The following is a 56,338-nucleotide window of genomic DNA, read 5'->3' as shown; positions in this document are numbered from 1 at the left end:
AAGTTATTCTCAAGACCTCTTGGGATCATTGTCTGTGGATGGGAGGGGCTGAAAGTAGGATCAGGCAGGGGCAGTTTGTCGACAACTCAGGAATGATCTCAGCCAGCTCTGCAGGGAGATCTGAGACTGGGATGACTTCAGAGATCACTCACTGTGGAGAATGGGCTCTTTTTTCCTACTGTTGCCTGGACCAACTAGTGGATACAGACTGACCGCAGGAAGGGGGTGTAACCCTGGATGTGTCAGCTCTCTCTAGCTAAGGACAGTTGAAGGAGTGATTGCTGCTATGGAGGGAGTTTCAGGATGATGCAAACAAGAGTCTGGGATTGAGAGGCTACTTCAGAAAGAATGGCTCAGAAGCGCTTTTGTTGGGAGCACTGACATTGAGTTGAGATCTAGAAAACTGAATGATGGACAGGATCTAGCCCTTTCAAGCGCCGGTGAAAGAGAATAGGGTGAGCTTGGTGAGTGGAAGGGTCAGAGTGAAAGCTGCAGTGGCTGGAGGGTCATGAGGCAGGGAGGGTGTTAGCTGATGGAGTTGGACCTGTAGACATGGGCTTGATTGGGAAAGATCAGGCCAAGGAACCTGAATTTTATCTTAAGTGCAAAGGAGAGCCATGAAAAGTTTGAGTTACATAACAGTCTCTCTGGTTGTTATTGGAGCATGGCTTTGAGGAGGCAAGTGGAAATTTGAGAAATAAATTTTGGCAGCTATTGTGGCTGTCCAGGAGAGAGATGCTTTTGGCCCTGACTAGAACAGTGGCCAGGGAACTGAGGAAAGGTGGGGAAACATAGGATATATCTTATGTTAGAGCTAATGGTAGATTGGGTGTGGGAAGCAAGGAACCAAGGAGACTATTAACAATAGTTTTGGGCTTGAACAACAGGGTGAATGGTAATTTGAGAGAAGGGTTGACAACCATGAATGCAAATGTATGTTAATGATATATTATAGCTAATATTTATTTTGATAAAGATAATTAGTAGGGTTTTTTTTGTAGTTCCAGATATTGATGTCTCTTATGAAAATTTAGAAAATTGGTGGGAACTAGTTTGCTGCAGCTGCTGCTGCTAAGTCGCTTCAGTCATGTCCGACTGTGCGACTCCATAGATGGCAGCCCACCAGGCTCCCCGTCCCTGGGATTCTCCAGGCAAGAACACTGGAGTGGGTTGCCATTTCCTTCTCCAATGCATGAAAATGAAAAATGAAAGTGAAGTCGCTCAGTCGTGTCCAACTCCGCGACCCCATGGACTGCAGCCTACCAGGCTCCTCCATCCATGGGATTTTCCAGGCAAGAGTACTGGAGTGGGTTGCCGTTGCCTTCTCCGGGGAACTAGTTTACATTAGATTTATTTCTCCAGATGTGGAGGCCAGTGACAATAGATAGAACTTAGCTGTCTATGTTTAGAACTCACAGGCAGTAACTGCCTGACTTTCTTGCTTTGTCTAGGATCAAGTTTACACTTCTACATCAATTGAGTAACTCTGGAAATTTTGTCAAAACAATATAGATTCACCATAGTGAACATTTCAGACATGTTTACATTCCAAGATCTGTACTCCCGACTATAGTGTGGTTCACTGTGCATCTGGAAAAAAGGAAGGAATCTGCTATTTTATATGAATATCTCAAGAACAGGAAAATAACTTGACAAAGGCTCCAAAAGACCCCAGAAAGGGCTGTGGGAGAGTCCCCTTCCCATGGTACTTCTGCTGACTCTTCTTACCCCAAACCTGGATGTGGTTATCTCACTCATAGATATAGGATGAAAGTGTGACTCTAAAGGACTCTTAATAATATCCCAAGTTTGTTCAAAGATCTGACTTAAAAGTGCCACAGTGATTGATGTTTACTGCAATGTTCGTGTCAGGAGGTTTGCCTGATGTCCCTGAAGACAGTCTTTTCTGGGGAGCTATCTGGCATGTGTGATAGTATCAGAAGTGTTCTCAAGAACAGGTCAATGTGTGGGCTCTGTACTGATTTTTTAAGTAGCTGAAGGTGGGTCATCATCACCAGCCATACTCTTTTGAGCTTTGGGTCCTTTGCTGAATCCTTGATAAAATGTGTCATAGGTATTAACAGCACCAAAAGTGTGACCTGAGCAAGAGAGCTCTTATACAGGCTTCTGTTGCCAAGGGAGGCAGCACGGTCCATTTACCTGATGGCTTTGGCACATCCTTCCTGGCACCTCAGAGATGAGCAATGCAATGTTATGTCCACTCACATACCTGGTTATGAGTCAGGGTGATTTGGGTGGACACAGAGTAAAACATGGAGAGGGACTACAAGTACATTGCGAGGGTTGGGGGTGACAAGTCATATCTCAATTTCCCATTCATAGAGATTTGCCAAAGTAATCAAATTCAGTTTCATGAACATAACCCACCTATCAGTAAAATATTTACTATTTCTTGCTAAATTAAAAATTTAACAAAACTAAATCAAAGATAAAGAGCTTTTATGAGATTCCACATAGTCTTTATTTCGATTTGGGTCTGATCTTTTGTAGGATTCTATTTACCTGTTTTGAAAGGAGCTATTATTTCTTCTTCTTTTTATTATACACATAACGTCCAGTTCCAGAGTCTTTTGCCTGTGAACTGAGAGACAGAGAATCATAGGAGACTCTGGGTTCTGGCTCTCCATCTCCTTTGCAGTCTTCATTCATCTCTGACCTTCTTACTCCTATCTGTTCAGTAAAGACAATGACCCATTAAGAGTCACCAAACAGTCAGGGACAAAGATTGCAATATCTCTTTTCAAAGCCAATCAGTCAACAGCAATATCCTGTGCCCGCTAAGCACTGGGCAAGGCTCAGGAGATGCAGAGGTAAAGACAACCATGATGGCGAAGGAGCAATTGCTTTTACATGAGGTTACTTGGATGGCAAGGGAGATGGAACGAGAGGAGACAGAGAACTGGCAAATCATTTATATTTTCAGTTAGATTTAAAAATACATTTAAGACTTTGGATTCAGCATCCCATATCTAGAATAAGGAGCCAAGCAGGCCTTTGCTTAATTTATTGAGATCATGGGTAGAGTGTTCATATGGGGTCCTTTGGGAGGAAGGTGACTGTTATGAATAGAATAGGATGCGCAGCAGCAGAAGCCACACAAGAAAAGGAAGAGGGAGAAAAAAGGTCCCCAAAGCACGTACTGATGCCAAAGAATTGATGCCTTCAAACTCTGGTTCTGGAAAAGACTCTTGGTAGTCCCTTGGACTGTAAGGAAATCAAACCAGTCCATCCTAAAGGAAATCAACCCTGACTATTCATTGGAAGGATTGATGCTAAAGCTGAAGCTCCAGCACTTTGGCCTGTGAAAGAGTTGATTCACTGGAAAAGACCCTGATGCTGGGAAAGATTGACAGAAGGAGGAGAAGGGGATGACAAGAGGGTGAGATGGTTGGATGGCATCATCGACTCAATGGACATGAGTTTGAGCAAACTCTAAGAGATGGTGATGGACAGGGAAGCCTGGCATGCTGCAGTCCGCGGGGTCACAAAGAGTTGGACACAATTGAGCAACTGAACAACAACAAAGGAAGTATATGGTTACAGTTGTGCAGTTTTATGAAGTTGTCTACATACACAGAACAAGTATGTTTTAAAAAAGACTGCTAACTGTTAGAGCCAGAAATGACTTAGAGATCATCAGATTTAAAGATTCTCTAACTTGGTGTGCATCAGAATCTCTTGGGGAGTTCTTAAAAAAATGCAGTTTCATAGACCGTATTCCAATGGCCAAGATACATGGTCCCTAGATAATTCCAGAACATTTTGTGCTTTCAGAAGGACTTATTTGTCTAGTTTTCTTAATTTATAGAAGAGGAAATTGGCATCCTGAAGGGTTAATGTGCTTGTCCAAGGTCATATGTTTAATGACTCCCACCAACTTAATCTTTATTGGCTGTATGCCCAGGCAAGGAAAAAAAAAATACATCCACTTTGGGAAGTATCCACAGATAATTTTTTTCTTGTTTTATGGTAGAAAAAAAGGGAAATGTGCAAGCAAGTTAGGAAAAAAAATGATTACATATGTGAGTATAGTTGAATAGTTATTTTTTTTAGCTCTAAAATTTTGTGATAGATGAAATTATATGTTTTCTGCTTTCTATTTTTGCCTACAACTTAAAAAAGGTATTTATTTTATGAGCTACTTCTACCAGAGTTTATGTGGCATTAGGCACAGTAAACCGAATTTCACTACAGCCCTAATATAGGTAGTCAAGGCTTAAACTTTTAGATGAGGAAACAGAGAAAAGCAGTGTAATATCTCACTCAGTAAGACTGGACTTACTGTAATGGAAAGAGAAATTGTTTGGTGCACGTGTGTGCTGGGTGCTGGACCTGGGACCTCACTATTCACATAAGATCTAGAGTCCAAGGTACTGAATTTTATTAAAGTAACTAAGGATTTAATCTCATCAACCTATTTGCATTCTACTCTTGCCTTTCTGACAATGATTAACACTAGTGTTTAGTGCATGGTCTAAAGTATGTTCTTCAAACTCTCTTACCAAAAGGAAGTTCTTTTGTAAGGAGCCAGCCCCTAGGTATTTGAAGCGCAGGGAATTGCTTCTCCAAAGGCAGAGATACAGAGCCCAGCTGCCAGGAGAAGCAGCCACTTCCTAATGTAACTGCTCAGAAAGGTTAGAGGAGAAAGCATAAGAAATAAAATTGCTTCCCTGTCTTATATAAATTGTCAACTGTGTTTTACAACAGTGTGCCAGAGCTCCAAATCATTCAACTTGAGTAACTGTGGTGGCACGTCATTGTTAAGTTTACTTGGGGATCACATTAATCCTTGTCTTGAACATAATGTGCCAGATTTCTGTGATGACAAGCAATCCGCAAAGGGAACTAAGTACTGTCTTGGGAGCGAGGTTTTAATCAGACTTAAAAATAACTCAGAGGCCATTTTGGCTTTTCCTTGGAGAGGAAATGCTCCCTAGTTTGATTCAGGACAATTTGGGGGAAAGTTTTTCCCTTTGACTGTTTTACTTTTTGTGATTATATTTATTTCGAATTATTAAAAAATTCATTTTCAATTAAGATCGAAACTAAGACAGAGTCACATAATGGTGGTTGGTGAGGAAGCATTCTTGACTGGTATGTCAGTTACTTGGATTGTTTTATCCTGCTCACCAGGAGTGGTGTGGTTCCTGGCCTCTGAGAGTGTATATTTTCTGCACCTATAAGAATGTTAAATTGTGATGTTCAGCCAGAATTCATAATTAGAAATGAACTTCAGGGTCCCATTATTTAGGTTCTAATCTTTCAGAGGTGATTCCATAGGATCACTGATTAGAAGTTCTATAGTTTTATACAGTGTTAAGTGAGCTTTGTGGTTATGGGAGTTGGTAGTACTTTTGTTTAGTTTGCTGGACGTTGATATTTTTAACTGGTTGAAAGTGAAAGCGTTAGTCGCTCAGTCATGTCTGACTTTGCGACCCTATGGACTATAGCCCACTAGGCTCTCTGTCTATGGACTTCTCCAGGCAAGAACACTGGAGTGGGTAGCCATTCCCTTCTCCAGGGGGTTAACACCTATAAAGAATTCAAAACACCTAGCAATATTTTTTTTTTTCTGAACTGGTTTCCTAAAGCTGAGGAAATGCAAGTAAAAATAGACAAATTGGACCTAATTAAACTTAAAAGCTCGTACACAGCAAAGGAAACCATTGACAAAACAAAAAGACAGCCTGCCGAATAGGGGGAAATATTTACAAATGGTATGATTAACAAGGGGTCAATATTCAAAAAGTATAAACAAGTCATACAGCTCAACATCAAACAACCAAACAAACCAATTAAAAAATAGGCAGAAGACTACACAGACATTTTCCCAGGGAGGATGTGCAGATGGCCAACAGGTGCATGAAAAGATGCTCAACATTGCCTTAATCAGGGAAATGCACATCAAAGTCACAGTGATATATAACACCTTTCAGAATGGCTATCATAAACAACAACAAAAAAACCCACAAATAACAAATGTCGGCAAGGATGTGGAAAAAAGGGAACCCTTGTACATGGTGGGAATGTAAATTAGTGCAGCCTTGGTGGAAAACAATCTGAACATTTCTCAAAAAACTAAAAATAGCACTACCATGTGACCCAGCAATTCCACTCTTGGGCATTGTATCTGAAAAAATCCTCTACTAATTTGAAAAGATATCTGCACCCCAATGTTCACAGCAGTGTTATTTACAATTGCCAAGATATGCTGCTGCTGCTAAGTCGCTTCAGTCATGTCTGACTCTGTGCAACCCCACAGACGGCAGCCCACCAGGATCCTCTGTCCCTGGGATTCTCCAGGCAAGAATACTGGAGTGGGTTGCCATTGCCTTCTCTGATTGCCAAGATATGGAAGCAACCTAAGTGTCCATTTACAGATGAATGGATAAAGAAGATATGCTTTATCTCATCCTCTGTCATCCCCTTCTCCTGCCTTCAATCTTTTCCAGCATCAGGGTCTTTTCTAATAAGCTGGCTCTTCACATCAGGTGGTCAAAGTATTGGAGTTTCAACTTCGGGATGAGTCCTTCCAATGAATATTCAGGGTTCATTTCCTTTAGGATTGACTGGCTTGATCTTGCTGTCCAAGGGGCTCTCAAGAATCTTCTCCAGCACCACAGTTTGAAAGTATCAATTCTTTGATGCCTAGCCTTCTTATGGTCCAACTTTCACATCTGTACATGACTACTGGAAAAACCATAGCTTTGACTAGATGGACCTTTGTTGGCAAAACAATGTCTCTGCTTTTTAATATGCTGTCTAGGTTTGTCATAGCTTTTCTTCTAAGGAGCAAGTGTCTTTTAATTTCACGGCTGCAGTCACCATGTAGTGATTTTGGAGTCCAAGAAAACAAAATCTGTCACTTTTTCCACTTTTTCCCATCTATTTGCCATGAAGTGATGGTACTAGATGCCATGATCTTAGTTTTTCGAATGTTGACTTTTAAGCCAGCTTTAGTCACTCTCCTCTTTCACCTTTATCAAGAGGCTCTCTAGTTTCTCTTCACTTTCTGCCATTAGAGTGGTATCATCTGCATATCTAAGGTTACTGATATTTCTCCTAGCAATCTTGATTCCAATTTGTGATTCATCCAGCCCAGCATTTCTCATGATGTACTCTTCTTATAAATTAAAGAAGCAGGGTAGCAATATGCAGCCTTGATGTACTCCTTTCCCAGTTTTGAATCAGTCTGTTGTTCCATGTCTGGTTCTAACTGTTGCTTTTGACCTTCATATAGGTTTCTTAGGAGGCCAGCAGGTCTCATCTCTTGAAGAATTTCCCAAGTTTGTTGTGATCCACAGATCAAAGGCTTAAGTATGGTCAACGAAGCAGAAGTAGATGTTTTTCTGGAATTCCCTTGCTTTTTCTATGATCTAACGAATGTTGCAAATTTGATCTCTGATTCTTTTGCTGAAGAATTGTGAATCACCATATTTTATACCTGTGACTGATATAGTATTATACATCAACTATACTTCAATAATAGTTCAAAATATTCACGTAGAGATGTTGAATAAAAAGCCTTCTGTTATCTTCTAGCATCTAATTCCTCCCCCAATTACTGTCACTTTTAATATATATCTTTCTAGAGGTCTGTTACATATTTACAGACATATACACATATATATGTATATATACTTTCCTAAGATAAGCGCAGAGTACATCATGAGAAATGCTGGACTGGGTGAAGCACAAGTTAGAATCAAGATTGCCAGGAGAAATATCAATAACCTCAGATATGCAGATGACATCACCCTTATGGCAGAAAGCTATGAAGAACTAAGGAGCCTTTTGATGAAATTGAAAGAGGAGAGTGAAAAAGTTGGCTTAAAACTCAGCATTCAGAAAACTAAGATCATGGCATTTGGTCCCATTACTTCATCACAAACAGATGGGGAAACAATGGAAACTGTTTATTTTCTTCTTTAAGAAAAATAAACAGTTTGAGAGACTTTATTTTTTGGGGCTCCAAAATCACTGCAGATGGTGACTGCAGCCATGAAATTAAAAGACGCTTGCTCTTTGAAAGAAAAGTTATGACCAATCTAGACAGCTTATTAAAAAGCAGAGACATTACTTTGCCGACTAAGGTCCGTCTAATCAAGGCTATGGTTTCTCCAGTAGTCATGTATGGATGTGAGAGTTGGACTATAAAGAAAGCTGAGCACCAAAGAATTGATGCTTTTGAACTGTGCTGTTGGAGAAGACTCTTGAGAGTCCCTTGGACAGCAAGGAGATCCAACCAGTCAATCCTAAAGGAAATCAGTTGTGAATATTCATTGGAAGGACTGATGCTGAAGCTGAAACTCCAATACTTTGGCCACCTGATGCGAAGAACTGACTCATTTGAAAAGACCCTGATGCTGGAAAAGATTGAAGGCAAGAGGAGAAGGGGATGACAGAGGATAAGATGTTTGGATGGCATCACTGACTCAATGGATATGAGTTTGGGTAAACTCCGGGAGTTGGTGATATACAGGGAGGCCTGGCGTGCTGCAGTCCATGGGGTTGCAAAGAGTCAGACACGACTAAGAGACTGAACTGAACTGAAGATGATAATTATATGTATATATTTTATTTGTATACAGATGGTAGCATACTCTATACACTATTCTGAAGAATACTTTTTCCCCTTAACTGTCTCTTGGAGAGCTATCCATCTCAATGTGTAGTAAAATCTCAGTCTTCCATGGAAAGGCATTTAGATTGTTTCCAATTCTTTGATACTATGGCAAAGGTACATTTTTACCTGAGGGAATACATTTTTGAGGCAAATATCTGTGAGTCAACTACTGGTTTAACTAATATAAAAAATTTCAATTTTTTTGTGATTATTGTCACTTGCCTTCCAAAAGGTTAATTTATATTTCTACCACAAACTCAGGAATGAATGTGTCTGTTTCCATAAATACTTGCCAGCATAATATTTTCAAATATTTTGATCTCTGCCAATCTGATTGCTGAATGCTGGTCTCTCATTGTACCTTAAATTTGTATCTTTTATCATTAATGGTACAATGCATCTTTTCATACACCTAAATCATTTGTTTATCCTTTTCCATGGACTATCTGTTCCCATACTTTGCCCTTTAAATTTTTTCTTCTAATTGACTTTTAAGAGTTCAAAAAAAAAAAAAAAAAAAGAGTTCCTTATGCATGGAGGAAATCAGCTCTTAGTCTGTGATGTAAAGCAAAGTTTCTTTTGCTCTTGCTCATGGTATTTTAAGATATTTTAAAACATTTATGTAGTGGCGGCGGCGGCGGCTACTTTGCGCGTCGCGCTGGCGGCGGCGGTATGGGGCTGAGACGAGTGCGGGCGGTCTTTTTCGACCTGGACAACACGCTCATCGACACGGCCAGCGCGAGTCGGAAGGGCATGTTGGAGGGGATGACCCAGGAATGGAACCTTGGTCTCCTGCATTACAGGTGATAAAGCTCTTACAATCAAAATACCATTACAAAGAAGAGGCTGAAATCATCTGCAACAAAGTTCAAGTTAAACTCAGCAAGGAATGCTTTCATCCTTCTAATACGTGCATTACTGACCTCAGGACTTCACACTGGGAAGAAGCAATCCAGGAAACCAAAGGCGGTGCAGCCAATAGGAAATTAGCTGAAGAATGTTATTTCCTGTGGAAATCTACACGTTTACAGCACATGACACTGGCCGAAGAGGTCAAAGCCATGCTCACTGAACTTCGGAAGGAGGTCCGCCTTCTCTTACTGACAAACGGAGAACGGCAGACCCAGCGGGAGAAGATTGAGGCTTGTGCTTGTCAGTCCTATTTTGACGCTATTGTTGTGGGTGGAGAGCAGAAGGAGGAGAAACCGGCCCCTTCCATATTTTATTACTCTTGTGACCTCCTCGGGGTACAGCCTGGGGACTGTGTGATGGTTGGTGACACGCTGGAAACCGATATACAAGGAGGCCTCAATGCAGGGCTGAAGGCAACAGTCTGGATAAATAAAAATGGGATGGTGCCCCTGAAGTCATCCCCCACACCACATTATATCGTTTCTTCTGTGCTAGAGTTACCTGCCCTCTTACACAGCATAGACTGCAAAGTCAGTGTGTCCACTTAAAGCACAGAAAACGGTATACTTACGAATTTTAGGGTCAAATTACAGGGTTCCAGCTAAGAAAAGTTAAGGCATTCTCTATACTGTGACCCAGTTCTAAGGATAATTACAGCTGTCATGTAATGGCCAACCAACCATTGACTGGTATTTATATCTGAAAATCCAGAGTACATTAATACAAGTTACTTTTAGCAGTGTCATCCAGGAAACTTTGAAGAAGTATATTTGTTCATCTGTGGCTTGAGATTAAAAAAAAAAATTTATTTTATTAATCTGTTAGCATCTTGGATCTCTGAAGATACCAAGGAAGATGATTTGTTCATGGAAGCACAAATACAGATTTTATGCTTTGGCTTAAAAATAGATTAAAAAAAATAGCTATTCTGAAACATATATAATAGAGATATATTAGAGCAGTTGGATCTGGTTGATATGAAGTAAGTACCAAGTTACATGCCAATCAAAGCATTTCATAGTGAAATTATTTTCATATTTTTCTGTTTTAAAAACATGCACCATATTTTTGCCTACTTTGAATGTATACTTCTCTTATGAATCTAATTTTTCTGCCTTACCTTTTTGTGGGGGGAGGGGATAGATTTCCTATGGTGTGTATGTGACCAATAAATTCTTCCAGTAAAAAAGCTGTTAAACTCAAAAAAAAAATAAATAAATAAAAATAAAAAAAATAAAAAAAAACATTTATGTAAAATTTTAGAAATTTTATTTGGCTGAATCTATCAATCACTACTTTTGCGGTTTCTGGGTTTTATGGAAAAATCTAAAAAGTTCCTCTCTACTTTGAGATTTTTAAGACATTCTCCTGTTTTTTCCCCTCTTAGTTCTTTTCTGGTTTCATTTTTCTCATGTAAATTTTGATACATCTGGATTTTGTGTGGGTATGTGGTGTAATGTACAAATTCAACTTTCTCCCTGGGTGCCCGTGAAAATCTTTTGTATGTTTACTAAGCTTTTTGCTTTGGGCGGCCCTGGGCAAAGCAGGGTGCGGCTACAGCATGGAAGATGTGACCCTGCCTTGTAGAGCTACACTGGGCCCTGGACACACAAGGTAGTATGCTGTTTTATTGTCATTGTGTTTGCAAATAAAGACATGGGGGATCTGCAGCGGAACTGCTAAGAGTGTTATGTGATGAGGAGAATATTGATTCACCGGAAGAGAGGGAGTCAGGTGAGAGGCTATGCGGATAGTGGTGTAAGTGGAACGAACATTTTAGAGAAATAGCAAGGGCCGCTGTTACCACTGGAAATGAAAATCCTTTCAATAATTTTGTATTTCTAGTTCATCCTTACATAGTGATGGTGGATGTTTTTAAATTTGATTTTTAAAATATGATTTAGGACAACACTACATAAGATTTTTAGGGTATGAGAAAATAGAAAATGTATTTCTTGGTCTCTGCCCCCAGTTCCTGGCACAGAGCTCCTAAAACCCTTGTAATTTCCTAAGTCATTAAAGTATTAGGAGCATCTTGTGTTCTAAAATTTGGTCTTTCATTACATCCCTACACAGGGCTCCTAAAATTCTTATAAATTCCTAAGTGATAGGATGGGGCTGACCACCAGAAAGACCAAACTATGATTAGCAGCTTAGAATTTTTCAACCCTTCCCCCATCTGCCAAAGAGAGGAGAGGGGCAGGAACTGGAGTTAAGAATTGATTGTGCCTACATGAGGAAGCCTCTATTGTTTGCTTTGTATTTGTTTACTTTTGCAAATAAAATCACAACAGGTTTATTTCTAGCAAAAAAAAAAAAAAATTCCAAAATTAAGGGATTTGGAGACCTTCCAGGTGGGTGAACAGGTGGAAGTGTGGGGAGAACAGTACCCTCAGAGAGGGCACAGGAGTTCCACATCCCTTCCCATTTACCTCACTCTAGGCATCTCTTCCATCTGGATGTTCATTATATCTTTTATCATATCCTTTTGCAATAAACCAGTCCGTGCAGTAAACTGTTTTCCTGAATTCTGCAAGCCATTTGAGCAAATTATTCAAGCCAGTTGAGGGGGTTGTGGGAGCCTATTGGTTGAAGCACAGGTGACAATCGGAGTTTGCTCTAGCCCTCTCAGGTGCGGGACAGTCTGCTGGGACTGAGCTCTTAGCATGTGGGATTGGACCTCCTCTCCAGGTAGACACAGTCAGAATTAGGCTGTAGGACACCCAGCTGGTGCCATGGAGAACTGCTTGGTGTGAGTAGAACCTCCCCCCCCCCCAGCCCCCCCACCATACTTGGTGGCCAGAAGTGAAGGGTGCAGTGTGAGCAGTAAAGGAGACAGACAGGAAAGAAACACAGGGTAGGCAAGAAAAGTTTTTTCCCAACTCAGGAGATAGAGCAAACTGAGTTTTTGTAACACAGAGGGCTTGTTTCTCAAACTTTAAGCAAACCTTGTATAGTAACAGCCTTTTAGGCACCTACAAGTGGAAGATTGGAAACTTTCAATGAACACGTAAAACAAAAAGGAGGGTGCAAAATGGGTACAAGTTTAGTTAAGCAATGGTCACATTGATTGTATTTTTCTTCTGCTCTCTATTGGAGGTTTGTTTCTTTCAGCTTTTAGTTTTCACAGGAGGAATGAGGTCAGGTTCTTACGCTAAAGTCCGACGTCTTAAACGCTCAATTAAAGTCCAAGATTATCCAGGCATTTCCAGGATGCTTGCTGACTGGTGTCACTTGAAGTTCATGGGATGCAACTTCCATGGGGTCCGGGCATGCTGCCCCCCATTCCTACTTTCCAGGTCAGCTGTGTAGTCCATGTCAGCTGATTAGAGTACCTTTCTCTCAACATTTTGTAGTTCTAACTCCTTCAGGGTACTGTGATGAAGGGAAATTTTTGCTTTCTCACTTAGGAGAACTAGGAACAGGGTTCTGAGGGTTTATGCACATGTAAATGTAGATAAAGCCTTGTTTTTTTAAAAAAAATGCTCTTTCCAAAGAATAGATCCATGTATATGTATAATCAAATCCCTCTGCTGTACACCTGAGATTAACACAATGTTGTTAATAAACTACACTCCAATATACAATAAAAATTACCCTTTCCAGGGAACCCTCTTACACTGTTTGTGGGAATGTAAATGGACACAGCCACTAGGGAGGTTCTTTAAAAGTATGGAAGTTCTTTAAAAAAACTAAAAATAGAACTACCATATCACCCCACTCCTGGGGCATATCATCCCACTCCTGGGAATATAACCAGTGCTCAGTTTAGTTAGTCATGTCTGACTCTTTGTGACCCCATGGACTGCAACTTACCAGGTTCCTCTGTCCATAGCATTTTCCAGGCAGGAATACTGGAGTGGGTTGCCATTTCCTCCCCCAGGGAATCTTCATGATGCAGGGCTTGAACCAGCATCTCCTGCACCTCCTGCATTACAGGTGAATTCTTTACCCCCTGAGCCATCAGGGAAGCCCCATATACCCAGACAAAACCATAATTCAAAAAGATATATGCACCCCAATTTCATTGCAGCACTATTTACAATAGCCAGGACATGGAGGTAACCTAAATGTCAGTCGACAGAAGAATGGATAAAGAAGATGTGGTACATAGACACCATCGAATATTGCTCATCATGAAAAGGAATGGAATTCTACCAGTTGCTAAGACGTAGATGGGCCTAGAGATTACCATACAGAGTGAAGTTAGTCAGAAAGAGAAAAACAAATATTATAAATTAATGCGTATGTGTGGAATCTAGAAAAATGGTATAGATGATCTTATTTGCAAAGCAGAAATAGAGACACAGGCAAAGAGAACAAACATACGGATACCAGTGGGGAAAGGATATTGGGAGGTTGGGCTTGACATATATACACTCGTGATACACTGTACTGTATAGCGCAGGAACTGTACTCAATCCTCTGTGACCTAAATGAAGGAAATCCAAAACAGAGGGGGTGTATGCAAACATATAGCTGACTCACTTTGCTGTACAGCAGAAACTAACAATGTAGATCAAAGTCACTGAGTCCTGTCTGAATCTTTGCAACCCTGCGGACTATATAGTCCATGGAATTCTCCAGTCCAGAATACTGGAGTGGGTAGCCTTTCCCTTCTCCAGGGGATCTTCCTGACCCAGGGATGGAACCAGGGTCTCCTGCATTGCAGGAGGATTCTTTACCAACTGAGCTATGAGGGAAGCCTGCTACTATAAACATGTAAAAATAAATTAAAAATTTTAAAAAATAAAAAATTTTTATTAAAAAAATCTTTTCCAGAGAAAGACAAATATCATATGATATCACTTATATGTGGAATGTAAACTATGACACAGATGAATTTATCTATGAAACAGAAACAGATTCACAGACAGAAAACAGACTTGTGGTTTCCAAGGGGAGCAATAGGTTGGGAATTTGGGATTAGCAGATGCAAACTATTATATATAGGATGGATAAACAATACGGTCCTACACAGGGAACTACATCCAACATCCTGTGATAAACATAATGGGAAAGAATATGAAAAGAATGTGCATATATGTATGTATATGCACTAATGTAACAGAATCACTCTTGTACAGCAGAAATCAACATGTAAAGCAACTATACTTCAATAAAAATAAATTTAAGAAAATACCCTTTCCACATTTTTTTTTCTTGCTTTCTATTCATAGCACAAGATGTCTCCTGCTTCCCAGAGAAAAGAAACCATTGGGGAGAAGTTGCGGCAGCCTCCTGCTTCTAGTTTGTCCGGACCCATTTCTCAACCTCCCTTTCCTCCTCTTAAACTAGAGAGGGCGGTCCTCCCGTTATTCAGGGCCATCTCTTCATCTCTTTCCTGGATTTCGTCTCCTTCCATCAGCTCAGGAACTGTTTATGTCAACCTCTCCCTTCTCATCAATATATTATCATGCTCAGAACGTTCTATTTTGAAAATAAATCAGTAGTGACTGCCTCCTACTGCAGAGTCTTTCTTCCCTTACAGCGGAAGTGTACGTCCACCTCCCCTTTCCCCTTCGGCCTTCAGGGATAGGTTCCCAGTCACTTCACTGAAATCATTTTTGCTAAGGTCTTTAACAACCTCCTCACGGCTAACTTGACTATAATTTTCAGGCTCCATTTTCCTTGAAATTCGGACCCTTTTGTAGCTTCCACCACTCCCTCGATTCCGAAAGCCTCCCTCTCCTTCAGGAGGCTCCTCTTTTTCAGACTCTTCCTCCTTTGCTCATCCTCCAACGCCAGATTTCCTCCCAGTCCTCTGAAAACTCCTCATCTCATCTCCTGTTGCAGGAGCCAGTCACATCCATGCTTAAGATCATGGGATGTAGAGCCAGCCAGATACAGATTTGACACTGAATTTCCAACCCTTTTAAATTTTGTCTTCTGGGCAAGTTGTTTAACTCTCATAACCTCCATTTTTCTCAACTTTAAAATAAGTATAGTAATTCCCTCATCAAGGGGTGTGAGTCGGGAGTCAGAGGAATCAGGTAGACTATAAAACATTTTATTGGTTGATTGATTCAACAAAAAATAAGTCCACACTAGATCCCCTGGAGTAAGGAATGGCTACCCACTCCATTCTTGCTTGGAGAATTCCATGAACAGAAGAGCCTGGTGGGCTACAGTCCATGTGGTTGCAAAGAGTCAGACACAACTGAGCTACTAACATTTACACTTTTTTTCATATTATAATCACTATGTACAAGGTTTTTTTTGGACTGTGACATACAACATGAAATATAATGTTGTCTAGGAATACATGTATAATATGTATTTATGTAATATGTAATTTTGTAATTTATGCATAATGTGTAATTTATGCATAATTGTGTAATTTATGCAAAATAAAATTTCCTGCAGAGATCCTTACTCTTCTTAGGTTTAATGTTATATGCTTTGTTATTTTCTACTCTATTTCACAAACTCATACTGATCATTAACTACTGAATATTCCAATCCTCAATATAGCCTACAGTTTAGAAGACGTTCTAGGCTCTTGGGTTATATAAGAATTGATAACATGGAACTTTCCTTCCAGAGATGAGCTGTCCATTTGTATTTTCTTCAATGATGGAAATGTTCTATAGCTGTCTTGCCCAATGCGGTATTTGTATTGTATTTGTTCAGTCACTCAGTCATGCCCGACTCTTTGTGATCCTATGGAGAGCAGCATGCCAGGCCTCCCTGTCCATCACCAACTCCTGGAGTTTACTCAAACTCATGTCCATTGAGTTGGTGATGCCATCCAACCATCTCACCCTCTGTTGTCCCATTCTCCTCTTGCCTTCAATCTTTCCCAACATCAGAGTATTTTCCGATGAGTTGGCTTTTAGCATCAGATGGCCAAAGTATTGGATATTTAACTTCAGCATCAGTCCTTCCAATGAATAGTCAGGGTTGATTTCCTTTAGGATTGACTGGTTTGATCTCCTTGCTGTCCAAGGGACTCTCAAGAGTCTTCTCCAGCACCACAGTTCAAAGTCATCAATTCTTTGGCTCTCAGCCTTTTTCATCATCCAGCTCTCACATCCACAGATTACTGGAAAAACCATAGCTTTCACTATAAAAAGATTTGTCAGCAAAGTAATGTCTCTGTTTTTTAATACCCTTCTAGGTTGGTCATAGCTTTTCTTCCAGGAATAAGCGTCTTTTAATTTCATGGCTGCAGTCACCATCTGCAGTGATATTGACTCCAAGAAAATAAGCTCTGTCACTGTTTCCACTTTTCCCTTATCTATTTGCTATGAAGTAATTGTACCAGATGCCATGATCTTCATTTTCTGAATGTTGAATTTTAAGCCAGCTTTTTTTACTCTCCTCTTTCACCTTCATCAAGAGGCTCCTTAGTTCCTCTTTGCTTTCTGCCATAAGGGTGGTGTCCTCTGCATATCTGAGTTTATTGATATTTCTCCCGGCAATCTTGATTCCAGCTTGTGCTTCATCCAGCAGGGCATTTCTCATGATGTACTGTGAATATAAGTTATATAAGCAGGGTGACAATATACAGCCTTGATGTACTCCTTTCCCTATTTGGAACCAGTCCATTGTTCTATGTCCAGTTCTAGCTGTTGCTTCTTGACCTGCATGCAGGTTTTGCAGGAGGCAGTTAAGGTGGTCTGGTATTTCCATCTCTTGAACAATTTCTCACGGTTTGCTGTGATCCACACAATCAAATACTTTAGCATAGTCAATGAAACAGAAGTAGATATTTTTCTGGAACTCTCTTCCTTTTTTGATGATCCAATGAATGTTGGCAATTTGATCTCTGGTTCCTCTGCTTTTTCAAAATGCAGCTTGTACATCTGTAAGTTCTTGGTTCACATACTGTTGAAGCCTAGCTTGAATAATTTTGTGCATTACCTTGCAAGCATGTGGAATGAGGGCAATTGTGCAGTAGTTTGAACATTATTTGGCATTGCCTTTCTTTGGATTTGGAATGAAAACTGACCTTTTCCAGTCCTGTGGCCACTGCAGAGTTTTCCAAATTTACTGGTATATTGAGTGCAGCACTTTCACAGTAGCTTCTTTTAGGATTTTAAATAACTAGAATTCCATCACCTCCACTAACCTTGTTGTGGTGATGCTTCCTAAGGTCCACTTGACTTCACACTCCAGGATGTCTGGCTTTAGGTGAGTGATCACACCTTTGTAGTTATCTGGGTCATTAAGATATTTTTTGTATAATTCTTCTGTGTGTTCTTGCAACCTCTTTTTAGTATCTTCTGCTTCCTTTAGGTCTATACCATTTCTGTCCTTTATTGTGCCTGTCTTTGCATGAAATATTACTTTGGTATCTCTAATTTTCTTGAAGAGACCTATGGTCTTTCCCGTTCTATTGTTTTCCTCTATTTCTTTGCATTGTTCACTTAAAAAGACTCTTGTATCTCTCTTTGCTATTCTTTGGAACTCTGCATTGAGATGGACATATCTTTGCTTTTCTCTTCTTCCCTTTGCTTCTCTTCTTTTCTCAGCTACTTTAAGTCCTCCTCAGGCAACCATTTTGCTCTTTTTGCATTTTTTTCTTGGGGATGGTTTTGATCACCAGCTCTTGTACAATGTTATGAACCTCCGTCCATAGTTCTTCAGGCACTCTGTCTGTCAGATCTAATCCCTTGAATCTATTTGTCGCTTTCACTGTATAATTGTAAGGGATTTGACTTAGGTCATACCTGAAGGGTCTAGTGGTTTTCCCTACTTTCTTCAATTTAAGTCTGAATTTTGCAATAAAAAGTTCATGATCTGAGCCACAGTCAGCTCCCAGTATTGTCTTTGCTGACTGTATAGAGCTTCTCCATCTTCAGCTGCAAAGAATATAATCAATCTGATTTTGGTATTGACCATCTGGTGATGTCCATGTGTGGAGTCTTCTCTTGTGTTGTTGGAAGAGGGTGTTTGCTATGACCAGTTGCGTTCTCTTGGCAAAACTCTATTAGCCTTTGCCCTACTTCATTTTGTACTCCAAGGCCAAACTAGCCTATTTACTTCAGGTATCTCTTAACTTCCTAATTTTGCATTTCAGTCTCCTATGATGAAAAGTGTAAACCAGTAGCTGCAGGTGATTTCAGTCTTTGAAATGTGGTTGGTGCAAATGAGGTACTGAATTTTCAAATCTTTCTAAATTTTAATTTATTGAAATTTACAGAGCAGCATGAGGCTATGGTATTGAACAACACATATAGGTGGGTGACAAACAAGAAAAGAATAAATGAAAGAGCAGATGACTCCTGATAGTTATCATTTGTCAGGGCAGTGATGATGCTATTTAGGATGGAGTGATTGAGCATGACTTTGGGGCAAGTTTAGGTTGAGCAGTCACAGAAGACCCCTCGATGGAAGTAATATTTGAGTTGATATCCAAATTTGGCCAGATTTGGCCAGCTGAGGTAAGAGGATCCCTGTTGGAGAGAACAGCAAATACAAAGGCCTAGAAGAGGAAATGAGTTCGGTATATTTGAAGAGAAGAAGACCTATGTGGCTGGATCATAGTGACAGTGAGTAGTTCGGTTCCATTCAGTCGCTCAGTCGTGTCTGACTCTTTGCGACCCCATGAATTGCAGCACGCCAGGCCTCCCTGTCCATCACCAACTCCCGGAGTTCACTCAGACTCGCGTCCATCAAGTCAGTGATGCCATCCAGCCATCTCATCCTCTGTCGGCCCCTTCTCCTCCTGCCCCCAATCCCTCCCAGCATCAGAGTCTTTTCCAATGAGTCAACTCTTCACATGAGCTGGCCAAAGTACTGGAGTTTCAGCTGTAGCATCAGTCCTTCCAAAGAAATCCCAGGGCTGATCTCCTTCAGAATGGACTGGTTGGATCTCCTTGCAGTCCAAGGGACTCGCAAGAGTCTTCTCCACCACCACAGTTCAAAAGCATCAATTTTTCAGCACTCAGCCTTCTTCACAGTCCAACTCTCACATCCATACATGACCACTGGGAAAACCATAGCCTTGACTAGACGGACCTTAGTCGGCAAAGTAATGTCTCTGCTTTTGAATATGCTATCTAGGTTAGTCATAACTTTTCTTCCAAGGAATAAGCATCTTTTAACTTCATGGCTACAATCACCATCTGCAGTGATTTTGGTCTAGAAAGGTAGTTGTGATGACAAGAAAAGATTCAGGTCTTATTAATCAACTTATCCATGAATATTTCCCCTGGAGAATCCTGCAGGCATTGCACACTCAGCTTATCCTGTACAGAACATCCAAATGTGTTCCTCTCCTGGTTCCTATTTCAGTGAGTGGTACCACCATTTAACCTGTCATTATCTTCTTCCACTCCCTCTTCCTCACTCTATCAATTGTCAAGTCTTGTCATTGTTCTTCTAAATATCTCTAGAATATGTCCACTTCTCCACATGCTTGTGGGATATTTTCTTGATTCATAGACTCATAATGGTTTCTTTGCCTCAATTTATGTTTTACATGGATTTCCCTGGTAGCTCAGCTGGTAAGGAATCCCCCTGCAATGCAGAAGACCCCAGTTTGATTCCTGGGTTGGGAAGAGCTCCTGAAGGAAGGCATGGCAACCCACTCCAGTATTTTGCCTGGAGAATCCCCATGGGGTTGCAGAGAGTCAGGCATGACTGAGTGACTAAACACAGCACAGCACATTCTTTACACAGCAGCCAGAGTGATCATTCTAAAATACAAATGCAACCATGTCACTTTGGCTTCAAATCTTACCATACTCCCCAAGGTACTCAGATTAAAGCAGAAATTCTTTAACAAACACTTACTAGGATCCTTATCAGCCAAACCTGTTTTCAACAATTTGAAAATGCCTTGCTCTCTATTATTTGGGCATCTGTGAAGAGTGTTTCTTCTGCATAGGATTTTCTCTTGCTCTTGCTTCTCCAAAGTTTGGATGACATACTTATCATATAGCTTAAGCAGCACTTCCTCCGATAAACCTTCCATGACTCCCTGGCCCATGTTTGATGTCCTTCAGGTCTTCTCACTCTGAATTTCCCCATATAGCACTTCAGTTCAGTTCAGTTGCTCAGTCGTGTCCGATCCTTTGCGACCCCATGAACTGCAACACGCAGTTTCAGTTCCCTGTCCATCACCAACTCCTGGAGTCCACCCAAACCCATGTCTATTGAGTCGGTGATGCCATCCAGCCATCTCATCCTCTGTCATCCCCTTCTCCTCTTGCCCTCAATCCCTCCCAGCATCAGGGTCTTTTCCAATGAGTCAACTCTTTGCACGAGGTGGCCAAAGTATTGGACTTTCAGCTTCACCATCAGTCCTTCCAATGACTGATCTCCTTTAGAATGCACTGGTTGGATCTCCTTGCAGTCCAAGGGACTCTCAAGAGTCTTCTCTAACACTGCAACTCAAAAGCATCAATTCCTCTGCACTCAGCTTTCTTTATAGTCCAACTCTCACATCCATTCATGACCACTGGAAAAACCATAGCCTTGACTAGATGGACCTTTGTTGGAAAAGTAATGTCTCTGCTTTTTAATGTGCTGTCTAGATTGGTCATAACTTTCTTCCAAGGAGTAAGCATCTTTTAACTTCATGGCTGCAATCACCATCCGCAGTGATTTTGGAGCTGCGAAATAAAGTCAGCCACTGTTTCCATTGTTTCCCCATCTATTTCCCATGAAGTGATGGGACCAGATGCCATGACCTTAGCTTTCTGAATGTTGAGCTTTCAGCCAACTTTTTCACTCTCCTCTTTCACTTTCATTAAGAGGATCTTTAGTTCTTCTTCTCTTTCTGCCATAAGGGTGGTGTCATCTGCATATCTGAGGTTACTGATATATCTCCCAGCAGTCTTGATTCCAGCTTGTGCTTCCTCCAGTCCAGCATTTCTCATGATGTGCTCTGCATAAGTTAAATAAGCAGGGTGACAATATACAGCCTTAACATACTCCTTTTCCTATTTGGAACCAGTCTGTTGTTCCATGTCCAGCTCTAACTGTTGCTTCCTGGTCTGCATACAGATTTCTCAAGAGGCAGGTCAGGTGGTCTGGTATTCCATCTCTTTCAGAATTTTCCAAAGTTTCTTGTGATCCACAGAGTCAAAGGCTTTGGAATAGTCAATAAAGCAGAAATAGATGTTTTTCTGGAACTCTCTTGCTTTTTCGATGATCCAGTGGATGTTGGCAATTTGATCTCTGGTTTCTCTGCCTTTTCTAAAACCAGCTTGAACATCAGGAAATTCATGGTTCACATATTGCTGAAGTCTGGCTTGGAGAATTTTGAGCATTACTTTACTAGCATGTGAGATGAGTGCAATTGTGCAGTAGTTTGAGCATTCTTTGGCATTGCCTTTCTTTGGGATTGGAATGAAAACTGACCTTTTCCAGTCCTGTGGCCACTGCTGAGTTTTCCAAATTTGCTGGCATATTGTGTGCAGCACTTTCACAGCATCATCTTTCAGGATCTGAATCAGCTCAACTGAAATTCCATCACTTCCACTAGCTTTGTTTGTAGTGATGCCTCCTAAAGCCCACTTGACTTCACATTCCAGGATGTCTGGCTCTAGGTGAGTGATCACACCATCGTGATTATCTGGGTTGTGAAGATCTTTTTTGTACAGTTCTTCTGTGTATTCTTGCCACCTCTTCTTAATATCTTCTGCTTCTGTTAGGTCCCTACCATTTCTGTCCTTTATTGAACCCATCTTTGCATAAAATGTTCCCTTTGTATCTCTAATTTTCTTGAAGAGATCTCTAGTCTTTCCCATTCTGTTGTTTTCCTCTATTTCTTTGCATTGATCGCTGAGGAAGGCTTTCTTATCTCTTCTTGCTATTCTTTGGAACTTTGCATTTAAATGTATATATCTTTCCTTTTCTCCTTTGCTTTTCACCTCTCTTCTTTTCACAGCTATTTGTAAGGCTTCCTCAGACAGTCATTTTGCTTTTTTGCATTTCTTTTTCTTGGGGATGGTCTTGATTCCTGTCTCCTGTACAATGTCACGAACCTCCATCCACAGTTCATCAGGCACTCTGTCAGATCTAGTCCCTTCAATCTATTTCTCACTTCCACTGTATAGTTGTAAAGGGATTTGATTTAGGTTATACCTGAATGACCCAGTGGTTTTCCCTACTTTCTTCAATTTCACTCTGTATTGGCAATAAGGAGTTCAGGATCTGAGCCACAGTCAGCTTCCAGTCTCGTTTTTGCCGACTGTATAGAGCTTCTCCATCTTTGGCTGCAAAGAATATAATCAATCTGATTTCGGTGTCGACCATCTGGTGATGTCCATGTGTATAGTCTTCTCTTGTGTTGTTGAAAGAGGGCTCTTGCTATGACTAGTACGTTCTCTTGGCAGAACTCTATGAAACTAAGCCATGCCATGTGGGGCCACCCATAATGGACAGATCATGGTGGAGAGGTCTGACACAATGTGGTCCACTAGAGAAGGGAATGACAAACCACTTCAGTATTCTTGCCCTGAGAATCCCATGAACAGTATGAAAAGGCAGTCACTTCACCACCCTGTGAATGTCTGCTTACAAATCTGTTGGCTGCACGAGTGCAGGGATCAGTCTCCCATGTTTGTTGGTTCATCACCAGCACTTAGCACAATGCTGGGCATCAAGTAGATGCTTAGTAAACATTTGCTGGATACATACAAAAGAAATAACATGAATTCAGATATTTTTATTGACAAGCATTACCTATTGATTAGCAACAACAGCTAGCATTCATTGAGCATGCTTAGCAGTTCGTTCAATCTCCTCTGTCTCTTCTACCATAACCCACTAAAGGAGGCATTCAATTCAATTTTACAAATAGAAAACTGAAACCTGTATGGATTTAGAATAACTTGCCTGAAGTGACACAACTGGGTAAGTGATAAAATCAGGAAAACCCTGGTGCCTTCCAAGTAAAAAAAACAAAATCCATTTTCTTTTAAAATATTTTTTTATTTGTGCAAGTCAGGTTCTAGCTGCAGCATGCGGGATCCTCAGTTGTGGCATGTGGGATTCAGCCCCTGACTAGGGATCTAACTTGGCCCCCGCGTCCCCCTGCCAACATCAGAAGCACACAGTTGCAGTCACTGGACCACCAAGGAAGTCCCTACAGTTCATGTTCTTAACTCCTGCACCAGATGTGATGAGCTTTCTGAATTCCTTTATTCTAATAGAGACTTCACAGGCAGCAGCGGTTTGTGACTGGAGAAGGAAGCTGCTTAGGTCAGTTTTCCTGAGCTGAGTCATTATCCTAGACTTATGAAGTCCATTTGCTGGGCTTGAAGTGAAGCTTAAGACTAAACTGTTTTCTTTAGTTTGGTTGGGTGTATCTTGAAAAAGTTTTCAGAGAGTAAACTCCAAGGGGGTGCTGGCTGCTTGCTCTGGCAGTGGGCTCTGGGGCACCTGAGGGACTTGATGGGTGGTCTCCATGGAAAGAGGGAAGCCAGAAGCCTGGGAACTGGGGTGTTCACCATCCTGTGGCAGAAGGCATTTTACATTTTCTTTGTCATCAGTAATCCATCTGGGGAGTGGCTTTGTTTTCCAAAAATTTCTGGAATTGCCACGTTGAATTGTGACTTATAGCCTGGTGGAAATTCTGACGGACTGTTGTTTGAGGGCCATTTGGGGGATTTGTAGTCCAGTGGTTTGATGTGACTTTGGGGATTTCGATTCTGTCGTTTTGGCCTCAGCCTGTCATGTTTCTGGTGGGTTGAACAGTTAAGTGGAGTGTCTTCCTCTTGCAAGAGTCCAGGCACTAGCCAAATTTCATCTTGCTTATTTTTCACTACGTGTGTCTTTGGCAAGAGAGTGGCAATTGTTGGCAGAAGGACAATAGGGGGCAGAGAGGTTTATTGGCTTACCTTAGTGAAACATTCAGGTTAGAGTAAATGAAGGCCATAGGATTATGTTTCCTAGTTAGACTGTTCAGTCTTACTGGGGAAGAAATGCATGTTTCATATTTAAGGGTCCATATACTTCCATATATATTCATTCTTTCATTCAACAATTAGGCTCCCCAGGTGGTACAGTAATAAAGAATCTGCTTGCCAATGCAGGAGATGCAGGAGATGCTGGTTTGATCCCTGGGTTGGGAAGATCCCCTAGAGAAGGAAATGGTAACCCACTCCAGTATTCTTGCCTGAATACTGGAATACTCCATGGACAGAGGAACCTGGAGGTCTATAGTCCATGGGGTCACAGAGAGTCAGACACAACTGAGCAACTGAGCAGTACTCAACAATTATTTGTGAAGATCCTACTTTGTACTAGGAACTGGGGTTATAATGAGAAATAAGACAGACATGCTATCAAGAACTGACATTGCAGTTGAAGAGGGAGACAGAAGATGTAAACAAATACATGAATTTTTCATTTTGAATGATAATTTTCTACAGAGAAAATAAAAACAGAGGAAGTGTATGTAGAGTGCTTGGGGTGGGTGAAGGAAGGATCATCAAAAGGCTTCTTCCATGAGATTGTGACATGTAAGCTGATAGCAGAAGGATGCACAAGGGCTAAGCTTGAGGAATCTAGGGAAGAGCACTCCAGGCAGAGGGAACAGCAAGTGCCAAGGCCCTGAGGCTAGGGCGAGAGTGTTATGTTTGAGGGTAGGAATGCCGAGTCTTCAGGGGTTTTTAAGCAAAGGAGTGATGGGATGCTCATCTTTAGTATACAAGATCTCACTATTTTCCATGCAGAGGGAAACTGAGGGAAATAAAGGATAAAACAGGGAGAACAGGAAGAGATTGCTACCGGGGTTCATTAATCTGTATCAAATCTGTTGCATCATTTGATCCATTCTTACTCTATTGTTTATTTGATTTTCATGCTTGAGCCAGTTCAACTATTTCAGTTGTTTCTTCTTCATTTCTTGATTCCAGCCAATCCCTATCCTCTCCAGTTTGTTTTCCTCCAGCCTCTAGGCTTAGTTCTCATCTTAAACCAGGGTTACATTATGCATGCTCTTCTTAAAGATCATTCTGCGATCCCCTTTGCCCCCAGAATCAAGTTCATGATCTTTAGTGTAATAATCAACTCACCAGTATTGAGTCATTCGTTTGTTGGTCAGCAGATTGCTTGTTAGTGTAGCACTGGACTTATTTATTTTTGCAGCTGATAACTCTTACTGCGTATAACCAGTCATGTGAAGAGGAAAGTTAGGAACATGAAGTCCCCCTGATTCCGGATTGAACTGTTTAGAAGCTGCACGAACCATGCTAACTAATCAGTGGGTGAGACACAGCGTTCAAGGGCCAATAAGGTATTTCCATAGCCTCCTGGTAGAGTTTGTTGACTCAATAGCTCTGGGAAGTCACTCAGCTGGATACATTTTTGTTGGAATGACTTGCATGAAAGGGACAAAAGGAGGGACCTGAACTCTAAGAAAGATAAAGTCCAACCTAACCACAGACTCCCTTAACCTCTTAATGGCATTCTAGAGGGCAAAGACAGCCAGTTCTTATGGATAGAAATTATTTCATTTAAAAAGTGGAAATATCTGGTCAGAAGGAAATGCCCATTCAGTGTGAGATTTATCCTAACCCTACATTGTGTTTTTTATAGGCAATACGGCCTTGTGAGTGAAACACCATATAACAGAAGGTTAAGAAAGAGAAAACTTTGTGGTTATTTTCTGAGTTGAATTTGTAGACTTGTAATGCAATGATTCAACTCTGTCAGCACCCAGCAAGGATTCTGTCTTTAAGCATTTGTAGTCATGAGGCAAATATATGCTGAAGCATTTTCTAACCTAGCCTTACTAAGGATTCCTTAAACAGAGGGTAGTTTCTCTAGACTGGTTTTCTGGTCTACTAGATAATCAGAGGGAAAATTTAATAAAAATTAATTTTGTTCTATCATTTCTCATTGAAGAAAATAAGATTTTTGAGGTTGTTGCCCGTGATGCCAAAGGAGATAAATGAAATTTGTTTCTGCCAATTTTAAGAGCCATGATAGAAGTTTTTTTTTTTTTTTAGAATAAGTAATCGTTTTAAAAGATAGAATGGTAGAATAGCTCAATATTTTCTGTATTCAACTTTAAGGTGGGGTATAATTTTAATGTCTATACTACAAGTGAATTATAATTTTCCACCATATTTTAAGCATAATACAAATGTTTAGCTGACAACTATATTGTACCAACAATACCATAAGAAGTACCACAGAAATCAAATGTGAGAAAAAGGAAAGGAAAACATTTCTCTAATTTTGCCATTTTAAAACCAGCTGTTTTAATATTTCCTTCCAGTTAGTCAATATGTTACCTAATTTTCCTATAGTTACAATCATAACCTAGACAAGACTTTGCAATCAGGTTTTTGTTTCTAATGTTACGTAAGTCTTTTTTCTCAGTCATTTTGCATTTTGAAACCCTGATGTGCCTTTATAGTAGAATTTCTAGGCAATAATGGATCTCTTCATAAAGGTTATCTAAGTTCTGGAAGTGAAAGGTTTTCATTGCTGTTCTCAAAGTTACCATATTGTGGGTAATCTTTATTGTTTCAACTAAGACAGCAACTTGCCAGGGCCCAAACAAAGCTCCTAAGATTAACAGTCCTGGGAGAACAGGGGATGGGTCACAATCTGTGAGTGCTAAAAAGATGTCAATTTTCCTTTCCTGTTCTATCAAGAGTACAAAGCTCTTAGATTTTATGCTGAAGGCATCGAAACTACTGCTCAATTTAATGACAAGTACAGGGAATGCACATAGGGCCTTGTGGTTTGCTGCCTTTACAAGGTATTCAGTAGAAGAAAGGCCACAGATAACAGCATAAATTCTAGCTACTGTTAATCATCTGTTCCATCAAGGGAAAGAACACACTGATATTAGAAGCAAAGGGAGGCATTAATTAAAGTGTTTGCCTGCTGTAGTAAAGGTGATCTGTATGGAGTTATAGGGATCTTTTATCTGCTTTTCTCATATTTGTCCAAGGTTGTACAGACTTTCCCATGGATTTAGTATGTGCCCAATAGCAGACACCAAGAGAATTCTTCAGAAAATATTTTCTGAACTAAAATATTCTCCTCAGAAGTGACCTGGAGGGAAAGTGATGTGGAAGGAAGGGAGGATGTGATTTGCCCCTCGAGCCTGTGAGAAAGCTGCAGGGCATACCGCAGGGAGGGGTCCAGTTTGATGTTTGTGGCTGTATCCACAACACAGAAAATTAAGATGGGCTAAAGGGTGCAGGGAAGGTGGCTCTTCCCCAACCTTTCTCACTTGGCACATGAGATAACTTTCCAGAGCTTCTCTTCTATTCTTTGCACTCACTAGCCCAATGTGTTCTGGGACTGAATGTGCTAACATTCATAAGCCTTGTTAATTACGAGACGATCCTCATTGTCGTCATCTGCCTCAGTCGTGGATTACCAGATGTCCTTGGTCAATGAGGCCTGCATGAATATGGATTTTACTCCAGAATCATTTGGTTTCTTAAAAATATATATTGTTAATAACAAGCTCAGAGGTTAAAGTGTCTGCCTGCAATGGAAGAGACCTGGGTTCGATCCCTGGATAGGGAAGATCCCCTGGAGAAGGAAATGACAACCCACTCCAGCATTCTTGCCTGGAGAATCCCATGGATGGAGGAGCCTGGTGGGCTACAGTCCACGGGGTCTCAAAGAGTCAGACACGACTGAGTGACTTCACTTTCACTGATAACAATGTATTGGTTTTCACAGATGAGAGAACACACTGTTTATCTGGCCCTCCCTAGAGACAGGATGTAATGGGCTAAATGACAGAATACTGGATTGTCACCTAGAAGATGAGCTGAATGGGCCAACCGTCACATGCTCCAACCACCGCTGGGCCATGTCTGTTACTTGTTTGCTCACTCACCCACTAGGCTGGTATTGGTTGACTCAATTTGGCTGGTTGTTGTTCTTTGTTCAGTTGCTCAGTCATGTCCGACTCTCTGCCACCCATGGACTGCGGCACTCCAGGCTTCCCTATCCTTTACTATCTGCCAGAATTGCTCAAACCCATGTCCATTGAGTTGGTGATGCCATCCAACCATCTCATCCTCTGTCGTCTCCTTCTTCTCCTGCCCTCAATCTTTCCCAGCATCAGGGTCTTTTCTAGGCTATTTGCATGAGCTAAGGAGGCAGAATCTCAAAGAGCCTTCAATCTGACAGAGAACATAGACATAACCTAAAAATCTCTTAATAAATGCAAAGTTAAATTGGTCATGGGTGTGAAGAAAGGAGGGTACAAGGGGGCTGCGAGTGCCGATTGGGGGTGGTGACCTGGTCAAGAGCTATCCCCAGAAAGGAATGACTGACCTTCCGTTGAAAACAAGAATAAGAACATTGGCTGACAATTGCCAAGTGGTTCCTATGTACTAGGCCCAGATTTTAGTGCTTTATATGGATTTTTGGTGAGTTACGGACTCATGTTAACATATAGGCGAGAAAACTCAGGCTTGGAGATAGTAAGTAACTTGTTTAGGATCATGCAGCTTGAGTAGAAATACTGGAACTCAATTTAATTGCAAAGTCTGGAGTTTTAACCAGTCTGTTGTACTGTCTCCTGTCTTGTTTGAGATATAACTTAAGCAGGTGAAAAGATGGTGGGAACGGATACCAGGCAGGTAGAACAGCTTGTGTGGAGCACAGAGGTGGAAGAGAAGAGAAGCAGGGCGGCTGGGGTGATGAAGGAAGAGAAAAGAAGCATGCAGAAGAGGGTGCAAGGTGAGGCTGGGAGGAGGGCAGAGCCAGGCTCTCCGGAGCTGGAGAGCCAGGTCAGACTCTGGCACTGCCCAACAGGAAATCACTGAAAGGTTCTAGGCAGGGGTGGATGTGATCAGACTAGTATTTTGAAAAAGTCACTCTAGCTGTAGTATAGAGCTTCAGTTCAGTTCAGTCGCTCAGTCGTGTCCGACTCTTTGCGACCCCATGAATTGTAGCACGCCAAGCCTCCCGGTCCATCACCAACTCCCGGAGTTTACCCAGACTCACGTCAAGTCAGTGATGCCATTCAGCCATCTCATCCTCTGTCGTCCCCTTCTCCTCCTGCCCTCAATCCCTCCCAGAATCAGAGTCTTTTCCAATGAGTCAACTCTTCGCATGAGGTGGCCAAAGTACTGGAGTTTCAGCTTTAGCATCATTCCTTCCAAAGAAATCCCAGGGCTGATCTCCTTCAGAATGGACTGGTTGGATCTCCTTGCAGTCCAAGGGACTCTCAAGAGTCTTCTCCAACACCACACTTCAAAAGCATCATTTCTTCGGCACTCAGCCTTCTTCACAGTCCAACTCTCACATCCATACATGACCACAGGAAAAACCATAGCCTTACTAGATGGACCTTAGTTGGCAAAGTAATGTCTCCGCTTTTGAATATACTATCTAGGTTGGTCATAACTTTTCTTCCAAGGAGAAAGCGTCTTTTAATTTCATGGCTGCAATAACCATCTGCAGTGATTTTGGAGCCCCCCAAAATAAAGTCTGACACTGCTTCCACTGTTTCCCCATCTATTTCCAATGGAGTGATGGGACCGGATGCCATGATCTTCATTTTCTGAATGTTGAGCTCTAAGCCAACTTTTTCACTCTTCCTCTTTCACTTTCATCAAGAGGCTTTTTAGTTCCTCTTCACTTTCTGCCATAAGGGTGGTGTCATCTGCATATCTAAGGTTATTGATATTTCTCCTGGCAATCTTGATTACAGCTTGTGTTTCTTCCAGTCCAGCATTTCTCATAATGTACTCTGCATATAAGTTAAATAAGCAGGGTGAAAATATACAGCCTTGGCGTACTCCTTTTCCTATTTGGAACCAGTCTGTTGTTCCATGTCCAGTTCTAACTGTTGCTTCCTGACCTGCATACAGATTTCTCAAGAGGCAGGTCAGGTGGTCTGGTATTCCCATCTCTTTCAGAATTTTCCACAGTTTCTTGTGATCCACACAGTCAAAGGCTTTGGCATAGTCAATAAAGCAGAAATAGATGTTTTCCTGGAACACTCTTGCTTTTTCCATGATCCAGCAGATGTTGGCCATTTGATCTCTGGTTTCTCTGCCTTTTCTAAAACCAGCTTGAACATTAGGAAATTCATGGTTCATGTATTGCTGAAGCCTGGCTTGGAGAATTTTGAGCATTACTTTACTAGCATGTGAGATGAGTGCAATTGTGCAGTAGTTTGAGCATTCTTTGGCATTGTCTTTCTTTGGGATTGGAATGAAAACTGACCTTTTCCAGTCCTGTGGCCACTGCTGAGTTTTGCAAATTTGCTGGCATATTGAGTGCAGCACTTTCACAGCATCATCTTTCAGGATTTGAATCAGCTCAACTGGAATTCCATCACTTCCACTAGCTTTGTTTGTAGCGATGCTTTTCAAGGCCCACTTGACTTCACATTCCAGGATGTCTGGCTCTAGGTGAATGATCACACCATCATGATTATCTGGGTTGTGAAGATCTTTTTTGTACAGTTCTTCTGTGTATTCTTGCCACCTCTTCTTAATATCTTCTGCTTCTGTTAGGTCCAGACCATTTCTGTCCTTTATTGAGCACATCTTTGCATGAAATGTTCCCTTGGTATCTCTAATTTTCTTGAAGAGATCTCTAGTCTTTCCCATTCTGTTGTTTTCCTCTATTTCTTTGCATTGATCACTGAGGAAGGCTTTCTTATCTCTTCTTGCTATTCTCTGGAACTCTGCATTTAAATGTGTATATCTTTCCTTTTCTCCTTTGCTTTTCACCTCTCTTCTTTTCACAACTATTTGCAAGGCCTCCCCAGACAGCCATTTTGCTTTTTTGCATTTCTTTTCCGTGGGGATGGTCTTGATCCCTGTCTCTTGTACAACGTCACGAACGTCATTCCATAGTTCATCAGGCTCTCTATCTATCAGATCTAGGCCCTTAAATCTATTTCTCACTTCCACTGTATAATCATAAAGGATTCGATTTAGATCATACCTGAATGGTCTAGTGGTTTTCCCTAGCGGTTTTCTTCTATTTGAGTCTGAATTTGGTAATAAGGAGTTCATGATCTGAACCAGTCAGCTCCTGATCTTGTTTTTGCTGACTGTATAGAGCTTCTCCATCTTTGGCTGCAGAGAATATAATCAATCTGATTTCGGTGTTGACCATCTGGTGACGTCCATGTGTAGAGTCTTCTCTTGTGTTGTTGGAAGAGGGTGTTTGCTATGACCTGTGCATTTTCTTGGCAAAACTCTATTAGTCTTTGCCCTGCTTCATTCCGCATTCCAAGGCCAAATTTACCTGTTACTCCAGGTGTTTCTTGACTTCCTACTTTTGCATTCCAGTCCCCTATAATAAAAAGGACATCTTTTTGAGGTGTTAGTTCTAAAAGGTCTTGTAGGTCTTCATAAAATCATTCAACTTCAGCTTCTTCAGTGTTACTGGTTGAGGCATAGACTTGGATAACTGTGATATTGAATGGTTTGTCTTGGAGATGAACAGAGATCATTCTGTCATTTTTGAGATTGCATCCAAGTACTGCATTTCGGACTCTTTTGTTGACCATGATGGCTACTCCATTTCTTCTGAGGGATTCCTGCCCACAGAAGTAGATATAATGGTCATCTGAGTTAAATTCACCCATTCCAGTCCGTTTTAGTTCACTGATTCCTAGAATGTCTACGTTCACTGTTGCCATCTCTTGTTTGACCACTTCCAATTTGCCTTGATTCATGGACCTGACATTCCAAGTTCCTGTGCAATATTGCTCTTTACAGCATCGGACCTTGCTTCTATCACCAGTCACATCCACAGCTGGGTATTGTTTTTGCTTTGGCTTCATCCCTTCATTCTTTCTGGAGTTATTTCTCCACTGACCTCCAGTAGCATATTGGGCACCTTCTGACCTGGGGAGTTCCTCTTTCAGTATCTTATCATTTTGCCTGTTCGTACTGTTCATGGGGTTCTCAAGGCAAGAATATTTAAGTGGTTTGCCATTCCCTTCTCCAGTGGACCACATTCTGTCAGACCTCTCCACCATGACCCGCCCGTCTTGGGTTGCTCAGCGGGCATGGCTTGGTTTCATTGAGTTAGACAAGGTTGTGGTCCTAGTGTGATTATATTGACTAGTTTTCTGTGATTATGGTTTCAGTGTGTCTGCCCTCTGATGCCCTCTTTTAGGTGAGGGCAAAGGTTGATTTGGGGAGATAAATTAAAACCCTTTAGAGGTGGAGAGGGGTTTCAGAGGAATCAAGGTGCTGAGATAATTTCTAAACTTATGACTTCGGATAAAGATGTCATGTTGAGAAGGGAGCAGTGGGAGATGATGTTGCTTGGAGGGAAAGATCACACATTTGATTCAGGCTGGTTGAGTCTGAAGTATCTTTCTGAATCCAGGCGGAGTGGTCTAGTAGATCATATTGTATATACATCATGAGCTCAGGAAGAGGTTGGGGCAGGAGATATAAATGTGTGAGTCACCCCAGGGAGAGGTGGTAATTACACGCATTGGCATGGGTGAGAATAGTCTGGGGAGAGTCTCTGTGTTTTCATCGCCCCCCTCCATGCTTTCTTTCTTCTTTCCAACTTGTCTCTGGGTTGTATGCATCCCTTTCCTTGCTCTGTCACCCATCTGCAAACCTGATTCCTTTGCCCCCTTCCCCATCAGTCCATCCATCCTTGTGCTCATCTGTATTCTCCATCCCTCCATCCGTCTCTTCCTTCTTTCCACTCGCTAACTTGCTGCTGATGCATGCTGATTTTTCTGTTCTCGGCCTCACTGGAGTTTCTTTTTCAAGGCAGCCAGTGACACCCCCACCCCCACCCCCAGCCCCCAGCACTAGATCCAATGGCTCATCCTGACCCAGTCTCCATCTCCTGGCTTCTCCTCAGCATCTCACTCTTGATACCTCTTCCTTTGAACATCCTCCTTCTCTGTGTTCCCTGGCGTGTATTATCTTGACCCTCAACTCTTCTCTGATTTCTCTTGTTTTCTTCAGATACAGGACTTTCTATTGGTTTGGCCAAAAATTTGTTCGAGTTTTTCTGTAACAGTGCATGGAAAAACCCGAGCGAATGGCCACCCAATGCTGCTACCCCCTAAACGGATGTATTCCCCAGAAGTGTTTTCTTCCTCCTCCTTCTGTGCATGCTCCACCAGCCACCCACTTGTGGACAGCACCAAAAACATATCTTTCTAGCCAGCACCTGAATACCACAGACCTGACTGTCCAACTGTGGGCTAAATGCCTCCTCTCTGCATCCTACTGGCATCCCAGACTCAGCACTGTCCATACCAAACATTTCCTTTTCCTTTCAAGCAATTCAGTGTCCTATATTGTCTGTTTAGCTGGCTCCCCCTTTCTTCATTCTTTTTATCCCTCTTTAATGCTACCAGATTCAGAACACTGTTATCTATAGACTGGGACCTTTGCCTTCATCTCCTACCCAGTTTTTCTTCCAGGTTTCTTCTTGTTCTAAATGAATCCTATGCATTTGCTCTAAATGAATCATGTATCCAACCCACTTCATGTCTCCTCAGCCTCAAATCTTTAATAATCCTGTTACCCCTGAAATAGGGCTTCCCTGGTTGCTCAGCAGTAAAGAATCTACTTGTAACGCAGGAGATGCAGGAGATGTGAGTTTGATCCCTGGGTGGGGAAGATCCCCTGGAGGAGGGCATGGCAACCCACTCCAGTGTTTTTACCTAAAAAAAATCCCATAGACAGAGGAGCCTGGCAGGCTACAGTCCATAGGGTCGAAAAGAGTCTGTCATAACTGAAGTGACTGAGCACAGCGTGGCGCCGCTGAAATAAGTACAGCCCCTTTAGCCTAGTTTTAGTGATCCTTTTCACCTGGTCTTGATAGAGTCTCCCACCTTTATCTTCTGCTTCCACCTGATACATGTGTTCTGAGCCAACTATGTCAGCCTCTCCTCCAGGCTGCATGATACTTGAAGGCAGACATCTGTGCTTCAGAATCCTTGTATCACCTACATTCACACCTGGAACATAGTAGGTGCTCACTAAAGGTTTGGCATGTGCAGTCCGCTTCTTATGTGGAGGGACCTCCTCTCCTTGTCTTAAGAAGTAATATGGTGTATGTAATGCTGTGCTTAGTTGCATGGTCATGTCCAACTCTTTGCGACCCCATGGACTGTAGCCCGTCAGGCTCCTCTGTCCATGGGGATGCTTCAGGCAAGAATACTAGAGCGGGTGGTCATGCCCTCCTCCAGGGGATCTTCCCAACCAAGGGATCAAACCCAGGTCTCCCGCATTGCAGGCGAATTCTTTACCATCTGAGCCACCAGGGAAGCCTGATATAATAGGGCCATTTAAAGTTGTGCATTGGGAATTCCCTGGCAGTTCCGTGGTTAGGACTCTGTACTTTCACTGCAGGGGGCAAGAGTTCAATCCCTGGTTGGGAAACTAAGCTCTTGCATGGCATGGCCAAAAAAATGTGCATTATATATACATAATTCAACTTTTAGAACTTATTTCTAACACCGCTTTCTTCATGAAACCATTACTTATACTCCTAAGAACCATCCCTTCTCTGAATCCTCAAGATATTTCTCTTTCCTTAAAATTTTTTTTTTAGGTACCAGAGGGGGATGCAGGGCTATTTCAAAGGAGATATGATCCCTAGTCTGATATCTTTGTTGGGTTTGATCATTGTGTTTTTATTATAAAGCGTTTGATTCTAAACCGTAATGTGAAGACTCATCTACCCTATCACCAGCTGCCCACAATCCCTTTCCTGCCATAGTTCACTCCATTGAGCTCAGATTTTGGTTCCCTGGGCATCTAATGTGGTGCCTTGCCCACACCAGTTTCTCACCATTTGTGGACTTGAATTAGGTGAAGTGATGCATCTGGCTGCCAATATCGCCCATCATAAGAGAAGAGGGAGTCAAAGATGGGAGCTGTGTTTATTTTGTTTCAGTTGCCAGTTTGCTTCAGTTGCTTCAGTGACCAGAAAGTGCTAGTTACTAAGCTGTGTCTGACTCTTTGCGACTCCATGGACTGTAGCCCTCCAGGCTCCACTGTCCATTTGAAATTCTCCAGGCAAGAATACTGGAGAGGGTAGCCATTCCCTTCTCCAGGGAATCTTCCTGCCCAGAGATTGAAGCCAGGTCTCCTGCATTGCAGGTGGATTCTTTCGTCTGAGCCACCAGGGAAGAGAGGGAAGGCAACAGTGCCTCTCTCACAGGACCAGTAGAAGCAGTAATGGAGCTGTGTGCCACCGTGAGTAGCTATTTCTGCCACTTAGTTTGGGGGATACAGGAAATGAAGCCAGTATGAAGGTAAATATTAAATATTAAAGATAAGTATTATGCAAGCACAAGCGTGTTTCTTGTGGAGTTAATCTCTATGTGATCTTTCATTCCCAGCCCTCTGACTCTGCCAGCCAAGCCCAGGGCAGGCACTTCAAACCTATCACTATCTTGTCTCTACCACAGAGGTTGGGAAATGAGTTCTATAAAATTATACTTTGTGTTCAGAATCCTGTATTTGTGATTTGAAGTTGGTCCACTCCTCAGTCAGTTCTTGGAGGAGCTGTAATTCTTCAATCTTCCTAATTATCCCCATGGATATAAAATGTTGAGGACCTTGTAGGATCTTTCTTTAGGACATGATCCATTTCTTGCCCTTTTGAGAGATAGCCAAAATCTTAGGATGAAAAAATAACTCTTGATGAAAGGGTTTTGGACAGTTCTCCCAAAGCAGCCACTGAATTACGGGAAAAACATTTATGGGGAGAAACCACAGGGCATAGAGGCAGGGTCTAATTCAGTCATCAATAAGTCCATTGTTTCTATCTTAGGAATCTTATTTTTCCATGGAAGTTCTTTAAAAGGGCTAGAGCACTCAGAGAACCACTTCAGTTCTATATGGGGTCCCAGAGAAAGACTTGGGCAGTGAGTAGGGAGGAGAGTTTTCTGCTGATGAAGGGAGCTGAGTCAGGCGTTTCCAGGGGCTTATTTGCAGGTTGGTTGACCATAGTGAGGAGGATACTCTTAGACAGGATCGGGTTTCACATGAGAGTCAGGAGATCTAAGGAGGACCATCAACTCCAAGCAGGAAGCGAGTTACTTTTTTTTGTTTGTTCCCAGAATATTCAATTGCAAAATGAGCATAAGAATACCTGGGCCCAGCCTTCTTAGCAAAGTTATTATGCTGATCAAACCAGAAATGAGGAAGAGGGGGAAACTAAAACGGTTATTAAGCATTTTGAGATGCTAAACATGTTATAGAAATGGCTTTCATTTCATTTTGAAAGAGGCAATAGCATTTTCTGTTTATTAAGTGACCCACAAAATTAATGAGAGATGTTCAAATGCTCTGAGCCCTTAAGGAAGAATGAGTATGAACACAGGAACCAACAGTCTGTCTTCTGTGAATTGCTGCTGCTGCTGCTAAGTCGCTTCAGTCGTGTGAATTGCTAGTGGTAGTGAAAAGAGGCCCACTTCCAACATCTTCTTAGGTTTGAAGTCTTTGCCTAAACACGGTTATGCAATATTTTGGAAGTCAGTTCCAAGCTTGCTCGAGTTGCTTATGAGAGATTTTGTTTATTAAATAATTTTCTGAAACTTACCAAGTTTTAGTGACTCACAGATTCATGCTAACTTATGTCTGACATTTATAGAATGAGAGGGGGAGAGATCACCTAATTTATCCTATGTTTTACAGGAAAGGAAACTGGGAGCCAGGAAGTCTAAATGACTTGCCTGGAGCTGTATGCTGTGCCCATGGGAAAGCTGGGCTGGAACCCATCCTCCAACCTTCCCAGCTCAGTGTTTATCTTCAAATACACTTTCCATGAATACTCTGGACATATATCCTACTTTCACGGTCAAAGCTAAATCCTTGGAAGAAAGTAAGAATGAATTTTTCCCTGTGATTTCAAAATAAGAGAAACATTTTGTAATTGTAATACACCATGCTTTTAAGAATGTATAGTTCTCTGTAGAATCTGTAGGTCATAAAGTGCTTTCCAACACATTTAATCTCTGTAACAATTCAGGTGAAGATTGTTATTAATAGAAGCAGCTTGGTCAATTTTCCAAAACTCAAAATTGGGACTCAGGAAAGGTTTGGGTTTTTAATTCCATTTTGGGAGTTTTTGTTATGCTATAAGAAAGATGATACCTAAGTGCTCTTAAGTATGAGTGATCATTAGTCACAGAGAGGAGACTCCCAGATACCCGCCCCCACCCCCACTTCCTTCAGCTCCACGCTGAAGCTAGGCTCTGCCTCAGTGTATCCTAAAATGTTGACACCCACACTGCTGTGACATGACAATTCATAGTGGACTGAGTTTTCCAGCTCATCAATCAACAAAAACTCACTAGAGAAAGGCCTAGTTGAATTCACACTAGCAGTGGCAACAATAATAAAAACAGTTGATGTTTATCAGATACTTATCATTTCTAGATTACTTTTAATTTATTGACTGATTTGATTTTCCCAGCAAGGCTATGACCATTATATTTCAATTTTATAGATGAGCCACAGAGAGGGTAGGTAACCTCAGGTAACACAGCTAGTAAATGGTAAGTAAGTAAAATTTGCATTTTTGTTTTCCTTATTAAAAGTTTTGGGAGGATCCCTTGGAGAAGGAAATGGCAGCCCACTCCAGTATTCTTGCCTGGGAAATCCCATGGACAGAGGAGCCTGGTGGGCTACAGTCCATGGGATCGCAAAGAGTTGGACACAACTGAGCGACTAACACTTTCCTTTTCAGTATTTTCATATAGTTAACTCCAACTGTTCAATCCTTTGTCTATGGTCTAAGATTCTCCCCTGAAGCTCAGATTCTCAGCTCCAAAACCACTGGGTTGAACTAGCAGTTCATTCTAGTACTATTGTCCCCTCACCACTACTGAGGGCTTCCCTTGTGGCTCAGCTGGCAGAGAATCTGTCTGTAATGTGGGAGACCTGGGTTTGATTCCTGGGTTGGGAAGAGCCTCTGGAGAAGGGAAAGGCTACCCATTCCAGTACTCTGGCCTGGAGAATTCCATGGGGTTGCAAAGAGTTGGATACGTCTGAGGGACATTCACTTACATCACTATCACCTACTACTGAGGCAAGAGGCAGAAGGCCCCCACCCAGGGTAAAGCAATTGGATATTCACTCTCTATGGACTGAAACTCCAAGACAAGAATAGCAGGGCAATTGAGGGAAGAAGCTAGGCCCTGCCCAGACCACATACTTCTTATTCTCCAAGTCAAGAGAACTCCCTGGCCACACATACCCAGAAAAGGCTCCTTGGAGGCCAGAGCAGAGTTTTGTCAAAGGATGTTCTACCCAGATGCCTTTTTGGTAGGATCCATCTTGACTAAGAGATGCGTGTGCACACCTGGGAGGATCCTGAGGTATACCAGATATGGACTGTGAACCAGGCAAATCAAAATGATTGGTCAAAGGAAACCTGGAAGAGATATCCCATCAAAGTAATTCAAACTGCCACGAGGGTGTGACTCAGTGACTCTCACCCCGAGTCCTCCTGTGTGACTGTCCACAAGTACTGTACTTTTCCCCTGTTAATAAATGCTTTACTTGCTCCATTATTTTCCATCTTTGCGGAAATTCTTCTCTGCAAAGCCAAAGGATCAGGGCCTATGTCACTGACCACTGGTCTAATTGCGAGGATCTGGTGCTTTCATTGCCACAACCCAGCCCAATTTCTGGTGGGGAACCCAAGACCCACTTCAAGGCATTGCAGGCCAAGGCCACTGGAGATCACCACCATACGGTCCATGAGCCTAGGCTGTCCCATCACACCCTAGTCTGCTCCACCTTATCCTACATCACGGCAACACACTGCAATATTCTTGCCTGGGGAATCCCATAGACCGAGAAGCCTCGTGTGCTATGTATGCTGAGGGGCGGCAAAGAGTTGAGCAGAACTGAGCATGCACACACACACAAACAAAAATATCCCTATTTCCAGGGATAGGCAAAAGTTACATCGTTATCATTTGTATTTATATATAAGCATTAAGCTTACGAAATTTCCAGACATTTTAACATAGGAAAAATGGGATATAAAATATAAAATGGGATATAAAATAACCACTCCTCTCCTCCCTCCACCCTTTACTTCTTAAAATATTCATTTGAGCAAACTCATTACTCAGTGGTAATACAAAATCTTCCCACAAAAGAATATAAAGTCCCAAATCTAACAGTTCTTTCCTTGAGTTGACAAGTGTATACAGAGAAAACTAGGTTAAACGAACATAAGGGCAACCTGTGATGGGGCAACAGGAAGGTGACATCTCCAAGTAAACACCCAGGCTTGTGTAGAGACTTCTGCAGAGCAGATAAGGCTTGGCGCTCATGTGATGCTGTGCTGGGTGTGATGCTCATGTGTGCTGTGCATAAGAGCATGTGCTGGGTGTCCTGTATTGTTTGAATTTAAAGTCTTTTTCAGCATCAGCTACTGAGGGGCCACCCTCCTTGCTGCCCCTGAAGTGTTAGGTCCCAGAAATTCCATCTTTCATTTGAGATGCCCAGCTGTGAGTTCAACGGTACACTTGATGTAACTCGGAAATGAATCATCTCAAATGATGATTTCCTCTACTTAGAATCAATGAGCTTTCAAAAACTATTAAAGATGTTGAAATGTGTACCTTTTTATATGTGAAAGGCCTTTATGAGGTGCCTTTACCAGTCCTTGAAATAAAGCCAAGTAGGGGGGCAAAAGAGAAGTTCAAATCGTATAGACGGGATTGATGTTGAAAGAAATGGAAATAATTGTTTATGTATCCGTTTGACATGCCAGCCAGAAAGGGGTTAAGTTCCTGCCTGCGCTGCATTTTCTTCCTTATGAACTAAGCACTAAAATATGCCCACTTCATCATTTTCCTCACACACCTAGCTCTTCCTCTATAATGCCTTGTCTCTACTTGCCTGCAGACTGAGCTCCCCATATTTTGCTTCTGACTCTAAACACCCATGATCACTCATGATGAGAGAGCATCGGTTAATGAGATGGCTGTGAGATGTTGAGAAAGTTCTGTTTGGCTTGTAAAGCCATGACTGTCTTTTATAATGGAACTTTTATCTTCTGACAGAGAGCTTGGAGCTCACATCTTTTTTTTTTTTTGCTTAGCATTTTCATTAGTGGTTGATGGTGACTATTCAAGGATTTCATTCTTCTGTCCTGGAGAGCTGGGTTGAAGATGGGGAGGCAGGCGGACATTTCTTTCTACTTCTCTGTGTGTCCCACAAGGCTTATACAGAGCAGGGTGATAAACTATCTCCTGAAGGAGAGGAAGGTTTATCCTTATACCATGAACCTATCATTGTGGCCGACACACAAGGCAGATACATAAACCTCACTACCAATGCAAACGTCACTTTCCCCTTCATTTCATATGGAAATTGGCTTGTCAAATAGGAAGTCATGTGGATGTTGAGTTAGACACAGGTCATTTCCTTTGGCTACAGAGGAGCCTGTGAAATGAGAGTCACCATGACCTTAACCTGCATTCTAGTTCAATCAATAACCCAGGGGCCAAGGTAATCACTTGATGTAGAGTCACTACTTGACTTTTCTGCTTCATTGTATTTACAGTTAGAGAAAAAACACATCCCACAACGCAATACGTACATGCTTTCTATCAAGGATGTAGCATAAGTGTAAACAAAGTGCCCTCTTGAGTCAATATTTGCTGGGAAAAGCACAGAGTGTTCTTGGTATTATTATGGTACTAAGGTTTCACAAGCTAAGAAAAACATTGAATTTGCTACATAGTTATGTACAAGTACTATGAAGCATAACAGCAAAAAAGCAGTCATACATTTTAATAAAATCAAATTCATACATGCTTTAATAGGCAAAAACTTTTGTACTTACATAGACCATGGATGGAGTCTTCTGTCCCGTTTCTCATGGGGGGAAAAGCAGCTTTAAATGTTTTGTCGGGAAATAAAATTGTCTTTTTTTGGATTTCCATTAGATGGAAATGAATAGATGAATAATGTATATGCCTTCTGCCAATTAAAAAAAAAAAAGGGTCCTGTGATTTGTACAGCTGTGACTGAGAGGAGCCAATTGACACTTGAAGGCAAAGGAAGGTGGAAAATGAAAGAATAAACGAGTGGAAAATTCCACAGCTCAGAATCCCAGTGCTCTCTCAAGGACAAGATTGTTACTTGAGAAGCCTCTGTTGAATTTTTGGCATTCTTGCATTATCTCACTTTGAAGATGGAATGTAAACCATGGTTTTCAGCCAGTATCACTGTTCTCTGAAGTACATTCAGTTAGATTTGCTGGGACTCTTTGGTAATATCAATTTCCCTAAATTTAACTGAACAATTAAGGTTTCAAAAGCTTTGGGCATTCATGATCTCTCTTAGCGGAAAGAGCAGCTGCTCTTTCGGATGTCGTGGTAAATTCCCTTTCCGTGGGACTCTGAGTGTTAACACAGAAAGAGATCCACTCATTCACAAAGCCCTTAAAGACAATTTTGGCTACCTGCATCATCTACTGCTACTCTTAGGGAGTATTGCTAGAAGTTCATTTGCTATAGAGATCATGAGAACTGCCAACAAGTGGGCTTGGAAAAACTGGACAGGTGCCAGTTGCTGGTGACAAAGATACTTTCTTCTGGTCTGTTATTGTGGCAGAACATTTATTAAAACTTCATCTCTTCTTAATTTGTATATTTATTAAAAAAGAAAACAGAGGGAAGATTCTGGCGGGGGGGTGGTGGTAATGTTAGTTTTTAAAGTCAAATACTCACTAAAACTTCTGGAATTTGAGTTTCTGTTCTTGTCTTTGTGTCAATAAATAACATATATTGAAAGTTATGTTTAAACATGGATTGTTGATCACCTTGTTTTCAACTAATTAGAGATCTGTGCCTGATCAAAAAGGGTGGTTTAGCAGAATTGAAAGAGGCACATGTAACCCAGTGTTCATTGCAGCAAGCTTTAAAACAGCTAGGACATGAAGGCAACCTGGATGTCCATCAGCAGACGAATGGATACGGAAGTTGTGGTACATATCAGTTCAGTTCAGTTCAGTCACTCAGTCACGTCTGACTTTTTGCGACCCCATGAATCGCAGCACATCAGGCCTCCCTGTCCATCACCAACTCCCGGAGTTCACTCAGACTCACGTCCATTGAGTCAGTGATGCCATCCAGACATCTCATCCTCTGTCGTCCCCTTCTCCTCCTGCCCCCAATCCCTCCCAGCATCAGAGTCTTTTCCAATGAGTCAATTCTTCACAGGAGGTGGCCAAAGTACTGGAGTTTCAGCTTTAGCATCATTCCTTCCAAAGATATCCCAGGGCTGATCTCCTTCAGAATGGACTGGTTGGATCTCCTTGCAGTCCAAGGGACTCTCAAGAGTCTTCTCCAACACCACAGTTCAAAGCATCAATTCTTTAGCACTCAGCCTTCTTCACAGTCCAACTCTCACATCCATACATGACCACAGGAAAAACCATAGCCTTGACTAGATGGACCTTAGTTGGCAAAGTAATGTCTCTGCTTTTGAATATGCCATCTAGGTTGGTCATAACTTTTCTATACACAATGGAATATTACTCAGCTGTAAAAAAGACACATTTGAGTCAGTTCCAACGAGGTGGATGAAACTGGATTATAGAGAGTGAAGTAAGTCAGAGAGAGAAACACCAAAACAGTGTATGACAAATATATGTGGAATTTAGAAAGATGGTACTGACAATCCTATATGCAAGGCAGCAAAAGAGACACAGATGAAAAGAAAAGACTTTTGGACTCAATGAGAGAAGGTGAGGGTGGGATGATTTTAGAGAATAGCATTGAAACATGTATATTATCATATGTAAAATAGATGACCAGTGGAAGTTCGATGCATAAGGCAGGGCACTCAAAGCTGGTGGTCTGGGACAACCCAGAGGGATGGGGTGGGGAGGGATGTGGGGGAGGGTTCAGGCAGGGGGGGGTGGGGGGGACATGTGCACCCATGGCTGATTCAGGTTGATGTATGGCAAAAACTACAATATTGTAAAGTAATTATCCTCCAATTAAAATAAATAAATTAATTAATTAATTTTTTAAAAGGTTGGTTTTAGGACACTTAAAAGATCCCTTAGCATAAATAGCATGAGTATAAATAGCATGTATATATGGCAAATATACAGAAAAATCAATTAATAGAGACTCACTACTCTTTCAGAATTTAGAAATATTTCTTATCGGTTTGTTGCTGAGATTTTCAATGCCTGCTTTAAATTAGAAATTTGAGTTTGCTTTAATATCCAGTATAGAAAGGATTCTGAAAAAAAGGGTTGGCATTCAAAATATACTTGGTCATTGCCAGGAGAACCTGATGAATTGTGTCCGTGTTTTCACTTAAGGGTAGACTATGTGCCACAGACGCTCCACAAAGGATGGGTCCCCTGGCGTGGGATCCACTGTAGGTCTTTCCTGCTCTTCCTGTAGGGTTGCACTAGGTCCTACAGTTTAGGGCATTTTTCCTGTAAGAATGGTTGAGAAATTTTTCCTTATAGAGGTGTCTCTTTTTGAAATGTAGACTTCTGCTGCTGCTGCTAAGTCGCTTCAGTCGTGAAGACTTCTAGTATGATACTATCCAATTATTTCCCTTTTATCTAATTAGGCATTCTATCACTCACGGGATGAAATATCTTTAATAACAGAGAATGTAGTTTCTGAGAAATTTGAACCAACAAGGAAAATATAGTATTGACAGTTGTTAGTAACATCGCTATTGTATTAGTTAGGAAGATTCTTTTGATGACAAGTCACAGAAAGTGACATAAAAGATAGAGGTTTATTGAAACAATTCTGAGAACTCTCAGAGGCTGTAAGCAAGAATTGTCCAGGGAGGCCTTGGGAAGGGGAGGCACCATGGAAATTTAAAGAGATCATGTCAAATGACTCAGTTCTCCAGACACCAGGTTAACACCAGATTCCCAGTTCTTGGGAGAAAAAGTCTTATTAGGGCAGTGTGGGTCTGTGTCCACCTTGGACACAGACACTTTCAGTTTTCACAAGCAGAAAAAAGGTAACAAACTGAAGAACTTGAAGCTGGGAGAGAGAACAGATAGAAAGCAATAAAAGAACATATCCAGAAATGTTCAAAATCCCAGAGACAATAGAAGGCATTTTTGTTTGAAGAGCTGCGATTAGAACAGTAGGGATTATGGAGAATAAGGTGGGAGATCCTTGAAGTGAGAGATAAGCAGAGGTCAAATAATGAAAGGTATGGTGAGTTATGCTAGGGACTTTATATGGAGGACAATGAGAACTGATTGAAGCGTTTTAAAAGGGGGATACACGATATTTTTTAATTATAAAAATTACTCTGAGGCTGAATCAGAGAAGATAAGACTAGAAGTGGGGAAATGAGTTAGGAGAATAACAGGAATGCAAGAGAGAGAGCTCCATGGGGTCACAAAGAGTCGGATGTGACTAAGCCACTGAACTGAACTGAAGAGAGAGAGCAGGGGGCTGAACCAAAGTGGTGCTAGTGGCAATGGAAAAAAGCAGATATAAACAAGAGCTCAATAGGATGTGTTGTATAAACAACTCATACAACTCAATAACAAAAAACAAACAAACAACCCAATCAAAAAATAAGAGAAGACATCCAGATGGCTAACATCAAAAGGTGTTAGGAACATCAAAAGATGTACAACATTGCTAATCATTAGAGAAATGCAAATCAAAACCGCAATGAGGTATCACTCACTCTGGTCAGAATGGCCATCATCAAAAAGTCTATACAGATAACAAAGGCTGGAGAGGGTGTGGACAAAAGAGAACCCTCTTATGCTGTTGGTGGGAATGTAAATTGGTACAACTGCTACAGAAAACAGCATGGAGTTTCCTTAAAAAACTAAAAACAGAGCTACCACATGATCCAGCAATCCTGCTCCTGTACATATACCCAGAAAAGATGAAAACTCTAATTTGAAAAAATACATGCATCATCGCAGCACTATTCGCAAGAGCTAAGACATGGAAGCTAAGACATGGAAGTGTTCATCAACAGATGAAAAGGTAAAGAAGATGTATGTGTGTGAGAGAAACACACACACACAATGAAATACCAGTGTTAGTCGCTTCAGTCGTGTCCGACTCGTTGCGAACCTGTGGACTTTAGTCTGCCGGGCTCCTCTGTCCATGAGATTTTCCAGGCAAGAATAATGGAGGGGGCTGCCATTTCCTTCTCCAGGGGATCTTCCCAAGGCAGGGATTGAACCCAGTTCTCCTGCACTGCGGGCATTACTCAACCATAAAAAGAAAATAATAATGCCATTTTCAGCAATTTGGATGGAACTCAAGATTATCATATTAAGTGAAATAAGCTAGACTGAGAAAAAAATATTATATGAGACAGCTTATTTGCATAATCTAAAATAATGATATGAACTAAATGAACTAATTTACAAAGCGGAAACAGACCCACAAACATAGAAAACAAACTTATGGTTGCCAGAGGGGAAAGAAGGGGTAGGGATAAATTGGGAGTGTGGGTTTAACAGATAACACAATACCATACGTGAAACAGGTGAACAACAAGGATTTACTCTACAGTACAGGGAACTGTTTTCAAAATCTTGTAATAAACTCTAATGGAAAAGAATAAAACGAATACACATACATATGTAACTGAATCCCTTTGCTGTACATCTGAAACTAACACAATATTATAAATGAATTAAACTTCAATAAAAACTTTAAAAAAAAGGTTTGAAGAGAAATGGGTAGGGAGGAATAAAGAGTGGGGGCAAGGACAGATTCAGGCTCCTGGTATGGATAACCCAGTGAACAACAGAGTCGGTCTCTGAAATGGGGAGGGGCAAGCCAGGGAGGATAGCGAGTTTTGTGTGAGTTCTTGCATGGTATGCTTTAAATGATCATGGGATAGCAAGTAGAGGTTTTCAGTAGTTGTTACAAGTCTGATGATCAGGAAAAGGATGTGAGATAGATGTGAGGTTTAGGGAGTCAGAAGTACACTGAGAAGTGTTGGAGGGAGCCGTTGTTTCTCTTGGTCTTCATAGTCTCTATGGGGAAACTATGGAGTCTCTATGTTGGGAGCTTCTGACATCGGTACCTTTGAGAACAATCCCTGATGAGACTGAGGCAAACTTAAACTTGTCAGGAAACCCTCCCTCTGCAAGGTAAATTTCTGGTGATGCAAAGGCAAAGAAGAGATTTCTCTTTCCTCACAGAACACTGTGCATGCTCCAGTGAATTGCTAAGAATGAAAAAATATCTTTAGTGTGTGTTCTCTATCCATATGCATGGAACATTGGTTGATGATCTGGACATATTAACTTCTGGCACAAGGGCTGGAATCAGCACAGTTGGAATGCTGATCAGGTGGCCAAGGTAAGTTCCCTGATGAGATTATATTTTATCTTCATCCCTTATAGACTCAGATCCTTGACCTGGGACCCAGCAAGTGCCAAGGAAACATTCATTAATTGTATCGAGGTTCTTCCACAGAACAGCTTCATATTCTAGGGATTCCTTCTTGTGCCGTCCAATCACTTCTGATTTGTCAGTGTGGAGTGAGGATGTCCAGGATGGTGGATGGAGTGGGGATGGTCCAGATACTTTTTTGTGAAGCCTATATTTTTGGGGTATAGAGTGCTTAGAAATTTTTTGACCTTTTAGGAACCCCAAACTGTGAAAAGCCCTCCTAACATTCTATCAACAAATATTCACCCTGAATTTTTTATTTTTGATGCCGTCCTTAGGTAAACTAATTTTAAAACATACTGGTTAAAGATTATAGCCAGGCTTCTCAGGTAACACTAGTGGTAAAGAACCTTCCTGTCAATGCAGGAGATATAAGAGACATAGGTTTGATCCCTGGGTCAGGAAGATCCCCTGGAGGAGGGCATGGCAACTCACTCCAGTATTCTTGCCTGGAAAATCCCATGGACAGAGGAGCTTGGTAGGCTATACAGTCCATGGGATAACAAAGAGTCAGACATGACTGAATCAGCTAAGTATGATGCAAAGGTTGTAGCCAGGGCAGGAAATAGCATTAATGGCCATATCATTTAGGATTCATCTGATTACAAGTTACAGAATATCTGACCCAAAGTAGCTTAGGCAAGGCAAATATGTGACTTCGGGTATGACTTTAAATAGGACTCAGTGGTGCAGCCATGGAGAGTTACTCTTGTAAATTTTGATTCCACTTCCTCTGGGCTGAATTCATTCTCAGGAAAAATCTTCTTTCAGGGTTGCAAGATATATACTAGGAACTACAAAATCCTTCCAAGCTGAAATTCTGCAGAAAAAGTGAGAGTCCTTATTGTAGCATCTCCTACTGAAGTGTTATTGGCTTTGATAGGGTTATTTGACCACTGTAACCCTGTCGTTATGATTCAGAGAACAGGAAACACTGATTAGCTTGGTCTTATGAGTCTGGTCTACTATTAGCTTAGTGGAGCAAAAGACTGGTCCCAGTTTGATGCTCTGCTCTGAGCCCAGAGTATATGGGCTAGTTTGGAAAGATGTGTTGTTTCCCAGGAGAAATGTGAATGAAGGCCAAGTGGCAAGAACAATTGATGGCATGTAATCCACATTTTCCTTCTTGCACCCATGGCAGACATTGATCACCAATCATGGTACTTTTTCTCATTGTACCTGGGTGTGGCTTTATCAGTGCTGTAGTCAGCCTCTAACAATCCAGCAGAGTTACTGAGCAAGGCAAAAATGCAAAAAGATACTTGGAAATTCCTAGATAAAGCTATCCTTTTCCTTATCAGTAAATCAGGACAGAAACAGACTAAAAGAATTCTATAGTAAGGTCGAAATTAATCATTGATGAGCATTTTTCATTGCCCCCTTTTTGGTTTCTTTCTCTCTCTGTGTGTTAGCTTATTAATAAGAAAATTTTGCTTTTAGGTTCTGAGAAAACTCCCTGGGGAGCTGTGGAAAAGTAATAAATTTGTTCTTTTCATGGTGGACATTAAAAGTATTGGAACATATTCTGTGATTTTAGTGAGCACAACGTGGCCAAAATAACTATGTATTTTCCTACAAGAAAAATGCAAAATGTAAACAAATGCAATCAGGCTCAAACAGATGGGTTTTTTTCTGGGGCCCAGTGGTCAGGATTTCAGGAATTCTGAGTCTGAAACCTGACTCTGCACCACTGTCACCCAGAACTAACACGTAGATGACCATTTGTACAACCACAGGGACCCCAGAAGGCCCCTGCCTTCCTGTGTCATCATCTCTAAATGCTTTCTGCACTGGCCAGAAATTCCAGAATTAAACGTTCATTTTGTGTGTGTGATTTTTAAGCTTTGCTTCCTTTGTCTCTTTTTAAAAAGCCCTTAGAAAGGCCCCCTGAAGACAGACCATTAAGTTCTCCTGGCCCTTTACAACTTGATAGCAGAAGTGTTTGATTGTCCTTTGAAAGCAGGTTTTATTAGGCGGTGAGTGAGAAAAGCAGTAGGGGGCAAGGAGGGTTCCAAAAAGAGATGAAAGTGTCCTTAAAGAAGACACTGAGAAACCCACAGACAAATATTACTTCTTGCTTTTTTTACGAGGTCTTAGCTATGCCATTTGAGAGCCTCCAAGTTGTAACGTGTTTATTCTGTCCATCTATCCCATGCTCATTTAACAGACATTCATTGAGTATCTACTGTATCCAAGTCACTGGAGGGAACACAAAGATGTAATTTTTGATTGAGGAATCTTAATTATAAGTAAGGTGGAAAAATAGTAACATTGTTCTTTTTCATGTAGTGTTTCAAAAATTTTCAAGGTCATGATCTTAAAATTAATCTATGCTGATCTGTACCCTTTCATCTGGAAAAATCTCTTATTTTCTCAATCACAAAATAGTGTACTGTCTAGAAATTCTTCAGGGTTTAGCAAGTAAACTGACATGGTAATGCTGAAACCGTTCACTTGTGAGTTGCGTGTTTGTACAACTGGCCTCCACCTCTTTTCCCCATCATTCCTCTTCCCTCTCTGCTCTCCAATTCCTTCTCTTCTTCCCCCCTTTCCTCTGTATTGCCTGCCCTTTCTCTTCTTTGATCTCTATAGCCCTCGCTCTGCTTCTCTTTCTCCCTGGACATCTTCATTTTTTCTCCTCTTTCTGTCCTTCCCTACTCCATCTTTCTTTCTTCCCATCGTGCCCCTCCTTCACCTCTTCCCCTGCTCCTCCCCTCTCCCTTCCTCCTTCCCCTCCTCCTCTTCCTTTCCCTCTGCCTTCTTCTCCCCCTCTTCCTCTCTCCCTCTCCTTGTCCCTCTCTCTGCCTCCCTTCCCCCTTCTTCCTCCCCCAGCCTTACTCTATAGGAGTTTGAGGTCATTTCTCCTGCATCACACAGACCTCCATGTGGTGAGAAAAAGGACTTTGACCTTAGAACACTCTAAATTTACCCTTACCCAATCTTGACCCCCCACTATCCTAGTATCCATCCATAAATCATTTCAGCTTGGGTTGGATCTACAGGCCTGGGTCAGTCACCCAGCCAGGGGGATGAGTACCATGATGAGCTCGCCCTGAGGCCAGGACCACTGTGACTGCAGTTGGCAGGTCCACCAAAGCTAAGCGGAGGTAGGGGGAATGTTTCTCCCACAAAGTAAGGGTGTTATTATTAGAAGAAATTGAAGGAAGGGGCCCTGAACAGAAAAAAAGCAAGACAAATCGAAGACAAAACAAAAGGCAACACCTACCCCCTCCCTCATGTCTAGAAGACACTTCTTTTTAAGACTACACATCATAAAAAAAATACCTTAGGGAATTTAGTAAATTTTTTTTAGGGTAAAATTCACTGAAGATAAGCAAATGTCCCTGAATATTTATTTTCATGCAGCCTTGATAAATTGACATTGAATTCAAGTCATTATCTCCTAATGAAAGGAATAAGAGCATGTTATTTAACAACAGTGACTAAATCATTCACCATGACATAAAGAACAGGATGTTATAGTAGTGTAAAAAATCAGTTCGTATAATAAAAGCTATCACAAACACTTAGAGACCAATAGACTAAATAAAGGATCAAATCAGTTCAACTCAACAGATCTTGAGTGTGTATTTTTGTGCCAGGATTGCCAAATTAAACTATATACCAGGAAGAAGATAATAAAATGATTAATAGATACACATTTGAAAAGGTAGGGATGTGCTAACTGTATCTTCAGCATAAGTACTCAGCCTGGGGGTGATGATGCTGGGAGTGGGGAGCTGAGCCCACCAGGGTGAAAGAGCTTCACACAGCGTGTCTGGAGGTGGAGGTGGTGCTCCGTGGCTGCCTCCTAGCCTCTGAGACATGGCAAGGTAATGTCATTCAGCCAGTTAAACACTTCCCTGTGGACTATTTCATTTGATTCTACATAAGCTCTGGGAGAATCAAGCATCATCTCTGGTGAACAAGAAAGGTCCAGGGAGATTCCAGATGAAATGACCTGTCCAGGGTCACACAGGCCATCAAAATGGGATCAAGGATTCAAGTTGAGCTTTACTGAATGCAAGATACGCACTTTCCTCCACTGCATTCCTGCAAAGTTTTCCCGAGGAGGGACGATGGAGGGACAATGGATGGATGATGGTCTCTTCCTGGTGCCCTTCTCCTTGACCTGCACTTGATTGGTCTGCCCAGATCTCTCTTTTTACTGGTCCCTGATCTCTCCAGCTTTCCAAGAGCAGGTATCACTTCAAGCAGTGGAACCCAAAGCTCATTGGCCATCACAATTCCCTTGGGGACTTAAACACCCCTTCCATTACCTGTCACTTCGCACTCCCCTGAAGGCACACACAGGGCTTTGGTCCTATCTGCTTCTTGATTTCTCTTAATATTTGACACTCCTGGGGGTTAGGGTCTCCAGAAAGCAGACTCTGAGGCATAGTGAGGATTGCAAAAGGTTTATTGAGGAGCAGCCACTGTGAGAGGTAAAAAGGGGCACAAACCTGGGCAAGGGGGCCTCAGATCTCATGCAGACCTCACAGAGTCCGTGCCAGCTCCATGGAGAGTTCTAGAGCAGAGACAGCTGTGAGAGGAATGTTCACTGTGTGGAAATGGTCAGGCCCTGTACTCCTGCCTTGCTCGGTTATTGTCTGGGGACCTCCTGAGAAGAGCGTGACCTTGGCTAAAAGCTGAAGGAGCTCCCAGCTGGAGGCTGTCAGCTCGCCACAGTCCTCACAGCTGGGTAGGGAGTTCTGTCTTGAAGAGGGGGATCTGAGCTGCATCTTTCAGTATGCTGATTCGTGTTGGTCATTTAATTGTTTTCTGTCTTGGGGTCTTCTCATTAACTAGCTGTTTTTGTTGTTCGGTTGCTCAGTTGTGTCTGACTCTTTGTGACCCCATGGACTGCAGCACGCCAGAGTTCCCTGTCTTTCACCATCTCCGGGAGTTTGCTCACACTCATGTCCATTGAGTTGATGATGCCATCCAACCATCTCATTCTTTGTTACTAACTAGATTATAAACTTATTAAGAGTTAGGGCCTTAGGACAACAACCAACCCTCCCGAAGTAATATAGGGTGAAAACATACATGTAAAAAAAAAAAAGTCAGTGTCATTTAATGGATTTTTTAACCTCTTCTGTGAACTTCCATTTGGAGAAGGAGACGGCACCTCACTCCAGTACTCTTGCCTGGAAAATCCCATGGATGGAGGAGCCTGGTGGGCTGCAGTCCATGGGGTCATGAAGATACGGACACGACTGAGTGACTTCACTTTCACTTTTCAGTTTCATGCATTGGAGAAGGAAATGGCAACCCACTCCAGTGTTCTTGCCTGGAGAATCCCAGGGACAGGGGAGCCTGGTGGGCTATGGGGTCGCACAGAGTCGGACACGATTGAAGCGACTTAGCAGCAGCAGCAGCTGCGAACTTCCATTAAACTTCCATTTTTTTGGTGTGTTATAGGCTACAGATATTTAACGTACTAATCTAATTTAATATGCATGCTCAGTTGCGTCTGACTCTTTGTGACATGCAAAGAGTGTCCTATGAACTGTGGCTGACCAGGATCCTCTGTCCATAGGATTTTCCAGGGAAGAATACTGGGGTGGATTTCCATTCCTTCCTTCAGGGGATCTTCCCCACCCAGGGATCAAATCCGTGTCTCCTGTGTCTCCTACATTGCAGGTGGATTCTTTATCACTGAGCCACTGGGGAAGCCCCCACTTAATGTTCTGGTGGAAACGAATTCTTGAGGTTTATTATACTCTGGGAGATGGGTTCATCTGGGCCAGTCACAACTCCTGGATTTAGATTTGATTCACTGAGAGGCGCTGCCTCAAGAAAAGGAGCTGGCTTTCTATTCATGGGGGACAGGCCGATTGTGATTTAGTTTATCTACCTTCACAGAACTGCCTCTAAAAACTCCTGCAGTAACTCTCCTGCTTGGAGAATAAACTTGGGGAATGATCAGTGCCATCAGGAATCCCTCTTTACAGGAAGAGATGGAAGCTGGAATATTTGTGCACCCAGATAGTCTGCATTCTCCCTGTGAGGCTTTCCTACATGTTTAAGCTTCCTTTCATTATGCAGGAGTAACAGCTAAAGCAATCACTCCTACTCACTTCATTTTGACAGTGCAAAAGCTTTAAGAGATGTTTCCCTGGTGGCAAAATATACTTGATAAACAGAGAGAACTATCCTTTAAAAAATAGTTTTTAGAGCACAAACAGCTGTCTTCCATTTTTGGCATAGAAAGGGAACAACTCAAATGACTAATCTCACTAAGTATTACAATAAAAGCACTGACGAAACATTAACTATATCCTTAGCATCGTTAGTAGCCCTGTAATTACAGTTCTAGTTAAAAAAATCCAGCAACTTCTAGAGCACATTTAATTACTATCTGCCTTTATCACTGCATTCTTGCCTTTGGAGTGTTCTTATATGCGCTGACCCCCAATATCAGTCATTTATCTGCTCTGAAAAATAAATGTGTCTTTGAATAAAACATTCTTGCTTAACACCATACCATAGAAGAGACTCTGGAGGAAAAAAAAGAGTGGTTGATTAGAACAGGGGCTTGAACATCTTACTAAATATTACGCTACAATCTATACTTCATTAAAGTGTTATCCTGCATTTATTTTTATCTCTTCCCATATAAATGGACAGTTTCATGGATTGTATGTCAATGAAACAGAAGCCTCACAAAGAAAGTCATCTCCAGGAATTTATGTTAGAGACTGTTAATTTTTATTTTATTTTTTTTACTGAAGTATAGTTGATTTACAATGAAAGAGAATAGAGGTTGTTAAAATGAAATGATGTTTAGGGTTAACAAGGGGTATATTGGAGGAGGATTTTTTTTTAATTGATTAAAAAATCAGTTTATCAATATATTTGGAAGCTGTCCCTTAAAAGGTCTTCAGTTTATAAATAATTCTGCAGGCTTCACTGCCGTTCCTAACATGCTTCTACTTCCACAATTCCTTTCAAAAGCCTGCAGTGAGCAGTACTGGGGCTTGTATGTGTTGGGTGTCCTTTGAGCCCTACCCATAGGACACCAGGAATGTCAGCAGTATCTGTTTCCATAATTCTCAGTTCCACCAGGGCATCGCTGTTGGTTTGCAGCACTGGGATGTGGCCACTCCCAGGAGAGCCTCTGGAGGCCCATAACCACATGCCTGCAGGGAGCAGTGACGTGGCTTCATCTTGCCTTGCTGATGATGTAGGAGACATCATCCTGGGGATTGATAGGGGTAGACTTGGAATCATACCAACTAGACTTAGATGCTGGGTCTGCCACTTGTAAATGAATGGCCTTGGGCAATTTCATCCAACCTAAGTCTCGATTTTCTCACATGTAAAATAGGGGTATTGATATTAATACATCCCATCTCAATACATATGAGATGAAATGAGATAACGTGTATGCTACTATCTCATTAGTAGAGGTAGTACTCTGCCCTCTGTCTCTTTTTTGCATCCTGCCTGGCATAAAACAAAGTGTTCAATAACTGATAGCCATGCTCGCTAGAAAAGACCCCGATGCTGGGAAAGATTGAGGGCAAGAGGAGAAGTGGATGAGAGGGTATGAGATGGTTGGATGGTATCACCTTCTCTATGGACATGAGTTTGAGCAAACTTAGGGAGATGGTTATGGACAGGGGAGCCTGGCATGCTGCAGTCCATGAGATCTCAAAGAGTCAGACACGATTGAGTGACTGAACAACAACGTTTATGATCACAAGCAAACTAACAGGAGACTCAAACTACAGTGCCGTGTGTCTGGAAGATGTGTTTCGGCATCTGTTTGGGGGAAGCTCTTTCTGTTAAGACTCTTTTGGAACAAAACCTCGTTCCAGCTAGCTGCAGTCAGGGGGGCTTGAATGAAAGGTTAGAAGAGAATCCCACAGAACAAAGATGAAGGAATGCGTCAGATTTACAGGCATTGCTGGGAGCTGGAAGCCTCCTGTGGGGTAAATCTCCATATCCCTCAGTTTCCCCATGGCCTTTCCAGCTCTGCTCTGTCTGTAACCTACTCATCTCTCGCGTGACTCTACAGGCCTTCCAGGCCACCATGGATAGGAACATGTTTGTGTGTCTCTTGACACACAGTTTGAGTGAGAAATATGATTGGTTGAGCCAGATCACGTAAGTCACAGGTCAGCCCCCAGCCAATGGATCCGTTCCATTCAGTCAACAGTTTATCCATGATCCAATCAGCTGCAGCCAGTGCAGTGAGGGTCATTCAGGAGATTAGAGTTGCCTCTTTCAGGCCAGTGGGCAGAGCAGGGTTTCCAGAAAAGGGTAGCAATAGCTAATACAGTCTGAGAATTGACAGCCATCCTGCTAGCAGTTTTGCCCACGGAGTCCTAATAACAGATTTGAGAACTGGGGGTCCTGTCTCCTCTCTCCCCAAATGTGGCTGGTGTCAAGGTAATTGCTGAGGGAAGAAAGCTCTCTGTTGTGCCTTTAGGGGCAGTAGGTCGAATGGGAAGGATAGGACTGGATTTTTCTACACAGAGGGAAGGGCATGTCAGACTTGGGGTGGAGAGGGAAGGGGCAAGGTTGGCTGGCACAGAGGGGCTCAGCTTGTTGAGAGGCTGCAACTTCTCAGGGAGGTGGAGGGAAGCAGGAGGGGGAGATACTTTGAGATCAGGGAAATGGCTAACTCCACAAAGAGAAGACTTTCTAATTCCTCTGGCCCAGAGCCCCAGGGACCTGGTTTTCATCTCTTTCCTGGCAAAGGAGGTGGCGTTGGTCCAAGGAGCACTTGCTGAAGGTTGCAGCTGTGTGACCTTCCTCTAGGGCACTGAGTCCTCTGGAGATCGGGATCAGGGCAGCCAGTGAGCAACCATGAGCTTCCTCAACTTAGCAAATCCTGGGTCAAACAGGCGTTCTTCACCCTCTCCTTATTGAGGGATGGTCTGGAGCCAGTGTCTACAGTTAAAACATGAAGGCAGCACAACTATTAAAATTAAAAATACTCTAGATGCAGTCAATAGCAGAATATCTAAAGCAGAAGAACGAATCAGTGAGTTGGAAGATAAAACGGTGAAAATAACTTCTGAAGAGCAGAATAAAGTAGAAGAATGGAAAGAACTGAGGACAGTCTCAGAGACGTCTGGGACAATATCAAATGCACCATCATTCAAATTATAGGGGTCCCAGAAGAAGAAGAAGAAAAAAAGAAAGGATATGAGAAAACTTTTGAAGAGATTATAGTTGAAAATTTTCCCAACATGGCAAAGTAAATAGTCAATCAAGTCCAAGAGGCACAAAGAGTCCCATACAGGATAAACCCAAGGAGAAACACACCAAGACACACACTAATCGAACTAATAAAGACTAAACACAAAGAAAGAATATTAAAAGCAGCAAGGGAGAAGCAACAAGTAACATACAGGGGACACCCCATATGCTTAACAGCTGATCTTTCAGCAGAAACTTTGCAGAGCATAAGGGAATGGCAGGATATATTTAAAGTACTGAAAGGGAAAAACCTA

General features: G+C 41.8%; 1 protein-coding gene and 1 long non-coding RNA gene across 2 annotated transcripts; both read left to right on the top strand.

Annotated features, from left to right (window-relative positions):
• The first annotated feature begins 9,283 nt into the window (after positions 1-9,283).
• LOC138437351 (N-acylneuraminate-9-phosphatase) lies at positions 9,284-10,787 on the top strand. The gene is made up of 2 exons (XM_069584500.1): positions 9,284-9,407; positions 9,449-10,787. Exons 1-2 carry the CDS (start codon positions 9,320-9,322, stop codon positions 10,105-10,107), a joined length of 747 nt encoding a protein of 248 aa, XP_069440601.1. The 5' UTR covers positions 9,284-9,319; the 3' UTR covers positions 10,108-10,787.
• A 14,791-nt stretch (positions 10,788-25,578) lies between these two features.
• LOC138437353 (uncharacterized) lies at positions 25,579-38,984 on the top strand. Its single transcript, XR_011255885.1, has 3 exons — positions 25,579-25,757; positions 35,563-35,658; positions 37,105-38,984. It is a non-coding gene; the product is annotated as an uncharacterized lncRNA (long non-coding RNA).
• The last annotated feature ends 17,354 nt before the right edge of the window (positions 38,985-56,338 follow it).

This window comes from Ovis canadensis, chromosome 3 (genome assembly GCF_042477335.2).
Source record: "Ovis canadensis isolate MfBH-ARS-UI-01 breed Bighorn chromosome 3, ARS-UI_OviCan_v2, whole genome shotgun sequence".
Classification (NCBI taxonomy): domain Eukaryota; kingdom Metazoa; phylum Chordata; class Mammalia; order Artiodactyla; family Bovidae; genus Ovis; species Ovis canadensis.
This window is presented reverse-complemented; position numbering and strand designations above follow the sequence as displayed.

Coding starts and splice junctions, on each gene's coding strand:
- LOC138437351 (XM_069584500.1), top strand. CDS start 9,320: ATGGGGCTGAGACGAGTGCGGGCGGTCTTTTTCGACCTGGACAACACG. Junction 9,408..9,448: donor GAGTCGGAAGGGCATGTTGG/AGGGGATGACCC, acceptor CTCCTGCATTAC/AGGTGATAAAGCTCTTACAA.